Source organism: Camponotus floridanus, unplaced genomic scaffold (assembly GCF_003227725.1).
Source record: "Camponotus floridanus strain SB8 unplaced genomic scaffold, Cflo_v7.5 scaffold143, whole genome shotgun sequence".
Classification (NCBI taxonomy): Eukaryota; Metazoa; Arthropoda; class Insecta; order Hymenoptera; family Formicidae; genus Camponotus; species Camponotus floridanus.
Window position 1 is genome coordinate 210175 of NW_020229263.1, and position 72089 is coordinate 282263.

The 72089-nt window shown below is 37.9% G+C and overlaps 3 protein-coding genes across 3 annotated transcripts; all 3 read left to right on the forward strand.

Annotated features, from left to right (window-relative positions):
- The first annotated feature begins 24135 nt into the window (after positions 1-24135).
- LOC112637226 lies at positions 24136-24651 on the forward strand. The gene has a single exon (XM_025406445.1). It carries the CDS (start codon positions 24136-24138, stop codon positions 24649-24651), a length of 516 nt encoding a protein of 171 aa, XP_025262230.1.
- A 1788-nt stretch (positions 24652-26439) lies between these two features.
- LOC105250566 lies at positions 26440-27980 on the forward strand. The gene is made up of 4 exons (XM_025406446.1): positions 26440-26541; positions 26591-26797; positions 26948-27569; positions 27853-27980. The coding sequence occupies exons 1-4, from the start codon at positions 26440-26442 to the stop codon at positions 27978-27980; spliced, it is 1059 nt and encodes a 352-aa protein (XP_025262231.1).
- Positions 27981-64960: 36980 nt separating this feature from the next.
- LOC112637227 (protein GVQW3-like) lies at positions 64961-65498 on the forward strand. Its single transcript, XM_025406447.1, has one exon. It carries the CDS (start codon positions 64965-64967, stop codon positions 65496-65498), a length of 534 nt encoding a protein of 177 aa, XP_025262232.1. The 5' UTR covers positions 64961-64964.
- Positions 65499-72089: the final 6591 nt, after the last annotated feature.

The window sequence follows — 72089 nt, forward strand, 5'->3', positions numbered from 1 at the left end:
GTCTGGCTCATCGCCTTGCTGCTTTGGTTTCTTAGTCTTCGCAGGAACCTCCACTGAAGGCGAAGGCGGCATACGGTGCTGCGCCTTCCTCTTGCCTTTGGCAATTCGCCTCTTCGGAGTTTCTCCGGAATCAACCGCTTCCATGACTACGTCAACGACTTCAATAGGAGCCTGTACTCCGCTGCGTTTCCGATATAGTCGGTGACGTCTGTGTTTCTTCAGTTGTCACCTCGTGCTTAACGCTCCACGCTGCCAGCTGCTGGATCTGTTGCCAGGTACTGGCTGCGGCCGCTACCCACCGTTTCACCTCTGTGTGGATATTATGCTGGTCTGGCACGAAGTCTCTCAGGGCTTCCACCATGTCGCTATGCGTCTTCAGTAGCTTCTGCAACCGCTGCCGTGGATCCTTGGTCGCGGCTATGCCCAACAGATCCAGCACGTTAACCTTAACCGCGCTGGCTTTTCTCCTTGATTTAGGCGTCACCGGCTTCTGTCCACTGCCAGCGTGCGCCAAGACCTTGCCCCAATTCTGGGCAATTCGCTGTCCCACGGGATTTGTTAGCACCTCCTCCTGTCTTTGTTGTTTCCTCCCGTCTTCACTTGTCGCATTTGGGGTCAAGTGGTCTACCCGTTTAAGTGATGTTTGGCTCCCCCCACAATCCGTGGAGCCAGCGCCAGCCACCGGGGCTTTCACCCGATCGGAACCGACGGCGGGATTTCCCTTCTGAGAGTTGCCCGCATGGGGTAGTTCTGTTTTACCATCACTCTCCATCTCGCTTTTGGCTGTTATAGAGAGCCTAGCCTACACACCTCTTTTGGTCCACGGGAGTTATTTTATTTCACTCCTGTCCGCTGGATCAGCAAGCTGACCCAGTGAGGAACTTCCTCTATCCGCCACCTGGGGACGCGCCGCGCCGGAGTTGGGCTTCTCCCAGGGACCAATCCGGTCCCGTCGCGGTATGTGTGTATATGTGTGTGAGTGTGTGTGTGTGTGTGTGTATGTATATGTGTATGTGTAAACTTGTGTGTGTATGATGGTGATGAACACGATTGTGATGATGATAATGGTCCCATCCCCCCACCCTTAACTCCGATACCCCCCCCTCACTCCCTACCCACTCCTACACCAGCCCACCATCTTCCATTCCCCAATGACTAATGAAAATACCCAATGGATATGAATGAATGAAAAGTGAGAATGACAAATTAATAAATAATGTATAAAAGAGAGAGGATGAATAAATGAGAGAGTGAATGAGTGAATGGATGAATAAATGAATGAATGAATGAGTGGCTGATTGACTTGTGCAACGTGGTTATGTGTGGATGCCGTATAGTATAGTGTAGTGTATCAAACTCTTAGTTATTTATATAACTATCAATCGGGATAAATGGAGATACTTTGTCATTGTTTAGTCATAACAGGGTAATTGCCTAAAATATAAATGTAAATGTACTATACTAAGCATACTATCAGGTATCTTCACTAGAGCTAACTGTGCGTTCACGCATCTTCTCCTCTTCCTCTTTGAGTAACATTACCTCCTCCGCAAAGGTGGAGAAGGTTCCAGTTCTCCCTGGACTCGAGGATCTTTTGTATCACCATGTTTAGATTGAGATCATCTGAGATTACGTTAATAAGAGCGTTTCGCTGATCCTTCCATTCTACACAAAACTGGAATGTATGTTCCGGGGAGTCCTCTCCACCTTCGTAGAAAGGGCATGCAGCTGAATCCGTTTTACCTATTCGGTGCAGATAGATAGCAAAGCATTCATGTCCAGACATTAACTGGGTCATATGAAACGATGTCTGACCATATGGTCTATCAAGCCATGCTTCAAACATGGGTAAAAAATTGCGTTAACCATGCGAACACCGGCAACATCATTACGCTGAAGGTATAATTTCCATTGACGCCTCATTATTATTTGCTCCTCTTTTTTATTTCCCTTTCCTCAAGTGGGTTCCAAGCATCTCTTCTCTTTAACTCAGAGACTCGTAAGTATACTCGGTGAAAATATGCCGCTTGAATATGCGCAGGAACAATCCTCGCCAGTAGCAAAGCAGCATCAGCTGAAATGGTTCTGTAACCAACAATCACACGGATGGCCAACACCCGTTGAATCCTACGTAGTGTAGCACAATTCTTACTACTAAAAGCTGCTTCACTCCATATAGGAGCGCCATATGAGATAATAGAATTAATAGCATGAGCATATAGTTTCCTAACTTTTTCTTTGGGACCTCGTAAATTAGGGAGGATCCCATAAAGAGCTCTAATTATCTTCGAAGGCTTGTGCTCAACATATGTAAAATGATCGTGAAACTTCCACTCACTATCAAGTATTAGACCAAGGTATTTTACAGTTCCTTGCAATTTAACTCTGTCACGTCTAACACGAATTGTATATAGCTCATTGTAAATAGTATTGTACATATCGTCATTCTTAGATTTACGTTTAAAATTACGGATTTTATCATTGAATAAAATAGCTCCGGTCTTCGCTGGAGCAATTTGAAGTCCTAGACGTTTAATTCGATCTAGGACTTTGCTCATTTGCATATTTAACCGAGCTCGAGCCGCTGCCAATGTAGTGTCTTTAGCAAGGATGAAAGTGTCATCCGCGTATCCGATAATAATACAGCCAGGCTCCAGCGAAGTACGGAGAACATAATCATATGCAATGTTCCACAGGGTCGGTCCAAGGACCGATTCCTGTGGAACGCTGGCCGTAACCTCTCGAGATATCGTTTGGCCTTTGGAGGCTGGATACTCTATGAGTCTTTCTGCAAGATAGTTGTCGACTATTAGTCTAATATAAATCGGGAATTCCTCTTCTCGTAAAGCTTCCCTTATGCAGGGCCAGCTGATCGAATTCAACGCGTTTGTCACGTCCAGGCTAGCCCCCAGTACAATTTCATGTGCTTCCCGAGCCATTAGTACGTATTCTTTCACTATGTATTGGGTATGGGAATAAGTTTTAATCGTTTTTTATGTAGAAAAAAAGCATAGTTTGAATATGAAAATATTAAATGATTTTATTCAAAATATGTTCCATCTGAAGCGACAATCTTCGCCCATCTTTCAGGCAATAAACGGATTCCTCGAGTGAAGAATTCTATTTCTTTCGAGGCGATCCAATATCGACCCATTTTTGTATGCTGTCATATGAGGTGAAGCGCTCTCCAGTAAGTGCCGACTGCATCGATCGGAACAAATGATAGTCTGAAGGGGCAATGTCTGGAGAATACGGCGGGTGGGGTAGGACCTCCCATTTAACCCCTTCTAGGTATGTTCGGACGGGTTGACCAACATGTGGCCTAGCGTTGTCGTGCTGCAAAATCAGCTTCTCGTGTCTATCGCGCCATTCCGACCGTTTTTCTTGAATAGCTTGTTTCAAACGCATTAGTTGAAGTCGGTAACGTTGGGAATTGATAGTTTCGGACGGTTTCAGCAGCTCATAGTAGACTACACCCCGCATGTCCCACCAGATACAGAGCATGACTTTTGACCCGTGAATATTGCGCTTTGGCGTTGATGGACCTGGTTCACCTGGCTTCACCCATGCTAGTTTGCGTTTAGGATTGTCGTAGTGAATCCATTTTTCATCGCCAGTGATGATCCGATGCAAGAAACCCTTTCTTTCTTGTCGTTGAAGCAACATTTCGCACGTGACCAAACGCCTTTCAATGTCCCTTTCCTTCAACTCGTGTGGTACCCAATTTCCTGCCTTCTGAACCATTCCCAGCGCATGTAGACGTTTTCCAACGGTGGACCGATCAACACCCAATGCTGCAGACAATTCTTCAAGTGTCTGACATGGATCAATATCAAGCAATTCCTCAAGTTCCTCATTTTGGAACTTTTTTGGGGCACCATCGCGTTCTTTGTCGTTGATATCGAAATTACCACTTTTGAAGCGTTGGAACCAATATCTGCAAGTTGGCTCTGATGGAGAATGGTCGCCGTAAACATCCACAAGCAAACGGCACGTTTCCGCAGCACTTTTCTTCAAAAGATAGTAGTGGAGAAGAACTTCCCGCAAATGCTGCTTTTTTGGAACAAATTCCGACATTTTCGATGCGATATGAATACTTATTGTTTGCACTCCAAACAAAAGTCTTATACTGCGTTTAACAACTCACATACACACCTTTTACATCCATGTATCGAAAGGTTAGAAAAGATGCAAGCAATACTATTAATGCCATCTATGGAAAAACGATTAAAACTTATTCCCATATGTAATATAACGCATCACAAGTCGATTTTCCATGGCGAAAGCCAAACTAGTTGGGGACTAACTCAGCCTCTTTGTGCGCCTCCATCCATTGAATTATCCGTTCATTAATTATATGCTCAAAGATCTTGCCCAATTCGCTTAATAAACAAATTGGGCGAACTTTGGGATTTCTCAGATCTAATTTCTCTTTCGGAATCAATATAAGGATGGCATGTTTCCATAATTTGGGAAATTCCCCACGTTTCAAACATAAATTGTAAATACGATTTAGTTTTTTAAGAAATAGTTCCGGAATATATTTTATATAAATAGATTTAATTCCATCTTTCCCTGGAGCCGTATTGGCTCGAGCACGTTTACGAATTACGTTACAAAGTTCCGTCTCATCTATACAATACTCTTCCCTCCACATCAAAGAGGACGGAGTCCTATTTACGTACCAGTTTGGATCCCTGGGAAAAAGCCTATCAACAGTCCTCTCACACACCATGGGTGTGAGATTTTGGATCCATGGTCTCCGTGATGCTCCGGGATGACTTTCGTAGTTTCTGAAGGACAATTTTATAAGGAAGGCCCCAGGGATCGTTATCGATGGCCGATATTAATTCGTCCCAAGCATGAGCCTTAACTTTCTTAATCATGTTACGCAGAGTCTTCTTGCTAGTTCGGTATTTATCTTCTAAGTCAATGACTTCCTGCACTGGTCGAGTACGTTTGGCGCGTTGCCAACGTTTTTTATTTAATTGACACTCGTGCCGAAGTTTTCCAATATCTGAAGACCACCAATATACAGCAGATTGTTTAATTGATCTTACCCGCGGCATTGAATGGTCACAAGCATTCTGAATCGTATGCTGTATCCAAAGAGTAGTCTGTTCTCCATTTTCGGATGGTTCATATCCTACAGAACTCCATGATAACGTTTGACTAAATTTATCGATGTCAATCTTTTTCGCTGCCCATCTGGGATATTTTTTCCTCTTAATATTACCAGTATATAAATTTCTAGGTAGTAAGTACATTATGTACATTATGTATATATGATCGGACATGGTTTCGCTTGATAAGACTTTCCAGTCTGCAACTCTAGACCTTAAAGTCGATGAACTCCATGTAAGGTCAATTATGGACGACCGTTGATGTCGTATGCACGTAGGTTGTGTGCCTTCATTTAGTAAAAGTAGGTCGTGTGTTGCACACCATCTAGATAACTTATTACCTCGTGTATTAGTATACGAGCATCCCCAGGAGATAGATTTTGAATTAAAATCGCCCCCTATCAATATATCATTTCCAGCCTCTCGTACACACTCGTCAAGTTCGTCCAAGAATTCCTCATAGATCGTGTCGTCAACATTCGGTGAAACGTAACAGGAGACAATATATACATCCCGCCATCGTACCATGACTGAAAATCTTCCAGTCTTCACAGTAAAGCCAATCTCATGAAGATTCTGCATAGTCTGCATCTTATAATGGATGGCTGCTGTGTTGGATGTATTTGCCACCCAAGAAGTCTCCAAAGGAATTCGGTAAGGTTCAGATAAGAGATTCCAATGTTCAACTGTTTTTCAGTTTGAAGCAATAAGTCTTGTGTTCTACAATGATTCAAATTTATTTGAAGGCATCTCATATCCATGGCAGAAAATAGTATGTCAATCCGTGTACATATACGAGTATATGTCGTAGATGTAAGGTTAGTACTAAGATTAGTAATAAGATTAGTCTAAGTCAGTGCTGGGATTTAGTTGCAACTTTCGGCCAGATTTCTCGACTCACGCCTACTGACCCCCCCTTACCGCTCGCGCCTTAGCAACCGCGCCACCGAACGTCCGTAACTAAGAAGCGCTCAAGAGCGTACGCGCCACAAATGTAATATGACATAGGCCATGTGGCAATCTATCTGTCTAAATTCTTTTTGTTTATTAATAATAAAAATAATTATTTCATTATTAATTACGTACATGTTGTACAACAATTTAAAACAATTCAAAATATAAATAATTAAAATATTAACAAAATTCAAAATATTAACAAATAGTAACAATTTAAAATATTTATGTTTTATTCAAAACTTTTAACGCGCTGTTAAGAACATATCAATTTACGGGAGCGTCCCGTTTGGCCACGTTAATATTGACCACCGTCCCGATTGACCACGTTGAAATTGACCACGTTGCGATTGACCACGTCCCGATTGACCACCGTCCCGATTGACCACGGTCCCGATTGACCACGGTCCCGATTGACCACCGTCCCGATTGACCACCGTCCCGATTGACCACCGTCCCGATTGACCACGGTCCCGATTGCCCACGGTCCCGATTGATCACCGTCCCGAATTTCACCCTTGCAACAGGGGGGGGGGTGCAGTTGTGCGTGTACTTTGCAACGCAAACTGGGATTTCACATAGGTTTATAAAACTGTGGGCAACTAAATCATACCTTATGTGAATATTTAAATTATTTTTTAAATTATTTTTTTATTATATTTATAACTAGTTATATTAATTTAATTTTTTAATTTTTTTTGTGGTCAATCGGGACCGTGATCAATCGGGACTATGGTCAATTGGGACGGTGATCAATCGGGACGGTGATCAATCGGGACCGTGGTCAATCGGGACGGTGGTTAATCGGGACGGTGATCAATCAGGACGGTGGTCAATCGGGACGGTGGTCAATCGGGACGGTGGTCAATCGGGACCGTGGTCAATCGGGACGGTGGTCAATCGGGACCGTGGTCAATCGGGACCGTGGTCAATCGGGACGGTGGTCAATCGGCGACAAGTGAATATCGCACTGATAAGCAATATTCACTTGTTTTAACGGTCGAAAAATCAGTGGTACTTGCAGTGCGCGCCGCGCAGTCAATTTCTTGTGAAACTTGCGTTCGAGGTAGCTTGCTTTATTCAGAGAGTGTTTTTTGTGCATATTTTTCACAGTTAATCTTTTTAAACGTGAAGGATAGCCGGTGAACAGAGGTACGTACAACATTATGATAAATTGTGGGAAGATAATTTTTTTGCATGTATTTCTAATAAAACGATTTGTCTTTTGTGCGGATATGAACCTTCTATTGTTAAAAAATTTGTAATTGGAAAACATTATAAACGAAAACATTTCAAGGAATATGCAAAATATGTGGATCAAGAAAAATTTAATTTGACAGAAGGATTAAAATTAGTATACGGAGAAAACTGTACTTCAGTTCTTGACATCGATAATGACGCTACATCTTCTGCAAAAGCAGTTATTGCTTCATATTCCATATCGCATATTATCGCGAAAAATTCAAAACCATTCACTGAAGGCGAATTTGTAAAAGAATGTCTTATCGAAGCTGTAAAATAATTCGGAAATTCACTAACTTTTTCAGAAGTTTCGAGTATTCCACTGAGTAAAAAGACAGTAGCATCGAGAATTACTCATATCGCGTCTTCCCTAGAAGAAAAATTGAAATATTTATTGGCAACGTGCTCATATTTCTCGTTATGTCTCGATGAAAGCACCGATAATCGACACGTGAGTCAATTGAGTATTTTTGCTCGAATCGTACAAAACGATTTCTCATGTGTCGAGGAGCTCTTAGATTTCGTACCATTGCACGATACAACAACGGGTATAAATATTATCAAAGCTATAGAACAAACATTAAAAAATTTTACATCGATTTTTCCAAATGTTCCGCTATCGTAACTGACGGTGCAAAGGCGATGACAGGTTCAAAAATTGGATTTTTCGGCCAAATAAAGCAGCGAGATTTAAAGTTTCCTATTATTCATTGTATCATACATCAAGAAGCATTATGTGGAAAAGCAATTAAATTGTGTACCGCAATGCAAATTATTTCTAAAATTATTAATGTAATTAAAGGCGGTAATAAATCCTTCTCTCATCGAAAATTTCAATCTTTTCTAGAGGAACATAATGCTATTTATAAAGATATACCTCTATATTGTGAGGTTCGGTGGCTTAGTGCCGGAAGATGTTTAGAGAAATTTTTTGCCCTAAGAAAAGAAATCTTCATTTTCTTGCAAGAAATGTTTCTAGCAAAATGTGACGATTTTATACCTCTTTTTGAAGATTTAGATTTTCTTTCTGAACTTGCCTTTATCACCGATTTAACTTCCCATTTAAATAATTTAAATCTAAAGCTGCAAAAGGCAAATCAAACAATTTCGCAATTAGTAAGTCATATTGACTCATTCCGTAGGAAATTATTATTATTCAAAAATCATATAGAAAGCGATACCTTTCATTTTTATCCCTCTTGCCAAATTCTTTTTACAGAACATGGCAAAGATTGTAACTTTAAGAAACATCTCCATTTAATAGAATCATTAATAGCTCAGTTTGATACGCGTTTCCGTGATTTCGAAACACTTAGAAAAGATCTAATTCTTTTTGAAAATCCTTTTACGGTAAAAATTGAGGAACAAAATTTAGAATTTCAAGAAGAACTTTGTGATTTGCAAAATGATGTAAGTCTCAAAACGCGGTCAGAAAAAGGGATAGACTTTTTTAAAATTTTAAATAGATCAAATTATCCAAGATTTATTAATTTTAGCTTCCGAATTTTTTCAATGTTTGGATCCACATATTTATGCGAATGCTCCTTTTCAAAATTAAAATATATAAAAACTGATAAACGTTCGTGTTTGAGTGTTAAATCTTTATCTTCGCTAATGCGAGCCAGTTCATCTAATATTCCTATCGATATTTCGTCTCTAATAAATTGTACGGCCTAGAAAATCAAATTAATATTTCTGAAAATATTCTATATTTTTATATTATTAACTTTTGCATTACTTATTAACTTTGTATTAATATATATTAACTTTGTATTAATATATATGTATCAATATATAAAATTTTCCTTCCCACATGTATTATTATTTGTTATTGTCCTCTCTAGTGGAATAGGCCTACTGGGGAAACCACTTTAAAAAAAACGCATCAACAATAGTACTTCATGGGTGATGTGGAAATCTATTGTCCTCTTTTTATATTATTATATATGATTTTTAATGCTAAAATTAAAATTAAAATTTTTTGATATATAATTACACATGTATAATAGACGTGCCTTCTTTTAATCGAAATATCTTTCAATATATTTATTTATACTTAATTTATATTTTTTAATATATGTTGTAAAAATAAATAATATTTACACGTAAATTGATATGTTCTTAACAGCGCGTTAAAAGTTTTGAATAAAACATAAATATTTTAAATTGTTACTATTTGTTAATATTTTGAATTTTGTTAATATTTTAATTATTTATATTTTGAATTGTTTTAAATTGTTGTACAACATGTACGTAATTAATAATGAAATAATTATTTTTATTATTAATAAACAATAAAAAGAATTTAGACAGATAGATTGCCACATGGCCTATGTCATATTACATTTGTGGCGCGTACGCTCTTGAGCGCTTCTTAGTTACGGACGTTCGGCGGCGCGGTTGCTAAGGCGCGAGCGGTAAGGAGGGGCCTGTAGGCATGAGTCGAGAAATCTGGCCGAAAGTTGCAACTAAATCCCAGCACTGGTCTAAGTCTAAATTGAATATCCTTAGTGTCTTTAAAATTAGCATTAAGTCTATAAATTATAATAGTATATATGTTAATAGTAGTAAGTCTACAAGTATAGTAATGTATATATTAGTCCTCTGTCATCTCTATATCATCCACCCTCCGAGCTGGTGATTCTCCTTTATTTTTATTTATGCCCGTATCTGGATCTTTATTGCGTTGTTGATGACTACTTTTCTCTATCTTTTGTAGTCGGGATGGTAGAGAATGAGTAAGGCAACGTTCGGAACCCATGCGATGGTTACTTGACCGTCCAGCATCCCGATAAAGGATGCATAGAATTCTATTAGTACAGCCATGGGCAAGGTGTCCTCGTTCCCCACATCTGAAGCAATGTCCTACGTAGTCTTTGGCTGACTTACAATATTGTCTGACGTGACCACTTTGCCAACAGCGATGACATTGTAAAGATCTCGTCTTTAATAATTCTATGCGGATTAATGACCATCCTATTGCAATCTTTTGTTGCTCAGCCAAGTTGACTGCTGCTTCTCTCGGGCACTGCATCCAGGCAATTCCAGCTCCACTACGTGTTCGGCCGATCTTGCCGGATCTTACTTCGTTCGGCGAACAATTAGCCTCTCTGGCAATAGCCTGACAGATCTCCTTTGACGAGATAGATTCATGTATTCCGTGTAGTTTTAACTCCCCCTTTTTCTGTGGACGGGAGATGTATGCATCGTTTTGTAATATACGCTGCATCTTAGCAGCCAGGCGATCAGCCTTTTTCTTATTATCCGTACTGGTAATTTCAATAATAGTATTACCGTTTAACCCTTTTCGAATCTTGGGAGTTTGAATTTCCAAGTTCTGTAATGATATTTCTGCTCTAACTTTCTTCAACGCATCAGCATAAGAAAAGTTTTCACCGATACCTTTCAGACTGATCGCAGCCGTTTTGGGTATATTCCTCTTTTCTTTTTGCATAGTCATCTTGTTTTTCTCCTTATTTTTGAGAATTTTTCCTCCTTTACCAACCACTTTCCACTCCTGATTGGAGAAGTCAGTTGGGGGGGGGGGAGTTTTCCTCTCGCATTATCCCGAGGAGGTTTAACCTGAATATTGCTGATAACCTTAATACGAGATGATTTATTCTTATTCTCCGGAGTCTTATGTAACAGATCATCCGATCTGTCATTGTATTCCGGTATCACCTGAGATTTACTTCGTAAGGGAGGTCTGTATATCCTGTCCCTATACGGGCCAACACGTTTACTTAATGGAGGCCAATCCTCCACCGTCAACTCATGTGAGTTTGCAGGGTAGTCCCCTATGTTTGATTCATTCTGTATATTTTGTATATATCTATCATTGTTGTTATCCTGTACATACCTCTCGTTATCATTAATCATATCCTGTACATATCCATCCATAGTCTTAAAATTAAATTTAGTATTAGAAATATCATTAAGGCTAGGATTATCATTAAGTTTTGTATTATAGTAGATATCACTGTGTACAATAGTCTCTTTCTGTGACTTCCGCTTTTTATCATCTTTGTGTTTACTAGGGACATAATCCTTGTCCATGCTTGTCCGGATCTCGAATTTCCATCGAGGCCCGGTTGAGGCATTTCTTCACGGATATTGTTATTCTCTCTCTTGAGATCTGTAATAATCTTTTTCAACTCACTAATTTCTCTCTCTCTATTTTCTTCTTTTCTCCTGGCTGCCTTAGCTTCTCGAAGAAGCTCTTCGATCTTAGCTTGTAATGCCAGTGGATCTCCACTGGCATCAGTCTTCGATTGCAGGGCGCGTACATATTCTTCAACAATACGTGTTCTTCTACGTAGTTCTCCACTTAAACCGCCCTGCATCCGTCCACCTCAGTACATATGACTTCAATAGCAGTCAGTTCTAACGCCTGCGCGCCCATATCTGCAGCAGTCATGACCTGCATCATTTCTTCCTCAATGGACTCGGCTCTATCAGTCTTCCTAAGAACCTCTTGCTCAACAATAAGCGGGTCAATCGTACGAGTTTTACGACGTGATCGTCCAACTTTCCCGCTGCGATTTTCATGATCGGTTCCTGACAAAGCAGGGTCCACATCTGAGCAACCAATGGCGTTCTTGCCATCTGCCTGAATAGTTGACTTACGGATGCGTGTTTTGACCTGTCGAATCTTCGAAGCGCCTTCTTCTGAGGAATCAAAATCAATGTCTCGATGTCATCTTCCGCTTTAGTAGCTACACGTCCCGTACTAATACAGATTTCATCAAATTCAGCGTCCATAGGAGTACTCATACTAGCAGATTTTAACTGCTCCTCCTCCTCAACTAATGCAACCCAACTAGGGGTTTCTACAGTGTGCGCCAGTGACGCAGATTCCCTTGGTATAACGGGGAGATCTACAATAACAGTGTCAGCACTGTCCGACCTGCAAAGGGAATGTAGATTAACACCCGCTTGCAGAGTATCATCTGAGCAAGGAGCAGCATCCTTGTCGCTGCTTGCTATCAAAAAGATTTTATCGGCGGTAGTCCTTGCAGTCGCGACGCCCGCCTCGCACGCCGCGATTTGCCCATCTCCGGATGAAGACGTCGCCGGGGCTGAAATATTTAATATTAATAATAATAGTAAAATATTTAATATTAATATTTTATATTAATAGTAAAATATTCAATATTTTAAAAACATTCATTTATTCTAATTAATTTTAAATATCAAATGATGTATGTACATCGTATGATAATAATAATATTATACGCGCGTTAAATGTTTAATATTGTACGTTGGCCGCGTTTCTCAGTCAAACACATGATTACGTTCGGCAGCGCTGTTAGTACCTTAACCTACCGTATCCTAACATAACTACAGCTGTTTGCTACCGCCGAATAAATATCGTCACGTTGTCGCGTTGTTGCGTCGTCACGTCGTGTAATAACGTGTGTTTCCGCGTGTATTTCTTTCATCGAGGGATTTTTAATTGCTAACGGTGATTATTTGACAGTGATTGATAGTGATACAGATAGTAATAGTTTAGTAAATTCTCGTTTTATCGAGTGAGTGAATAAATGTGGTTACGTTGAAGTTTACAAAAGAGTTTATAAAAAGAAAAACTTTCGATTCATTATTTAGTGTGGATGTCTCTGTCTTTTGTAACATGTGATATCTACTTTAAATTTGAGTAAAAGTGCGATCTATCGGAATATTTATTTCTCAAGAAACTACAGCAATAATTAGCAGAAGTCATCGAACAAGGTAACAATAATTATTCTTTGGCGTTGTGTCAAAACAGATCTTGGGAAGTCAGATAGTGTCCCAGAGGAAATTCATAAAAAGAAAGGGGTTTTTAGTGGGTAGGGAGTACCGAGTTGGTAATTAGACGTGGTACGTGAGTCCCACATAACTCACCGGACCGAGCGGTGAGTATGCATAAAATGCATTTTCCCCTCTCGTAAAAAAAAAGCAACGGATAAGTGAGCGAATGAGAGAGAGAAAGAGAGAGAGAGAGAAAGAGAGAGAGAGAGAATGTATGTATTCGCATGTATGTGAGTAATACAAGGAGTTCTAACTCAGGTCCTCTTAGGGGGGGGGGTGAGGCGCGAGGGGAACCGCGGTGCGGGGTGAGTGACGTCACGCGCGGGGAAGGAGGAACCGCTGCGCGCGGCGGGTGACATCACCTGCGGGGAAGGGGGATCCGCGGCTTGAGCGATGGACGAAGGGATCTGCGCAGTGAAGGAGGATCCGCGGCGCGAGCGATGGACGAGGGGGTCCGCGCAGTGAAGGGGGATCCGCGGCGCGAGTGATGGACGAGGGAGTCCGCGCAGTGAAGTGTGATCCGCGGAAAGAAGACGGTGGTATGAGAAGGACAGCGCTACGTGTCGGAAAAGGATAGTGCTACGAGTGGGACAAGGATGTCATCAGCGTGCGACAAGGATGGCGTCATCGTGGGACAAGGACGACGCATAGGTGTGAGAAGGACAACGCAAAGGTAAGTGAGCAACGAGTATATCAAAAGAGAGAGAACAATAATATTCTAAGACAACGCATGTGAGAGAGAACAATAGCGCGAAGAAGACGCGTGCGAGAGAGAACGATACCGCGAAACTTACAATTAGCGCACGCGCGAGAGAGATAGAGAGATTACTTATTCTAATCGCGAGAGAAAGAGATAGACTAACAACTAGCGCGAGACTTACATTTAGCGCAACGAAGACATCGCGATACTTATAACTAGCGCGAGAGAGACGCAGGGATGGGAACGCAAGGAACGCATAAATAATTAGATTTTTTTAAATTAAAATATATATAAAATTTATTAAAAATATGTGTGTGTGTGTGCGTACTTAAAATTAAGATTATAATAATAAAATTTAAAATATAAAATATTATAATAATAATATTAAATAAAATATAAAATAAAATATAATTTTAAAAATATATATAATTGGGGAGGGGGTGGTGCGCCGGGTCAGGGGAATGGCCGCTCCTCTAACAGAAAAAGGATATTGGATTAATACAAGCGTAGTTATAATAAGATTTATAAAAAAAAAAAACACTTACATCTATCCACTCCATTATGCATGCCATTGGATGCCCAATCTCTCCGGGCACCCAAATCTCCTCTTCCACGTAGGGCTCCTCCCTAAAGAGCCGCCGCAGGTCGAAAATATCTTTATCCTGCGGACTCTCCGGGGCGTCGACCCACATGCAGGAGAGGTCTTGTCTCCTCCCCCGCCGCTCCGCCCGCACCCACTGCATCCTCCGGATGTTTATAAAGTCTGGGATTTCAATATCATACTGGGACTATATAAAAAATATAATTAATATAGATACACATTTTTTTAATAAAATATTAGCAAAATCGATACTTACCTCCCAATGGAAGGCTAGCTTAACCAGCAGGACACAAAGTAAGTTGGAGAAGCTTTTCTTCCACCCGGTGCAATTTTCGAAAATGTATTCCATTTTTATCTGTTTTTTTATGTACTCTCTTGTTCACACTCGTATGCGCTCTGAAACTTTTTGATGCGGCAACGAGGTCTCGGCACGGGATTTTATAGTAGAGATGCCGCATTATCACCATGTCAAAAACCCGTAGTAAGACAAAAGCGCGGTTCCACGCAACTCGACGCGGTATAATATAATATAATATTATCATATTGCGACTTTGTGAGGAGACAAACAGTACGAAACTTTAGAATAGGGACGTATCATTATCGCTTTACCAAAAACGCGTTGTAAGACAAAAGTATGCATGTTCCCATGCAAATTAGCACGATATAATATAATGTGTCAACCCTGATCAAATGGTAATTGAACGGAAACGAACGCTCCTCGAACGCTTATCGAACGGTCATCGAATGGATACGAATTGAACGGAAACGAACGATCATCGAACGGTCATCGAACGGAAACGAACGGTCATCGAACGGAAATGAACGATCATCGAACGGAAATGAACGACCGTCGAACGGTCATCGAACGATCATCGAACGGAAAGGAACGACCGTCGAACGGCTATCGAACGGAAATGAACAACCGTCGAACGGAAACGAACGCTCCTCGAACGCTTATCGAACGGTCATCGAATGGATACGAATTGAACGGAAACGAACGATCATCGAACGGTCATCGAACGGAAACGAACGGTCATCGAACGGAAATGAACGATCATCGAACGGAAATGAACACCCGTTAAACGGCTATCGAACGGTCATCGAACGGAAATGAACGACCATCGAACGGAAACGAACGGAAACGAATGCAAATAAACGACTGCTGAACAGAAACGAACGATCATCGAACGTAAATCAACACCCCTTAAACGAAAATCAAACGCAAAACTATATTCAATTATCGAACAAATATTTAAATGTATCACAATGTAGTATCGAAATACAGTATCTGTGGCAGCTGTGTCACGTACGGAAACACGATACTGCGCACGTATATAGATAGGGATGAAGAAAGAAAGGAGAGAATAAGAAAGACGATAAAAATATATCGCATCTTCAATTTATTATAAGTATGGATTCGAAGAATCATCATCATAATGTTTCATCCACCAATTATAAATCTTAAATACATTTTGTAGATCGCAATTTTTTACATGATTTTCACAACGCATAGTATTCTTAACATCTAACATATTTAAAGAAGCTACATCCTCATAGTCTGCATTCAAAGTTTCGATAATGACATCGTTTCTCGCATCATTGTTCAGTATATCGGCCAGCCATTGTCGTTTTTCGTGGCCTTTAACGTACACGAGAGATGACGCATCATCCTCCTCCGTTGCACCCGTCGTGATTAAACGTTTCGACTTCCAATATGAAACGTGTCCATCATTCCACGATAATCCATGGTGGTTTTTAATCAGCCATAAAACCTGGCATCTCTCAGATTTTGTGAGCATATGCCATGGTACTGGACATGTAAAAATGTAATGAGAAAGTACGGATCCTTTTCTCAAAACCGCAGCTTCCTTCACGACAAAATTTTTCCCAACGATAAATCCTTGCAGATCCACAAACGTTGGCGCAGCAATGATGACAAGATCCGATCGCAGACTGATGCTAATCGTCAAACATCTCAATCTTTTATATTTTTCTTCATGTGCAATGAAGGGGATATTTGCTGACCTATGTAATTTTGCGGACTACATTAGTCAATGGATATGGTCGACAATCCGATCGTGCAAGATGAGACAATATGCGGTAGTATTCGCCGGTATATTTTCTCTGCACTCAAACTCTATTCTCACGTCCACGGTAGCAGTTTTGACAGACTCGTTTTGTCGCGAGCAATCAATGACCGCTAGAGGACCGCAATGTATAAACTTTGGAAATGATTAATAGCGCGGTGCTATTATCGCATCCGTAATAAGATTTGCGGAAACGAGAGTACATGTCGAATAGGATGGCGAATCTATTTTTTTCAAAATCTAAATTTAAATCATCGTAGGGATAAAATTCCGAGTAAATAGAGTTTAACGTTGGTCAATTTGCAACCATCGAACAATGTAACATCTTGTGACACTGAATTCTTTTTACCAGTTTGCAGTGCAAAGATCACGTATCGCGGTTTCTCTAGCTGGGAGGCGGCTTTCACGGTCCACGAATGTTTGGTCGTGCTATGTAGCAAAGGAAATTCGTACAGATCCCAAGATCGGAAACTCATGTTCAAGTATCGTCCGCTTTCCAACATTCGCAACATTGATAATATATTAATCTCATTCAATATTACATGAGACATACGCCACTGTATTTTGAGTAATTCAATCTCAGCTTCCGACGACGGATGTCCGAATAATAATAATTATTATCGTTGCACGAACGTATCAAAATCAATTTGTGACGAGTGTTAATCACGTTTATAATCTTCGCAAAATCCCAACAACATGCTGAGCGGCACGCAAAATTTGAAATAATTTTTGTCACCGTTGTACGTCAAATCCCACGCAGCGTTCTTCAAGTTTATATTTTTCTGGTGCGTTAGAGAGACATAATTTTTGAGCGTCGAAGTTATTCCAACATTTCTGTTGCGATCAATCTCTACTCCATCGAGTTTGTATCGAAGCTCATCAAACATGAATGCGACGCAATTGTTTCCCAATACAACCTTCATTCGCTTTACGCACATTAAACCTTCTCTCGATATAAAGAAAGCTTTCGCACCGTAACGTGTACAAATCCTGATGTTGTATTCGTATCTCGTCACTGTATCCAAGCATCGTATGGATTGTACGTATGAGTCTCAATCTTGAAGATGCGATCGTCAAAGACTGGCTCACCTCCAATATTCAAAATATCAATCATTCTTTTCGTACGATGAATCCCAATGATTTCAAAAATTCCCGATTCAACGCGCTCAGCTTCTTTTTAACGGCTATCTTATTATTGTCACCCGATTCCGCTCGCCTTACCGCAATAGTATTGTCTCTCGCGTGCTCCGTTTCATTCAGCACGAGCATACTATGTTTGTCGCCGTCCTATATGCAATCTTACGGTAATTTCCTCTCCTCGAAAATCGAGCAATCGACTGCTGTGATCCACAATATGTATCGTTAAATCCGTACGACGATCGGCAGATAAATGATCTGTGTCGGCGTTTCCGATATTTTATATCCTGGCGGTACGCTCGGTGAAAATTCATGTATCGTGTGTACACGCATGCCGTTGCTGTACGCACCAATAGTCACATTGCATTCTATACGAATAATATTTACGTTTATAATATTAACAGATTCGTCCGATTCATACTACTTGTGAGCTTGCAATATACGATTCGACGAGAATCCAAGCAAGGATCCTAAATTGTCGGGTTTGGTAAAATTTATTCTGTAGGCGCATTTAATTTCGCTCTTTAGCGTACTGTGATTGGCGCGGAGCGCTATTGATATTCCTCATCATAATCGTTTTCAACATCTCTGGCTGGTGTTCTCTCGCAAAATTGTGCGTTTGAGATAGTCATTTATGGCGTGCAATTCGTACGATCCTTCGGGAATCGTAATTTCCTTGTCGTCGTTGCCAAAATAAAATTTATTATTCGAAAAAGTTACGTTCGGAATCGTATGATAAGTTTCAAAATCCGTTAATCCGAGCTCGTAATCGGCATCGGTCAAATCTATAGCGGGGAAATAGCTTACAGCGAGAACGCTGCTTCCGCCAGTCAACGTAAGTGTCAGTGACATGTCGAACGAATACTGAGTCGTGACGATGGATTGTCAGGCTTTAAATTGATTATTTGAAGAAATTTTAAACACAACTGTCCATAGATTACTCTGATTATAACTTTGATAAGATGTATAATTGTATTCAGTTTTCATTCGTCCGAAATATCACAAGTCACAAGTTCCTTGGGTGGTCGAAGATTTCTAAAACTGTCGAAATATATGACACGATCACCCCTCTTTGCGTACGCTACCCAATGAGTACCGAGACCATCAACGTCATCTAAATTGACGATACCGCTCTCGTTTCGTCGGACAACCGCTTATCGGTAAATTATTGCACATGAAAACACCTCTAAAGAAAGGTATGCGCATACGTTTCGCAAATTGTTCGAATTGCACGTTAGTTGTCGCACCCGTAGGCATTTTCAATGTTTTTTCGTCGTCTGTTTTTTCTCTTAGACTTTGTTGAGAATCCCTGTCCGCTTGTACGGAGCGAGATAAAGTCCACGACCTTCCATAGCGCGATTGTGACGTTGCATCTCTTTCAGCTGACATTGCGCCGCCTTGCTATCGTTTACCGCCTTTGCGATTCCCGCCGCACCGTCGGCCAAAGAACCGACAACTCCCAATAATGGTAATAGTGATAAAATACCACCGCGTTTCGCTACTGGAATTATTCGTTTTTTCCTCTTCTTTGTCGTCGATAGCTTTTTCATTCCCATGCCGAGTTTTGCCTTTGCCTTCATTGCTGTCCAAACAGTCGTAGCGGCTGCTCTTTCACCGAGAGTCGAATTCCTCGCGGTAATGCATTCTCGCGATCTTGCAGCTAGTATGCGATCCGCGATGTGACGGTGGTCGAGGTCGTTGCTTCGAGCGTAAGCAATGTCGTGTTCGCGACACGCTGCGTCCAATGGATTGATACCTCGATCGCCTCTAGCCAATGGTTTCTCTAATCGAGTTCCCGGCCCGCAAAACTGATAACCGGGAATATGTAATTCAATGGGAAGCGCGTTTATCGCACGATTTAAGAGATCGCTGCCTCTTACGATTCTCGCTGACATTCGTAGCAATCTTTTATCAACGGTGGTGGACCGTCGATGTGTGTTCGTTGCCACGGCTGGTTGTAATGTCGCATGCACGAACGATATTGTTGAACCTTCGAATCAGCCTTTACATATTCTGGAAGCTTGTTCCACAATCATTCCACGTAATCACCGAAATTTTGCAGTAAAAGAATTCGGGATATATTGCAGTTGTTCGGCGGTAAGCCGGAGAATGTCTCTCTCATCCAACAAAAAGAGAAACATTTTTGATATTGAGCGGTTTCGAGTCAAGACACTTCTATAAATAGGTTTCCCCCTCGTGATCATTCGCAAAATTGATGGGAGAAGAGAAAACGTGCGGTTCGTGCGACAAACGCGGATAATCAAAGTATCAAATTTCGACGATAGATTAATATTGGAGAAAAAAGTACGCAAGCATGGAAACATGCTACCGACTACTATACGCGGTATCGTTTGCGGCCCTTCAAACTGTGGTAAGACAAACATGTTGATTAGTTTGATAGAAAGTCCGCACGGTGTACGTTTCAAGAACATGTACGTATACTCGAAATCGCTTCAACAGCCGAAATACAAATACTTGGAAAATTTACTAGCACCTATAGATGAAATGGGTTATTTTACATTCTCTAATAACAGCGACGTCATTCCACCGAGCGAGGCGCTTCCGAATTCCATCTTTATCTTTGATGACGTGGCGTCTGACAAGCAAGATACGATAAGAGAGTACTTTGCAATGGGTCGACACTCGAGCGTTGACTGTTTCTATCTTTCTTTCAGACGCCAAGATACCTAAGCATCTTATACGCGACAACGGGAACCTGCTGATCTTATTTAAACAAGACGGCACATATTTGAAACACGTGTACAACGATCACGTGAATACCGACATGTCTTACGATGTCCACCGATGATTGCAATGTGTCAGAAATGTTGGCAAAAATTGGACGATATAGAAGAGGATTTAACGATTTCGCGATACCGTAAAGCGATCAGTCGTCATCGACACATCGATCGAGCATCATTAACGGCGATCGTGAAAAGATTGCGTGAAGAGATTGCAAAAACGATCGAATCGATTCGCAAAAAGTATCGCGCTTTGAAAACTGGTAAAATGGAGGAAGATATCATATTGGAAAGATAATTTAAGCCGATTATCGAGCCTTTAAAACAGCTTGTCGAAAATACTGTGGAATCTGATGTGTCGAAAATCGAACCGTTGAGTTTGACGTTTGGAGAGAAGCATGAGGAAAAAATAAAAGAGTCAAAGCAAGGAATAAAGCGAGCACTGATAAATATGCCGATAAACGATTCACCGATATATTCGACACCAAATCGATTAAAGCGAAGGAAGCAATTCTCTAATATGGCTACTATTTCTACTCCGATAAAAGCCCGCGTCAAACAATACCATCCACGTCCGTCGAAGAAATTTACAAGACCACGCCCGATTCGTTTGTCATCAACATTGGTCCGACACGAATTAGAAACGTCCGAAGGTCAAAAAACGTTCCGAGAGCATTTTGGTCCCCTGGCGCAAAAATATATGGAGATATTATGAGTGTTGATAAAAATAAGAGCATAGATTACGTCTACGGTGTTAAATTTACCAACGAAGGAATAATGCTTGGTGATAAATGTTTCGATGTGGACAAGGAAGATAATATAATTATCGATGGAATAAAATATAAGGGAACCGAAGGTACCTACGATTTGATTTTTAAAAAATTTCCCAATCATAAAAAATATACTCGAGATGATTTGTATAAATATCAAAGTACATTAAATATAATAAATGCGCATAAGCGCGACAACAAAGTTAATCCTATTAAAACTAATAATCCTATTGAAACTAATAAAGGATACAAGTACAAATATATAATTGCGTCATTATTCCCCGATAGAAAGGTGGGAAGAGATATAGACGCACCGCGCACCATGACGCTAAGCGGCAACATGATCGATTACGTGCATTGGAACGATCCCAACGAATTGGTGGATCGTTTACGATTGCTGGACGCCTCGCGTCGAGCTGGCAACAATGCTCACGACAATGAAATATCAATTATCGAAGAATTTCGCGAGGCTGGCATTATTATAAATTAAACTATGTGTTGACGATACGTGGCATTCGGTCAATGTTTTCGGTACTGAAATGTCGATTAATAAATTTGGATTATCGCTGAGAATATCGAACAATTTGTACTATGAATGGATTATTGAGAAATTACGTTCGCGATAACGCTCTCTGCCAGACTACTATCGGCTTTGACGCAAGGTCGCGCAAGATTCAACGCGTAGCACAACCGGAAACTGATACCGACGCCGTCAACAAACGATACGTGGATAAACTTTTGAGAGATTGACAGAGAGAAATTGAGCGAAAAATTATCACGCTCGAAACAAACGTGCAGGCGCTTCGAATAATGATAGATGAGATAAAGAATGTGCTGAAATATGCAACATCTGACTCGACATAGTAAGCGAGATATACGGATATACTAATATCGCATATTCATTATGCCTCGATCAAATGTGCGAGAGAACAAAAACATCTCCGAAAAGCGACAACTAGTCGAGGAATTACATACTCCGGCGAGAAGAAATTTTCCACGAAGACGCGGATACGACGATCTGTGGCAGGCGGACGTGGTGGACATGCGTTCGTACTCTCGACTCAACAAGGGTCATACTCACAGTTATCGATGTGTTGAACAAGTATGCGTGGGCCGTACCGCTTAAAAATAAGAGCGGGAACGAAATGTCCGAAACGATCGCAAAAATTATTGGAAACGATAAAAGGTGTCCGAAAAATTTTCAAACCGACAGAGGAAAAGAATTTTACAACTCGAGTGTGCAGAAACTCATGAAGAAACATAACATTAATCATTACTCGACATATTCCGTTATGAAAGCCTCGGTCGTGGAACGATTCAATCGTACTTTAAAAAACAATATGTGGAAAATGTTTACGCTGAACGGAAATTACAAATAGATCGACGAGCTATTTCGACTCGTTGCAGAGTACAATACGCGAAAACATCGCACCATCGGTATGAGATCTGTCGACGTCACTCCGACGATCGCCGAAAAACTTTTAAATACGGTGTACAGCAACGTAAAAATTGCGGCTCCGGCAAAATTTAAAGTAGGCGATTCGGTACGCGTGAGCAAATACAAGAACATCTTTGAAAAAGGTTTCACACCAAATTGGACGACCGAAATTTTTAAGATTATCGAGGTACAGAAAACTAATCCCGCGACATTCATACTCGAAGATTCACGGGGAAATCCCGTCGCTGGAGGATTCTACGAATACGAGTTACAACGCGTCGCCAATCCTGACGTATATCTCGTGGAAAAAATTTTACAAAAAAAGGGTGACGAGGTTTACGTGAAATGGTTGGGAATGAATAAATCATATAACTCTTGGATTCATAAAAATAATGTATTGTAAACATTTATTGAAACATAAAATATGCGTATAAAATATATAAAATTTATTAAAATGTAAATATATAAATATAAAAATATAATATAAAATGTACAAATATACATATATACATGGTTATGTACAAAATATACAAATATATACAATATAAATATATACAATTAATAAACGAAATGTACATTTTGTTCAAAACTCATAATCGGCATTTCGATAATCAAATTCGCGTGACTAAAATCAATTAATAAAATCATTTTATTAAATTCGAAGTTTCAAAATTAACGGGCGTCAAAGAAACTTCTCGAAACGTCTGTTTTCTATAAAAACTCAATCGGTCAATTTAGTTTCTATTTTTTTTAACGACTAAGAAACACTCATCATGCTCGTTGACAATAACATTGTCAACCGTCGACAAAATCAGAGCAACATATGGGCATGCGCGCCCATACGTCACGATCAGCTGATCGCCAATCAGCTGATCAAAAAAGATCGTGCGCATGGCAAATGTAAAAATTTCAATTCATGACCTCATCGGCGGCCAATAATGCGCGGCGCCCTGAGGTCACCGCTAAAATACGAAAATTATTGGCCCACGTTGCAACGGGCCCAAAAATTCTGCCTGCTATATAAAGAGCACGTGGGCACGAGGAAGTCTTGCGCTTTTCTAAGACGTGCTCTTTTCATTTTCGCTTTGTTACACCGCTATCTTACACCGCTTATAACGACCGCTATTCTCTTGGACTTCGATTATCCGCGCGTTTCCAAAGATCAACTCACTGCACCGCTCGCGATATCTCGTATAATAACTGTGTCGCTTTTTGCACCGCGCGCTTACTGTGAATCGTAATCACCGAACACTTGTCACCTTTATTTTTTGACATTAATAAAGTTTCGTCCTTTTGTTAACCGAAGGCAAATATCTTTTTACTGACGATCTTCCACTTTCCTCAATTCATTGCCGGACTTGCTTGCGAACACTTCTGGTCCTTCGAGCCGGATTTTTCTTAATCCGCATCCGCAAGTTCGTGAGTGACGTGCTCGGAGTGAAGTGCAGTGCATTCCTGAAAAGGAAAACAATCCATGTCAGTGAAAATGAGTATGGACGTGAATTCTCTGGTCGAGGCTTAGCGCGACATTCATGGGCGATTGTCAAAGTCCATGGAGAACCTGAAAAAGATGGGTGCGAGTCACATCAACGTAGGTGCCGTCGAGGCACGGATCAGCATACTTGACAGTCTGTGGAAAAAGGTTGAAGCTCAGCACGACAGCATTCGAGCCTGCCTCAAGGACAAGTATTACGAAAGTGAGTACGCTCGATCTGATTTCATTGAAACTTTAGAAGCTACTTACGTGTTGCAACGAAGCATGTTGATCCAATGTGCGGAGGATTTAAGAGCCTCGTCAACCGCGTCACAAGATCAAGGTCGAGAGCACGCAGTTAAAACCTCGCTTCCTCGCATAAAATTACAAACGTTCTCAGGCTCATACGAAGATTGGCCGTCCTTCCGCGATCTCTTTTCCTCAGTCATCGGAGAGAATTCGTCGATTTCTGACGTTGAGCGCTTCCATTATCTCCGATCGTGCGTCAAAGGAGCCGCTGAAAAGTTAATTCAGTCATTAATCGTCACCAGTGAGATATCATCACGCATGGGCGATTCTTTGCAAACACTTTGAAAATAAACGGGAGTTGATTCGTTCAAACTTCGCGACCTTCATCGCCGTGCCCAAAATGGGTCATGCAAGGCCAAGCACCACACCATGTTGCACGACGCTTACGTCTCGTCTAACATAAACGAAGCCACCGCACTCTCCGCGGTGCGCCAGCCTTCAGACCGCCAGGCAATTCTCCCCGCGATCGCTCGCGTGAACATTGCCGACCGCACCGGAGAGCCTCATGCAGTCAGAGCACTGATTGATCAGGGTTCCGAGGTGTCAATAATTTCCGACGCGCTAGTTCAACGTTTGCGCCTACCGCGCTCCCGCTCTTCAGTTTCAATCGTCGGCATCGGTGGAACCCAATCCTCCGCAACACGTGGCAAGCTTCTAACTTTGCAGCTCTCATCTCCAGTCACTGGATTTAAGCTCACCGCCGTTGCTCAAGTGTTACCTCGTCTCTCCGCTTACCAAAGACCAACCGCGAAAGGCCTCTCCTCGTGGCCTCACATTAACGGCCTCAAGCTCGCCGATCCAAAGTTCCTCGAGCATGACCCGGTCGAACTGCTGCTAAGCGCTGAAGTCTGCTCGACCATATTTGTGGAGGGACTCCGCAAGGGCAGCCCTCGAGATCCCATGGCTCAGGAAACCGCTCTAGGTTGGATCCTATCAGGTGGATCCAACACCGCTTCAGTCCGGGATCAGCGAGCGTCCTTTCAATGCATCATCGACGCGGAGTTGCAAAAGCTGGTGCACAACTTTTGGAAACAGGAGAAGGATCCGTCCACTTTAATCGCACTCCCGCCAGAGGATGAGAAGTGTGAAACACTCTTTTCACAAACTCACTCGCGAACCGCAAGCGGAAGGTATGTGGTTCGCCTACCTTTCGCGTCTTCGCCGCCATCCCTCTTCGGAACTCGAGCGTCTGCTGAACGCCTTCTTACGGCCATGGAGAAGCAGTGTCATTAAGATCCAAAATTCGGTTCACTCTACAAGGACTTCATGGTCGAGTACGAGAATCTGAAACACATGAGTCCAGTAAAGAAGAGCACCTCAGCAATGTGCTACTTACCTCATCACGGGGTCCTTCGTGAATTCAGCTCCAGCACGAAGCTCCGCGTCGTGTTCAATGGATCTCAACGCACACACTCAGGAGACTCACTCAACTCACATCTCCTAGTCGGCGAAAATTTACTACCTACTCTGGCTGACATCATTCTCCGGTGGCGTCGGCACCGCTACGTGTTCATTACCGACATTGAGAAAATGTACAGACAAATTCTCGTTCACCCGGAAGATCGTCGTTTTCAGCGCATATTGTGGCGTCCGAGCACCAGTAACGTAGTCACCGAGTACGAGCTGAACACGGTGACTCGCTCTCTGGACTCGCTTGCGCTCCTTTCCTAGCGGTCAGAACCTGAGGCAATTAGCATCTGACGAGGAGTCTCGCGGTCCACTAGGAGCTTCTGCCTTGCAGCATGACTGCTATGTGGACGACATCATCACTGGAGCCAACACCCTACCCGATGCGCTCTCCTTACAAGCACAATTGAGAGAGATCTGCATGGCGGGCGGGTTTCCGCTGCGTAAGTGGGCAGCAAACAACTCGGCCCTGCTATCCAGCATCCCTCAGGATCATCAGCTCCATCAGGCTCATCACGCCTAGGAGGGCGAGGTACACTCCACTTTGGGTCTGCGCTGGCATCCGGCAAGCGACGACTTTTCCTTCGCCATCCAACCTCGCATCGCAACGGAGTTGACCAAGAGACGAGTTCTAGCCGAAACCGCACGGCTGTTTGATTCGCTGGGATGGCTCTCTCCAGTTATAGTCAGAGCCAAGATCCTTCAGTCTACTTGGCTAAAGAGATTGGATTGGGACACCCCTCTTCCAGCGGAGGATACAAAACAATGGCAAATCCTCTTGAATGAGCTTCCCTCACTAGAGCATCTTCGCATCAAGCGTTGGATACAATCAGGAAGCAGCGATGAGCAGCTGGAACTTCACGGCTTCGCCGACGCCTCAGAACGAGGTTTTGCCGCCGTCATCTATCTCCGCTCGGCATCAGCCAATCACATTTCGTCTCACCTCCTGGCGGCCAAGACCAAGGTCGCTCCAATTAAACCAGTGACGCTCCCCCGACTTGAGCTCTGCGCCGCCGCCCTGCTGGTAAATCTCGTGTGCCAAGTCCGGTCAACACTGGACTTCTCTTCATTGGCCGTGCATCTATGGACCGACTCCAAGGTCACCCTCCACTGGATCAAGGGCCATGCCTCCCGATGAAAGACGTATGTGGCCAACCGAGTATCTTCAATCCAGCAGAAGCTTCCCGAAGCTCACTGGAAACACGTTTCGGATCGAGAAAATCCCGCGGACTGCGCCTCAAGGGGAATTTCGCCGAAGAAGCTCCTGAATCATCCTCTCTGGTGGACCGGGCCCAACTGCCAGGAACACGCTCAATGGCCAATCAACACCAGCGACGACTCCCTCGAGAGCATTCCTGAAAAGCGAATACATCTTTCAGTGAACACGTATCGCAACGACTCCGAGCCGGAAATTCTCCTCCGATTCTCAAACTTACACAGGCTCTTGCGAGTCTCTGCCTGGTGTCACCGATGGCGTAAAATTACCGTTCACGCCCATGACGTCACGCTACATCCAGATGAGATCGATGCGGCTCTCCTCCGGTGGCTTAAGGTAGTCCAAGGGGTCCACTTCGCCTCCGAACTTACCGCTGCACGCGATTCTCGTCCAATGCCGCATCGCAGCCGCCTGGCTAAGCTGGCCCCATTCATAGACGACCTTGGAATACTGCGGGTCGGTGGTCGGCTAAAATACGTCATGCTCTCTTATGACGAACGTCACCCGATAGTAGTTCCGCCAACGTCATGGCTGACGAAGCTCTTGGTGAAATCATGCCATCGTCGGACATTGCATGGAGGTGTGCAACTCACCTTGGGACTTCTGCGCCTCCGCTATTGGATTCCGCAAGGCCGAGCCGTCATGAAGCGAGTTCTTCACCGGTGCGTAACGTGCACCCGCTGGCGAGCTCTCTCACCACAGCCTCTGATGGGTGACCTACCTCGAGGACGAGTGGCACCCGCACGCCCCTTCCTCAGAACTGGAGTCGACTACGCCGGTCCTATCTTCATCCGCACGAGCAAGGGTCGAGGTCATCGAGTCCACAAGGCATTCGTAGTGGTCTTCATTTGTTTGTTTTCCAGGGCAGTCCATCTGGATGTTGCGTCAGATTACTCTTCTGAAGCCTTCCTCGCTGCATTCCGCCGGTTCATCTCACGCTCTGTGTAAAGAGATGTACCCGGATTGTGGCACAAAGGGCCTAGCGGAATAAGCATGTAAAATCTGCCCTTGATCATACAGAGCTGACATTAATGTCACAAGTTAGTACCAATATGATAAAACTTTCCACCAAATATTATTTTAAAAAATTCATTTTTTTAGGAGTTATGGAGAGAGAAAGTAAAATCAAAAAATGTATTTTTCTCGAAAACCACTTGACCGATTTTGATGAAAAAAATATATGTTATGTAGACTAATAAAACTAATTAACAGAAAAAATTTCCAAAATGTTTGCCAAAAAAAAACACCAAAAAAAAATTTTTGAAATTTTGAATATTTTTTTTGAGGGTGATATTTTAGAGGTACCATTTTGAAATTCTTACGAAAATTTAAGTGTAAAATTTCTTAAGTGTCCACTATAACATACATTTTTTTTCAAATTTTTTAAAATGGTGGAACATAGTTAAAAATACGAAAATCGTAAGTGTCGCGTCACTCCGGCTTAAGCACAGTGCAGTGCCATTCTGTGTTGCGGGTGTTCAATGTGACTTTAATAGTACATATGTACGTCTGCAATTAGCCTATAATATGTATACTTTTTAACTTTTATAGTTTCCAGAGTTTACCACGTGGAGGTTGCAGTACGGTTTTAAACTCCTTATCGGGGTGGCTTTTTTAACGTGAGTCCCCTCGCCTCTCACTGTTTCCGTAAAATCGGGGTGCTTTTTGAATGTGAGTCCCCTTGCCTCTCACTACACCTACGATTTATTTAATCTTCTTTACTATCACTGTCTATTACTGGAATGTTATTTGTTTTCTTAAACAGATCACTTAGTATTTCTGCTGGTTTCAAAATTTTTGCTAAATATCTTGCGTGAGATAAATAATATATAATTGCGGCAATATGACAGCAGCATCCAATTGTTCGTAGCCCATTAGCGCATTCACATGCGTAATGTGTTACTCCAGAAATGCCTGTGCTGTTAGGTATATATCTTAAAAAACACCGGTATTTTGTGCGAGAAACGTGTCGAGACTGAACTTCAACTTTAAGCACATTTTTCTCATTTTTTACGAATTTGATATTGAGTTCTCCGTTTTTATCGATCATTTCCGCCAAATATGATACCGATTGTGACAGTTGATAAGATCCTGTGAAAAATATTTTTAAATCTCTTTCTGTCATTTCCGGAAAATCTAATAAATCCTTAGATGTAATACTTTGGAAAGGAAGTTTTCGTCGAAACCAACCTTTCTCTTCAGCTTCAGTAGCTAAAGTATTTTCGACACTTTTTCGAGTATGCATCCTTTGAACAACTTCGTCAAAAGTGTCTACATCGGAGTCAAGTCTTTTTCCAAAAGTATTATTTAAAAAAGACGCTATCCTGAAATAAAGTCCAACGTTAGGCAACAACTTATTATCAAGTTTGTGATCTAGAAGATGATACTTTTGTTTTAATACGCCATGAACAGATTCTACTACCCAACGAATTTTAGTTACAAACCGAGATTGATTTGATTCTTCTGTCGTCAACTGCTTTCGCTTTCCTTTTAAAGCTGGCATCAATACTTTAAATTTTTTTTCTTCCAAATCAGACTTTATATCTCGGAAACCGCGATCAAGAACGAAAGTATCACCTTCTTTTAAGAATTTGGACAAACCATTTGGATCTTCCATGATAATTTTCAAAATGTCCACATCATTTTGATTTGCGAGAAACGGTCCGACCATATCAACGACATATCCGTCGGTCGCACAGATGGTAAAAGGTTTGCAAAGATGTACTTTCTTCTGACCAGAGAAAGACTTTCTTTGGTACTCAGAGTTAGTACTTTTTTGATGTCGCGCATACGTACCATCGCAAATCAAAAACATGTTTTCTTGGACATCAAACAATTTTTTCGCTATTGTGGTAGTATGATTGTTGATAATATCATCTCTATTTAGAGCTTGTAAACCAAAGCGAGTTGGTAAGATGTCCCTTTCAAAAGATTTCATAATACTTCCACAATAATCAGATACTGACTGTTCAAATTCTAGTTGAAAGATGGAACTTATCACTTTATTGGAATTACCCGTGCGTAGTTTAAAAAGAAAAACAACTAAAGCTTGAATGACATAACGCGATTTACTATTTCTTAACGAAGTCATCATATCCTTTAATTCATTAAGATTATCCCATGTCAATCCTGTAAAGATCAGAAGTTGTTTTTCTGACAAACTACTTTCGCCTACTTGATCGAATAATGTGGAATCACACTTGACAGTAAGAGTTTCTATCAATTTGGACAACTCTGCTACACTAAGACTTGATGTGTTGGAGTGCACTTTCAAAAGACTGAGATCTTCTTCAAAAAGTCTATTTTTAATTATATGACTTTTACAACACCTATTACCAACTGGAATGTATATTTTTCTTTTTGAATATGATTGTATACGAGCTTCTTCAGGAATAACAATCAGATCTTTTCTCGAAGAGCAAATGCAGCAATAGTTATGAGTCGAGACAGTTCTTTGGAGAGGAATTTGAATATATTCGATATCCGAAACATCTTTTTTAGATTTTACTGCAATTTGAAATGTTGGATCCGTAGTAGACTCAACCTGAAGATCTGTTTCACATTCTGATAATATATCGGGGTTTTTTTTAATTTTATAAGTAGATAGTCGACATTTATTACATAAAATATCATTGATAGATATAGTTTTATTTAATAAGTTAGAAAGAGAATGTGCTTGTACTCCTTACTAGTTTTTTTCTACTTCCACTTTTTTTTAAAAAGATGTCGCAACTAGCACATTTTAAGTGCACGATGGCATTTAAAGACATCTTATTTATGCAGTCAAAATACACACTAGAAATGATTACGTACAAGTACTATGCACAATATAAAAATAAGACTTAAATACGTAAACACAAGTACATATACATAAAGCAATACTAGCTTTAAAAGACAAAACCCAAGTTCTGTACAAAATAAAAAATATCCGCGAAAAAAACTCCGCTCTAAAGAGATTTAATAAAAGATATCAACAGATCTCAGTTATGGCCAAACCTGCTGCTATATAATATTCCGTACTACAACCTGCTATAGCTGATCTTGCCGGCTAGATATTTAGTGTACCAAACTAAAACCCATATTTGTAATTGCAGCGCCTAAGTGTAAGTGGTAGCGCCTAGCGGCGGCGATACATATTACAGTCAATCGCGGTGCACACGACGCAGTTAGCTTTGCAGCCGTTAGGTGCGGATATATGTATCTACATGTTGTTGATACATATGCAGCATATACTAGTTTTGCAGATTGCAGTTTTTAAATATAAAAGTTAAAAAGTATACATATTATAGGCTAATTGCAGACGTACATATGTGCTATTAAAGTCACATTGAACACCCGCAACACGGAATGGCACTGCACTGTGCTTAAGCCGGAGTGACGCGACACTTACGATTTTCGTATTTTTAACTATGTTCCACCATTTTAAAAAATTTGAAAAAAAATGTATGTTATAGTGGACACTTAAGAGAAATTTTCGTAAGAATTTCAAAATGGTACCTCTAAAATATCACCCTCAAAAAAAATATTCAAAATTTCAAAAATTTTTTTTTGGTGTTTTTTTTGGCAAACATTTTGGAAATTTTTTCTGTTAATTAGTTTTATTAGTCTACATAACATATATTTTTTTCATCAAAATCGGTCAAGTGGTTTTCGAGAAAAATACATTTTTTGATTTTACTTTCTCTCTCCATAACTCTTAAAAAAATGAATTTTTTAAAATAATATTTGGTGGAAAGTTTTATCATATTGGTACTAACTTGTGACATTAATGTCAGCTCTGTATGATCAAGGGCAGATTTTTTACATGCTTATTCCGCTAGGCCCTTTCATTGGCGCAGATAAGGAACTTCGCCGCATGTTCCACGCTTCATCTGCCGACGGCCGTCGGATCTCACAATCCTGCTCCCAGGAGGGAGTATCTTGGCGCTTCAATCCTCCCACCGCCCCTCACATCGGCGGACTCTGGGAAGCTGCAGTCAAATCCACCAAGTATCACCTGCGACGGGTGATAGGGGAGACCACTCTCACCTTCGAAGAGATGAGTACCCTGCTGGCTCAGATTGAGGCGTGCTTGAATTCCCGTCCTTTACAGGCTCTGACCGATGACCCAGATGATTTGTTCGCACTAACTCCTGGACATTTTCTTATAGGAGCTCCATTGCTCGCACTTCCTGAGTCCTCCTTGGCCGACGAGGCACCAAGCAAGCTCTCACGATGGCAGCTTCTACAGCAGATGCGCGACCACTTCTGGCAGCGGTGGTCCCAAGAATACATCCACTCGATGACATCTCGTCCAAAATGGTTCAAGGACAACCACCCTCCAGAAGTCGGCGCATTGTGCCTCATCCACTCGGACATCACTCGACCAACTCGATGGCCACTCGCCCGGATACTCAAGACGCATCCCGGGGAGGACGGCGTCACACGTGTCGTCATCGTGCGCACAGCTGCTTCCGAACTCGTCCGGCCGCTCACTAAAATCGTTTTATTGCCGGTCACCGACACACTACCGCGTTTAAACGCTTAAAATGTAATATGTCTTTTGATTTGACATGTAATCATTAATGAAAATCACGCGTCGCTACTCCTCGATGTTCACTCGGCATATTATCACGTTCTCACTCTCGAAACTTCACACACAAGCCGCAGTCTCTCCGTTTTATTTTATCCTTTTTTTTTCACGCGCACTTTGTCACCGTGGAATTTCAAGCTCACCTTCATTCATCGCGTGCAATTCTTGATGCTCACCTCATCACCGCACTCCATTCGCGATTCTCACTGTTCACCATCACTATTTTTCACTGCACTCACAAATCACACTATTCTCCGCTGTACACAACACGTGTCATTACGCTACATCACCATCGCATTTCATTCATCGATCTCGATCCACTACTCATCAACGGAACCATTTGCGATACCTGTCCGTACTCGCACACACTCACACATTTCGTCATGAACTGACGAGGCGAGCGGGATGTTCAAAACTCATAATCAGCATTTCGATAATCAAATTCGCGTGACTAAAATCAATTAATAAAATCATTTTATTAAATTCGAAGTTTCAAAATTAACGGGCGTCAAAGAAACTTCTCGAAACGTCTGTTTTCTACAAAAACTCAATCGGTCAATTTAGTTTCTATTTTTTTTAACGACTAAAAAACACTCATCATGCTCGTTGACAATAACATTGTCAACCGTCGACAAAATCAGAGCAACATATGGGCATGCGCGCCCATACGTCATGATCAGCTGATCGCCAATCAGCTGATCAAAAAAGATCGTGCGCATGGCAAATGTAAAAATTTCAATTCATGACCTCATCGGCGGCCAATAATGCGCGGCGCCCTGAGGTCACCGCTAAAATACGAAAATTATTGGCCCACGTTGCAACGGGCCCAAAAATTCTGCCTGCTATATAAAGAGCACCGCACGTGGGCACGAGGAAGTCTTGCTCTTTTCATTTTTGCTTTGTTACACCGCTATCTCACACCGCTTATAACGACCGCTATTCTCTTGGACTTCGATTATCCGCGCGTTTCCAAAGATCAACTCACTGCACCGCTCGCGATATCTCGTATAATATCGACGATAATTGTGTCGCTTTTTGCACCGCGCGCTTACTGTGAATCGTAATCACCGAACACTTGTCATCTTTATTTTTTGACATTAATAAAGTTTCGTCCTTTTGTTAACCGAAGGCAAATATCTTTTTATTGACGATCTTCCACTTTCCTCAATTCACTGCCGAACACATTTATTTACATCAGTATCCGATAATGTCCCCACGGTAGCGTATCGGTGGTATCGGGTACGATATACCGCTTGTCGTCGTACGGACTCAGAGCAATTTTCGTCTCGCGAATCGTGTATACTTGGTGTAATTTAGATCGTATACACGACTGCTGACGCGTCATTTCAATCTCTTCGTTCAAGCACCGCGTGTAATCGTCGAACATTATCGTTCTCGCGACAACGTTGCTCTTGACGCCTTTAGCTTTCTTCGTATCCTTTTTTTCATTCACTCGTAACGCGTACATCTTTGCTCTGAGATGCACATACCCACGTAAATCGGTTTGTAGAATTTCACCTCGAGTTTACGCAATTCCACAGCGATTAAGTTTTCCGAAAAAATGCTTCTGCTGTGGAAATTTGGTTTCGCGATCATCGCTTTTGCGCCGTACCGACCGTCCCACTTTGTTAATAATTTTACATCGACACGATTGCGCACATTTTCCATCGTTTTACCAAACATTGTTCATTAATTTGTATAAATTTTTTTCGAAATCATTTTTAGCCAATGTTCTGAAATGTGTATTTAATTCTATGTAATTTTGAAGCCAGAGAGATTGTGAAAACTGTAAAATTCGATGTATTTTTGTTACACGAAGACCGTGCCGCGTACACTGCTGCAGGTTGCGGTAGTGTATCATGTAACGCTTCTTATCGTATAACGTTGCAAGCAGCTTGAATTCCCGCTTGCCAGGTGGTTTGTCGCGTGTCGGGCAAAACGGTAGGTCAGTGTGCGCATCATGAAGATGTTGCGGGTACTCGAGGTCCACTTCGAGGATATAGCCCGTAGGCGAATCTAGCGCGATGGATGATACGTCAAAATTGGACACGTCGTCGACCCATCGAAAATCGGCATAGGACAACGGTTGATACATTGCCCATCCATACAAATTATTTACATCAAAGTACATCAAGTACGATGATGGTTTCGATGGCTCGTACGACTCCATGTGCTTGTTATTAGCGTGAGCGTATCTACCCGAACATTGGCTTAGGCCACCGCGTATACCACGTTCAATAAACAACCATGTCGATGTCTGTAAGCAACTCGAACGTGATCTTTGTGTGCTTCAACATGGCGTCCCACGTGTATCCGGGGAGAGTATAGTAATACGCGGGGTCGAGTCCGTAACTTTCGATACATTTATCTCGAAAGTTTTCGAAAATGTCGGCTAATAACAAAACATGAATCAATTTTGAGGTACAAATCGCTATATTCGCCTAGCGTCCGAATGGAGAATCATGTCCAGACGTTCTCGGCGTGCGCGTAATCGCTCTCGGATACAGTTTCACCGGTCAAGGAACTGTAAAACGATTCGCGCGATGGTAAACACGTATCTTGCAACCTGTCAACGCAATCGTATTCAATCAATGTATTCGTACGGAAATACACCTTTTCGCGTTAACAAATTGAAATTTTCCGTAGATAAATTTTGAAATTCCGATTTTAAAATTTTGAGTTTATCTTTGTCCAAATATGATGCCAAAAATGATGATGAATTTATCGAGACTCGGTGCGAGAAATTTAAAGGAATCGATGAAACGTAATTTTATCTGATTTTTTGATTCTTCTTTAAAATCAACAGTTTTAGTAAACGAAATATATTTTTCCTTGGTTATCGGCAATAACTCGATTTTCCCTTCGAACGCTGTGGCTATTTTCTCGATAATAAAATGAGAATCGTAACTGGATAAATTGTGAAAAACTATCGGAATGCAAAAAGAATCTTTATAATTTAGATTACAATTTGAGTGTGCTGGACCTCTGTACCGCCCGGTCAGATGGCAATGATCGCGAACGCATGTATCGTCTTGCGCAAACGGTTTTTCGCATATATGACAACGAGTGGCGCTATGGAATTTCTCCCACTCATCGGATGTTAAATTTACCATGGGGACATTTGTTTTTAAAATATTTTTTACACGTAATGCCAAATTTTTAAGGTCTTCGGCGAACCATGCTAAACAATCGGCGCTACGACGCGAATGATACGCCGATAATGAGTCGTCGAATGAGCAATGTACATAGTAAGCTAAACCAAATACTTGATGGTGTTGATACGCGTTTTTCTCTTCTTCCTTCTTGGCCAGCACGTATTCCAAGTCGGCGTAGATCACAAATGGAAGCCGTTCCTTCCGATTAGGGTTGCTGAACTCGAGCCACTTGTCCTTGTCGCTCGGCAATCGGACAGCGCAATCATTTAGCTTTCCGCAGTCGACCGCATGCGACTGCAACTTGTCGTCCGAACCAAAATAATGAAGGCATCTGTAAAGGAAAAAAAATTTAATTAAGATTTATATAACAAAGTGTATAACCTATAATTATTCAAATAATATAAAATAAACTTACCGATCGCAGATATATCTTTGGCCATTGTGTTTGCTCAATTGCGAGCTCACGAGCCTGGGAAATTCTTGATCCATGCAAAATGTCCCACGCTGTTGTCGTCTTCAATGTACAGCAGATTCACATGCTTGTCCCGCTTCTACTGCGAAAGATGTATCGGGACAATGTTTTTGTCTTCGATGCCGTACACATTGATAGAAATGTCATTTGCAAGTTCAAATTTCTTAATTTGATTCACAGTCACTGGAAACTCAATGTCCCGGCGATTCAGCACTGTCGCGTAATGCGGGTACGTTGATTCCCGTTCCGCATGACTTTCAGCGGGACAGAGCGACGACCACTGCCCACGCGAAACACGCATTGTCCTTTGATTGCACGTTAACCACCGCTTTCTTTATCATAATATCCCGCGGTAACTTGATGTGACATCCCGCGCGTATGGGATTGTACTTGTTAATATTTACAGTCAAGTTCAGTATTCGCGACAATGCCCACCCGCTACCGCGTTCCTGAAACTCTTCCAGAGACGTTAGGGTAGACTCGATAACGCGCTGTTCGTACTACTCGCGTAAATCAGATGTGCGAAAGAGTTCATAGTTTCTCGTATTCACACTTTTATTCGCGTGTTTATCACTCGACACAAATTCACCATTGAATATTGTGTTCATTTTTACACTGTTGTGTTTTTTTAAAGCGTCCTGCACATGTTCCAACACAATGTCTTTGGCGTCATCGAGAAATTGGCGCGGTTCGATGTGATTATAATTTATCACCGCACCAGTCGATACGCGACTCTCGAACGCCGTATCAATTTCGCGTCACACAAGTGCATTTTGGCGCGCACTACATCCGGCACCCGCGTGTACGGAACGTCCGCGTACCGAATTTTTCAGCCCTTCGAGGCGCGCGATCTGAGCAATTAGCGATTGTCGATATCCGATCGATAATCGCGGTCGTTTGATTCGACTTTGCTCTTCCAGCGACTCGATGTATTCGTCACATCGTTGCTCACAATGTAGTTTTCCAACGAATCAAGCAAAGCGGACTGCTCTCGCAAAATTTGCTCCTCCATATTGTAACACTTGCAAAATTTAGCGTTTTTAATGACTGTCCTGATGCACTTTAGCTACTGGTGGGGTGCGCCTCTCTATCATGATTTATATACCGTCTCATGCATTGTTTTATCATCGAACATTCTAGAACGATTTCATCTTACAAAAAATTCCCCGTAGTACCGTGTGCAATTTGACCTTGATAATTTCACATTTTGTCACGTACATTTGAAAAATCTAACGTGATTGCATCAGGGACAACCGTACATTGGCGCTCGATTTTAGCGCTTTCAGCTAAATCTTTGTCTGGGGATGATGCATGTTTTAACCTTGGCGGTTATTTTTTTACTATTTATCACAGACATTTGAATAATTTTAATATGATTGCATCAGGCGCAGCCGTACATCGGCGCTCGATTTTAGTAAATTCAGCTAAATCTTTGTCTAGGGATGATACACATTTTAACCTTGGCAGTTATTTTTTCACTATTTATCACGTACATTTGAATAATTTTAACGTGATTGCATCAGGCGCAGCCGTACATCGGCACTCGATTTTTGCAAATTCAGCTAAATCTTAGTTTCGATGCAGATCTTAACCTTGAAAATTTCCTGTTTTGTCACGTACATTTGAATAATTTTGATGTGATTGTATCAGGAGTAGCCGTACATGAGCGCTCGATTTTAGCAAATTCAGCTAAATCTTTGTTCCGAAGATGATGATGTTATCGCAGCCGTACATCGGCGCGACAAAATTTTGGAGGAAATTAAAATGTTGCGTCAGCAATAATCCCCTGTACATCACAATTTACGATACTATTTGAATTGATATTAATTCTAATACGATTGTAGTACTGCATCAATCGCGCGTGTGAAAGGTTCATCGCTGAAGAAATATGAATTTCTACGTTCCGATTCAAAACGGTCAAACTCCACCGTGTCAGAAGCAAAAATGCGACATGTAAGTTTAAATTGTTTAAAAAATTTGTTACTTATTGATTTTTAATATTGTTGTATAATTATTTATATTTTTTATAGTATTCAGCCTCGTCGTGCAGCTCGCATACTTGGAAGAAGGTACGCTCTAACCCCGACGTCGTACAAGTATTTGGACATTGGAATAAGCGTTGGAGCTGTATCGTACGTGGAGCTGATTCTCGGCGATAATCGAGGCAATCAAATAGTGTTGCCCTTTTCAACGTGAAATTTGTTGATGCGGAAGCAAGCAGACGTTGAACAATTTCTACAATCAACTGCTCCCCCATTAAGGATTGGAGATTTAACGATTGAAATGTATCAATCGAAAATTGTAAAACTTGCATTATGCGAAAATTCTTTGTACATGAAATCAGAAACGTTATTACATTTATTTAATTTTGAAAATTGTATCGATCATATGCATAATTGGTTATGCGAGAATACGTATCTCGTAAATGAAAAATTTAAACAATTTAAAACTGTATTACAACGTAATAATATTATTACTGTATGCGATGCTGTAAAAACGATACGCGAGAGTGATGTCTTTGACAGCGAATCATTGATCGATTGTGAATTATTCACATGTGCTGTAAATGATATTGTTTACGATGCGTGCAATAAATAATTATTTTTATTCCATCTATGATTTTATTTCTTTCCTTCCATATGAATAAGAATAGTCGACAATTTTTCTCAACACGCTCCGCCAAAGATGTAGAGAAATGCTGAGGTAGATGAGACGTGATGCTCTAGTTGGAATGAGACGCGAGATATTAAAAAGATATATAATGAAGAGGAGTCTGCGGCATTAGAATATTATTTCGTTGTTCTTTGCGTTTCGTTAGTCTTGTGTGTTACGTTAGTGCAATGGCTGAAGAAGACGTAATCATCGACAATGAAGATATGAATGATGATGACTGGATGGATCCTGGTGAGATGGAAAGAATTGTGATTGCGAGAGAGAGGAGAGCGAAATGGAGGAAATTGTATGCGAAAGAAGAATCATCCGGTAAGGAACGTTATTTCGATTTTTGGGCTAGTGATGTTGAAGAATTACTTCAATACGAATGGTAACAACTTTCGAAGAAGAATTTGGAAACTTCAGTCGTTCAGTTTATAAGAAATCGAGAGCTCGGCTTGAAAAAAACCCGCACAATTTCGTCGAAAAGATTTCTCAAATCTCGAGAACTTTGTGAGAACTCAGTTGTAAAATGTGATACAAGTTGGTGCGTGTACGAGAGAGATCCTGGTCATACTAAAGTAAAATGTTTCGGAAATAGACTATGAGAAATTCTTGAATCAATGAAAGGTATAGAAAAACTCGATGAAGATTGGCATGAGAATATGCTACGACATGACTTGGAAACGTTGAAGGTAAAAATATTTTTGTTGATGTGTAATAAATTTAAAACATTTACAATTATTTTGTTTAATTTCAGAGTTTACGAGAATATATAAACAGTCGACGAGAGGATAAACAGATATGTGAATCCAAACCTACGCCAAAATATAAATTGAGCTTATTGCGTATAGATGAGAATGGAAAATATTACTGGTAACATACCATTTATATTATATCATAAAGTGTCCTAAAATAAATTATTAAAATCTAACGAAATATGTGTCTTTTCTGTTACAGAAGCGGTCTCCCTTTAGCCCGGCGCATCGCCCCTTAGCCTTCCAGGAGCGACTTCCCCTTAGTCCGGCGTCCCCCTCCCCAATATTATATCATTATATTATTATTATTATTTTATTTTATTATTATTACATTTTTAATTTTATTATTATAATCATAATTAAAGCACACACACACACACACACACACACATACACACACGCACAAATATGTATAAAACACATACACATTTTAAAATAAATTTATATTTTATATTTAATTAAAAAAACTAATTATTTACGAGCCTCTCCATGCGTTCTCATCCCTGCGTCTCTCTTGCGCTAGTTTTAAGTATCGTTATTTCTCATGCGTTAATCTCGATATTATCGTTCTCTCTTTCGCGCGCGCTAATTGTAAGTCTTGCGGTATTATCGTTCTCTCTTGCACGCGTCGTTTTCGCGGTATTATCGTTCTCTCTCACACGTGTTGTCTTTGCGCTATCGTTCTCTCTCGCACGCGTTGTCTTAAAATATTATCGTTCTCTCTCTTTCGTTTACAATATATTCGTTGTTCACTTATCTTTGCGTCGTTCTTGTCCCACGTTAACGCCATCCTTGTCGCACTCGTAGCACTGTCCTCTTCACACACTTTGCACTGTCCTTTTCCCACACGTAGTGCTGTCCTTCTCACACCACCGTCTTCTTTCCGTGAATCCCCCTTCACTGCGCGGACCCCCTCGTCCATCGCTCGCGCCGCGGATCCCCCTTCACTGCGCGGACCCCCTCGCACATCGCTCGCGCCGCGGATCCCCCTTCACTGCGCGGACCCCCTCGTCAATCGCTCGCGCCGCGGATCCCCCTTCCCCGCGGGTGACGTCACTCCCCCACACCGCGGTTCCCCTCGCGCCTCACCCCCCCTGAGAGGACCAGGGTTAGAACTCTCCTAGTCTCACTACTATAACTATTAAATAATCTACATACTATTACTATATTAATAATTTATTTATATTATTATTATTTATATATTATTATTTAAATATTATTATTATTTATAAATTATTATTATTATTAGATTAAATTCAATTAAGATAAAAATTAATATTCTCTTTAGGAATGGAATCTGACGAATTATTGTTGCAGTTATAATTGTCATTTACAATTAGTTATAAAGGGCTTGTAGAGCGAGAAAATAAGTATATTACAAAAGTTTAATTATGTCATGATGTACATCAAAATAAGTTTATGTCGACGATGACATTACAATAATACAGAAAAGATCAAAATATAGGTACATTAAAGGCGAACGTTTCGATCGATTTTTCGATCCTCTTCAGCGCAAAAATATAATAATACATGAACAGCGAGTGAAATAAACGGAAAAAGAGTTAAAAATATGACCAAATAAAACGCATTAAATATGGTTGTCTGATAACGGCGCAATAAAATAATCGTCAATAAATAAAAATGAAAGCTAAACAAAATTACAAGTTAAAAAATTATGGTTAAAAGCACGCATTAATAAAAACAAAACGAAAACGGAAAAACTTTCTTAAAATTAATTGCAGAGACACACTGAAACCATGTGGGCCCCCTGCTAGTTTATTGGCCAGTGGTGTGCTTCCATGATAGTATGTGATCTCGTGCTAATAAATATAAAGATGGCAAAATCAAGAACTCGTTCTACACAATCTCAAACTCAAAACAGAAAGTAACTTACTCAATTACAGCAATTTTTCCCGTTGGAAATAAGTGTGGAAATATCTTGGATGATACAATACACATATAAAATACAAATGCGGCAGTGAGAGCTAAAGTACAACGTTTATATATAAGAGTAACAATGTCGTCAGAGCTTATGTAGATTGTTTATCAAACTGTTGTACGAGTCAGGCAAACATTCGGTGTCAGTTTGAAAGTTTAGACCGTTAGTCTGTCTTTTAATAAAAATTGCTTCAGACAAAATTCTCTTATAAAGATTAGGCTCATTATCCAGCACTGTTATATCGTCCCATTTAAAATCATGATTATATGACAATCTGTGGTCTGTAATAACAGACCTTGAACTAGTATTGCGTCCGATATGTAGGCGATGTTCAGATATTTTGGTGCTAAGCTTTCTGCTAGTTTGGCCGACATAAGAAGCATCGCAGTCTGCACAATCAATCTTATAAACAACATTAGTCTTATGAAGTCTGGGAACCATATCTTTATATACTTTAATAATAGAATTAAGCTTATTCATACTGTGGTAGGCTAGTTTTAGGTCAGAGTTTCGAGTTATTTTGTTAAAATTCTCAGACAGCCCTGGCAAGTACGGTATGGTAAGATAGGAGCTAGTATCTTGTGGCGAATTCTGTGGAGTTTTTTTACCAGAAACATTAATTAAAAAATCCAATCTATGTGTAATCGTTCGAAAGATCAGTGACAGAGGGTAATTATTATTTAATAATATGTTAATAATTATTTTGAAGTTAGCTGCATGGAAACGAGGATGAGATAATCGAAAGGCTCTGTCAGTCAGGCCGATGATAGTGCCTTTTTTCTGACAAAGGGGATGTTGTGAATAATAATTAAGGTATCTACCAGAAAACGTAGGTTTATGGTACCAATTATAGATTAAGGTGTTGTTATTAATAATAATACTAATATCTAAGAAATTCAGACATCTATTGTTTTCAATTTCAAGAGTGAATTGCAATCGAGTGTGGAAAGAATTAAAGATATTGAATGTTTCGGTGATTGAGTCAGTAGGAACGGCCATTAATATGTCATCCACATATCTTACATAAATAGAAGGGACATAAGATAGTGATGCTAACGCCTTGTTCTCCAAATCTTGCATTACTAGATCTGAGATTATGGGGGATAAGGGAGATCCCATGGGGGTTCCAAACGTTTGGCGATAAACTTTGCCATTAAACGTGAAAAAAGAGGAACTCAATATCAATTTAACACCATTGAGAAAATCAGATTTTGGTATGTCGCATTTTTCACTTAAAAATTGCCATCTGTTCGAAATACTTTCCTTGGCGAGGTCTGTGGGAACATTAGTAAATAAAGACACAACATCCAAAGAAATTAGACTGCAACTATCTTTTACATTGATATGTGATAATTTATCCACTAGCTCGAAACTATTGTTTATATGGCTGTGAGCTGTCGGGAAATTATTATACATAAGTTTATGCAGATATAAAGATAATTTGTAAAGCGGACTATTAATAGACGATACAATGATTCTATACGGACAATTAACTTTGTGGATTTTAGGCAGGCCGTAAGCTCTAGGAAGTGAGCTGTCCGTGAATAATAGTGAACGATAAGTGCCTTGAGAGATAAAGCCTTTGTTTTTCCACTCAATTAGGAGTTCTCGTAGACTGGAAATCAATTTGTTGATTGGATTTTTTAAAACTATCAAATACGTGTCTTTGTCCTCCAATAATTTTTCAACATTCTTTATATAATCATCTCTATTTAAAGCTACTATGGTATTGCCTTTGTCAGCCCGAGTAACAATAATGTTTGGATTCTCAGTTAAGAAATTTTTTGTTTTATGGTGTAACTCAATAATAATTACTCAGTAATAATTACCCTCAATAATAATTACTCAGTAATAATTACCCTCTATCACTGATCTTTCGAACGATTACACATAGATTGGATTTTTTAATTAATGTTTCTGATAAAAAAACTCCACAGAATTCGCCACAAGATACTAGCTCCTATCTTACCATACCATACTTGCCAGGGCTGTCTGAGAATTTTAACAAAATAATTCGAAACTCTGACCTAAAACTAGCCTACCACAGTATGAATAAGCTTAATTCTATTATTAAAGTACATAAAGATATGGTTCCCAGACTTCATAAGACTAACGTTGTTTATAAGATTGATTGTGCAGACTGCGATGCTTCTTATGTCGGCCAAACTAGCAGAAAGCTTAGCACCAGAATATCTGAACATCGCCTACATATCGGACGCAATACTAGTTCAAGGTCTGTTATTACAGACCACAGATTGTCATATAATCATGATTTTAAATGGGACGATATAACAGTGCTGGATAATGAGCCTAATCTTTATAAGAGAATTTTGTCTAAAGCAATTTTTATTAAAAGACAGACTAACGGTCTAAACTTTCAAACTGACACCGAATGTTTGCCTGACTCGTATAACAGTTTGATAAATAATCTACATAAGCTCTGACGACATTGTTACTCTTATACAGGGTGTCCCTAAATTCGCGCCCACGGAGTACAAGGCGTGATACTTTAGGCTAAAAGAAATAACTTTTTCCTTTAGCAAAATTGCGTGCGATAAGTAGTTTTTGAAGGAGAGCAGGTTGAAGTAAACCAATAGGCGTTCTGGTGTAAGTGGCGTTCAGGGCCGGCGCGCGCGCTTCGCTCACTTGTATCAAATTCTTGACTAATATTTACAAGTAATGTTAAAACATTAATGCTTTGTTATAATTAGTTTACTATGAATTTATTTTTATCTTAGTTATGATTTTATTTTAATTATACATATAATTAGTTAGATTATACTTAAGACTCAAATAATAAGAATCAACTTGAATACTGAATCGTGATCTTTTTCCATATTGTATTCTTTAAAAAGTGAATAATTAACAAAATAAATATTGCTTTTATTTCTTACGTAATAAAAGATAAAAGAATGTCTGATTTCGTAGATCTATCTGAAAATAGAGACAAATGTAAATAGTAATGTGCTTTGCGAGCTAATGCCGGCTGCACAATTGATATTTTTGTAGAAAATTTTCCAAAATGTAAGAAAATGATGAAAAAAGAAAAAAATTTAGAAGAATAGAAACGCGTTTAGCTCGCAAAGCACATTACTATTTACATTTGTCTCTATTTTCAGATAGATCTACGAAATCAGACATTCTTGTATCTTTTATTACGTAAGAAATAAAAGCAATATTTATTTTGTTAATTATTCACTTTTTAAAGAACACAATATGGAAAAAGATCACGGTTCAGTATTCAAGTTGATTCTTATTATTTGAGTCTTAAGTATAATCTAACTAATTATATGTATAATTAAAATAAAATCATAACTAAGATAAAAATAAATTCATAGTAAACTAATTATAACAAAGCATTAATGTTTTAACATTACTTGTAAATACTAGTCAAGAATTTGATACAAGTGAGCGAAGCGCGCGTGCCGGCCCTGAGCGCCACTTACACTAGAACGCCTATTGGTTTACTTCAACCTGCTCTCCTTCAAAAACTACTTATCGCACGCAATTTTGCTAAAGGAAAAAGTTATTTCTTTTAGCCTAAAGTATCACTCCTTGTACTCCGTGGGCGCGAATTTAGGGACCCCCTATATAAACGTTGTACTTTAGCTCTCACTGCCGCATTTGTATTTTATATGTGTATTGTATCATCCAAGATATTTCCACACTTATTTCCAACGGGAAAAATTGCTGTAATTGAGTAAGTTACTTTCTGTTTTGAGTTTGAGATTGTGTAGAACGGGTTCTTGATTTTGCCATCTTTATATTTATTAGCACGAGATCACATACCATCATGGAAGCACACCTACTGGCCAATAAACTAGCAAGGGGCCCACATGGTTTCAGTGTGTCTCTGCAATTAATTTTAAGAAAGTGTTTCCGTTTTCGTTTTGTTTTTATTAATGCGTGCTTTTGACCATAATTTTTTAACTTGTAATTTTGTTTAGCTTTCATTTTTATTTATTGACGATTATTTTATTGCGCCGTTATCAAACAACCATATTTAATGCGTTTTATTTGGTCATATTTTTAACTCTTTTTCCGTTTATTTCACTCGCTGTTCATGTATTATTATATTTTTGCGCTGAAGAGGATCGAAAAATCGATCGAAACGTTCGCTTTTAATGTACCTATATTTTGATCTTTTCTGTATTATTGTAATGTCACCGTCGACATAAACTTATTTTGATGTACATCATGACATAATTAAACTTTTGTAATATACTTATTTTCTCGCTCTACAAGCCCTTTATAACTAATTGTAATTTTGTATAAGAAGAGTCTCGATTACTTTTATTTTAATTGTCATTTACTTTAAGACCAAATATGGATCGACGTCGATACAACGCTCAAGGAATTAATAAAATTGTTGCTGTTTTTCTCACTTTAAATAAATTAACTTACATAAATACGTTAATTATTATGGTTATTAAACTATAGTTATTGTTAAAATTATTATTTTATTATCATCATTATCATCATCTTCATTGTCACTATTATTATTATCATTGTTGTTATCGTCAATATTATATAATAGTTTATATCATTAGTGTCATCATTTATATATCATTCATATAATCGATTATCATCAATATCATAATTATTATTAATAATAATATCAATACTTCTAAATAATATAATTTATTTATTAATTACACATACATAAAAAATAAAATAAATTACAATATATAATAATTAATAATACTACTAAATAAAATTAAATATTAATTAAATAATAAAATTAAATATTAATTAAATTTTTGTAAATATAATATAATAAAATATATTATAATACAATAAAATTAAAATATAATTAAATATAAAATACTAATTGTAAATAAATTAAAATAACTTATAATATAAAAAGTTTTCTCAAATAATTTTCTTTCTTCACTCTTCTTTTCCTCTTTTTCTACTATTTATTTTGTCAATTTTATAACTTCCTCGCCTTTCCTGAAACAAAAGAAATAAATATTAATAATTTACATTCATTTAAAAAAATAATATATAAGAAATTATGCAAATAATGCATACATATGTATAATTTATGCATACATATCTATATGTATACAGAGTGAGTTTTTTATCTTAAGATATTGAAATATCTCGTAAAGTCTAAAAGATACGAAAAAATGTTTCAGACAAAAATTGTATGGTTTCAAGGGAGACATAAAATGATGTCATTCGTTTGACCTTGAAGAGTCACCTGAAAGTTATGTGAAGGTCACCTCTAAACCTTTTAAATACGACATTCTGTATGTTTTTGCATATTCTTGTAGCTCATCTAGAGAGCTTTCCAAAACATATATAATTAAGTTAGTTTTCATTAAGTACTTTTCGAATTATGAATCTTGAAGTTATTTCTTAATTTTACATAAACCGAAAAATATTTTGTAAAATATTCATTTTTTGATTATCTTATCTTAATACTCTTATCTACAAAATAATGAGAGGAATCAATTGATGTACAGAAAACACATAATTGTTTCGAAAACAAAATGTAATTTGCAATTAACAATTACATTTTTTTTTCGAAACAATTATATGTTTTTCTTACACCAATTAATTCCTCACATTATTTTGTACATAAAAGTATTAAAATAAGATAATCGAAAAATAAATATTTTACAAGATATTTTACAATTTATATAAAATTAAGAAAATGATTTTATGCATCAGAAAGTACTTAATAAAAACTAATTTAATTATAGTGTTTTGGAAAGCTCTCGTGAGGAGCTACAAGAATATACAAAACATATAGAATGTCTTATTTAAAAGGTTGGAGGTGACCTTCACGTACTTTCACCAACTTTCAGGTGACTCCTCAAGGTCAAATTAATAACACTACCTTATGTTCCCATTAAAATCATATAACTTTTGTTTGAAACATTTTTTCATATCTTTTAGACTTAACGAGATATTTCGATGTCTCAAGATAAAAAACTCACCCTATATATAAATTATATATATTGTTGTGCCCGGCGCGGCACAGGGTGTGGGGTAGCCAGGAGTTTCAAGTTAATTCCTGGATTTTGGTGCAACTTTTATTATAAAATTCTTTTATACAAATATATTCATTTATTCGACATTAATCAGTTTCTTTCGAGCCCTCTCTTCGTCGTCCTTTTCTAAATCGCTTCAGATTTAGAATGTTTATCAATTTCGTCGGGTGTTTCGTCGTACTATAATGGTTAGCCCTCGGTCTCGCACTAGTTGTTTGATTTATAATTAACGACTATCCGCCGCGGATTCGCGGTGGACGGCTTTTATTCCCTCGGTTTTGGGGGTGTTTTGGAGGGGGTCGCCTAGCGACATGACCATGTATGGTCATGGAGGTTCTTTGTGGCGTCCAAAGTCCAAGTGCAAGCGAAGGAGGTTCAAAGTCGAATCCCTTCGTTAGCGTTTTCGCGTTTCCGGCGAGCGTTCTCACGCGTGGTTCGCTGAGATGGCGATTTTTGCGCGGTTCGCGAATATTCCATTATATTCTATTATAATATTATCAATGAAATAATAAGTTATAGTCTTTCGGACTATAACATCCCTCCCCCGTTGGAAAAGAAAAACGGAGGTTGTAAACGGAGTTTTTCTATCTTCTAAATGTACATATGCCTATCCTTATTTTAAATACAATATATTTCCAGTGTACAATATTCATTATAATCGTTTCTTAAATTTATTTATTCTAAAATCGTGTGCTCTTAGTTCTTTTTAATATTGGTCTAGGCATTCCGTATGGTTTGTCAGTTTCGTCTATTATTGTAACAGTCGGTTTTTTAGATTTTTTCTTTTTATATTGGACAGTTATCCATATTATTAGTATTATAATAATTATAATAATTATAGTAGCTATTCCACTGGAAGCCATTGGATAAATAAATGTTTTTTGTTTAAAGAAGTTATTTTCGTTACTATTTAAATCTTTATTTATCTTTTCTAATTTATTATTTAGTTCCTTTAATTCTGTTGGATTATTTACTATGTTTCTAAGTTTTTGTCTGTCGTTTGTATAGTTGTTATTTTTAGAGATTGTTATATTATATTCGGGTTGAAATTCTTCGATTTCTGAAGTATATGTAATTGTTTTAGTCTGTAATATTATGTCTGTTGATGTCATTTTACAATTGTCATGTAGGGTAATTCGACCTGTATTTCTGATTATTTTTTTATAATCAGGGTGCTTATCGCATTTTATTGTGACTTGCTGTTCGGATGCAGTCGAGTACAGCCAGGAGTGTGGTTGACGTAAGTCAATCCATATCGTATGGTTTACTGTTACGTGTTTTACGTTACAATATTCGCGATAATCTGTTTCGTATACATATATTTTTATTTCGCACGGCGTATTTATATTTAAATGATATATCGGATGATTGCTTTCGCATATGTATTGTTTATTTTTATCTATACAATTAGTTAGATCTTGTTTTGTTAAACTTAAGTACGCATTTCTTTATTTACAATCATTAGCTTATTCCCTATTTCTATATACGCAAATTTGTTATTATAATCGGTTGTTAGTAACGGAATGACATTAAAAATTTTGTACATAGGTTGTGTAATGATGGGGAATTTTAATATTGTATATATTTTCGATTTTTCGCAATACGCACTTATTGTTATAAAATTTTCTATCGTTACCCATTCGTTTTGATTAATTTCAAAGGGGAAATATGAATGTGTGTGAAGTTAGCCCCGCACTTTTCGAATTTTGAATTTTTGTTGATTGTGCTGCATTGTGCTCCGTTTGTGCTGTATTGTGCCGCAAACGGCAACTCTCTAACTCAAAGCATATTCAAGAAAAAAGAAAAAGAAATTTTTTTTGCTAGCCCCGCACTTTTCGAATTTTGAATTTTTCTTGATTGTGCTGCATTGTGCTCCGTTTGTGCTGTATTGTGCCGCAAACGGCAACTCTCTAACTCAAAGCATATTCAAGAAAAAAGAAAAAGAAATTTTTTTTGCTAGCCCCGCACTTTTCGAATTTTGAATTTTTCTTGATTGTGCTGCATTGTGCTCCGTTTGTGCTGTATTGTGCCGCAAACGGCAACTCTCTAACTCAAAGCATATTCAAGAAAAAAGAAAAAGAAATTTTTTTTGCTAGCCCCGCACTTTTCGAATTTTGAATTTTTCTTGATTGTGTTGCATTGTGCTACGTTTGTGCTGTATTGTGCCGCAAACGCAAGATCGATAACACCAAGAATAAAAAAATATAAAACTAAATTATGGTAGCCCCGCACTTTTTTACGATTAAGCTCACGATTTTTTCCTAAATTGGCCCTAACTTGTGCCATATTGTGTCGTTGGAAAAATTTCAATATCTCATTTTATTTCGATAAAGAAAATTCACAAAGATAGATTAAAAAAATATTACAAAGATTAAAAGAACATAAATCACACTGCAATGCAAATATAAAATTTCTGCAAGTTGTGCTGAGTTGTGCTACTCAAAATCTACAAAACACATGCATAAAAAGCAGGGATTATCTTGAAGGGATGAAAAAATTAATAAAAAAGGAATGAGAATGAATTAAAAGACATTTTATACATCTAATTTTAATATGTAATAAATATATTTGATAAATATATTTAATATGGAATACTCACATACAAACACACACACACACACACACACACACCGCTTTTTGCGTTACCCGGAACCAACGACGTGGACGTAGCGGTATTCTGGTTCCATTTTGTTTTTTTTTATTTTTGTTTTTAATTTTTTTGTATTTTTAATTTTATTAATTTTTTATATATTTTTTTGTGTTTTATATTTTTAATGTTATAGATGTACATATATATTATATTTGAAAATAAAACTAAATAAAATTGTGAATATTGTGAAAATTTTTGTCGTAAATAACGATAACATAAAATTTTCATATGTTCTTATATACCGTTACGTGGGAGACGAACGGCGAACAGTACTGGCGCGCGAGGGGAATGGTCGAAAACAAATGCATGCGCTGGAGCCTTAGTAGTGGAGGAAGAAGCTTATCTATAGAGCGACAACTGACCGACGACGGCTGATTTAATAAGTCACGCGTAAGACGTCTGGTTACGTCTACTTTCGTACTTTCGTTTTTATTCGTACAGATTTTCTTTTATAAGACTGAGCATGGCGCCAGTAGATGTATTAGAAAAAATATTACTATGTTCTAAATATAGATGCGTTTTGGATGAAGATGGAATAGTAGTTGTTCCAAAATCTGCTATATATAAAGAATTAAGTTCTTTATTAGAGGGAAAGATTTCCCCGAAATACATTTATACTATTTTGTTGCAAAATAGATATGAGTTATATGACAAAGTTTTAAAATATCACAATTTAGATAAATCTATTAACACTAAACTTGATATATCTACTGATGATGACGACGAATCATTTAATTTATCAATTACGGAAAAAGATATAGAATTTAATGTCAATATACCTTTAAAAACATGGCACGATATAGATTGCGAATCAGTAATTTATAAATCTAATAGCAAGGTACAGAGAAATTATAACACATTACGCCGCCGTAGGTGGACAAATATAATTTTCGAACTTATATATGAAACTGCAAAGTTACCATGTGCATTTATATTTAAACGATGTAAAATATCTGAAACGGGCATTTATGCTACTATTTATGCAAAATGTCCGGATTGCTCGTCAAATTTTATTGGTAAAGTTATTATAAAACCTAATGGTAACACAGATGTTCAAATGGAATGTCGTGTGACAAATTTTAATGCGGACATCAAACACACAAAGAAACGTCCTCTGAGTGGACAAAAAAGAGTAGAGATATCACAATCTCTTTCAACGGGTGCGTTGTCGGCAACAACATGGCGGAGGCGAGAAGCTACAAAAATAATGAATTTGTATGATTCGGAACCTCCACATCTATATAAAGCTACTACATTGAGAAAGGCAAAACAAGAAAGGCAAGATCTCGACTTGCAAGTTACAGGATCATGTGCATATACCAATCTGCAAAATATGAAATATATAAATCATGCAGGTTCCATCCATGGTATAGGCTATGATCCATTTTTTGTCCATTATTGGACAGCTGAACAGATGCTTGTTTATTTAGAATATCACAATACGCTTTACATAGATGCAACTGGTTCGTTAATTAAAAAATTTCATTTACCAAATGGAGAACTATCATCTCATATTTATTTATACCAAGCCGTCACAAATACTCCTAACTATAAAATGCCAGTTTTTCAAATGTTGAGTGCTGTGCAAAATGTCAATGCTATTCAGTATTGGTTGAGTGAATTCTTGCGTATCGGATCGATTAAAAAAGCAAATTTTCCAATTCCTAAATCGCCATATGCGATTTTGATATGGCATTACTTAATGCTATTGTGAAAGCTTTCGTGCAATACTCAAATTTAAAACATTATTTAACAACCTGTTTTTCTCTAATTTTAAGAGAACATTCTGTTGAAATGCCAAAGTGCTTCATACGACTTGATATTTGCCATTATATGAATATGGTGTCTAAATGGAAATTCTTTTCACAACTAAATCCAAAAGTAAAGAAATTTTATATACGAGCTATGGCTTTATTAACGAAGCAGACGAACTTTTCTCATTTAGTCGAATTAATAAAGAGTATTATTTTATTATCTCTCAGTGAAGAAATTGGGAAAGATAATGATGGAAATGAGTCTCCATCGGAAGTTGCTCGGATCCTTATAACGAATCATATAAAAGGTATTGAAGAAATTGTTACCTATGAAGATAATGACAATAATACACAAGATGAAGATTTTGATTTAGAAATAACAAATTGTAATATTGCATCATGGTCTAATAATCTTGTTGAAGAGTGTCGCAAAACGCTAGTAGAAACAAAAATAAAATGTGATATGGCAAGTCCATATTACGTTCCGCAATTAAGCCAAAAATTAAAAACATTTCTTTGCTACTTTCCACTATATTCGGGAGTAATGATCCCTATTTTTAAATATGGAGAGATAAATGCTAGCTCATCATCCGTAGAGTCTGAGATGAAAGATGTTAAGCATATCTTATTAAATAATAAAGAACGGCCGATGAGAGCAGATAAATTTGTAGTCACTCATTTAAGATCGTTTGCAGGTAGAGCACGATTGGCTATCGGCACATGACTCTCCGTCTTCTGCTAAAAATAATGAGTCAGTCACAAAGAATGATGTCATCAGTAGTTCGATAAGTGAAACTGAACACATTATTCCGACTATTATTAAAGAAAGCAACCAGTCTGGAGACATATCAAATTTTCCAATTATGTTCAATCAATCAAAAAAGTTTAAAACCAACTCTAATTCTCTGACAAATATTGGAGTAAAATTTGATTCTCAGGATAATATATTGGACGATATAAACGAATTAAATTTAGAGCATAATTGGAGAAATAAAAACACAACACAAACAAACAAAAGAAAAACATATTTGGATAATTGTCCAGATTGGGATATAAGTCATACAGGAAAGACGCGCATGGGAGTCGCAAATCTGCAAAATGGTAGTCTATGTCCCTTTCTAACTATCGATAAAAAAAAAGTTGTTATTACCAACACGTGCGGATTTGACAGTATCGCATCTATAATTGCATGTGCATGCATTCATGAATATTATAAAAATAGTATTGAAACAAATGATACTAACATCATGCAATTCATTAAATGTCTTTTAAAAAATGGTTGCAATCAAAATACGTATAAATTAAGAGCTGAAATATTAATGGCTGTCAATAATTTCAAAACTCAAATCGATAAAAATTATATAACTATAGACTGTCTTTCAAGCATAGGAAATGTTGCACAATATGTTTTTAAAGACAATCCCAGTTATACAGAAATAAAAAATTGTGTCATATGTTCACACATTATCATGCGTCAATCTGTATTGGTTCCTATTAATATAGATATTATTATAAAGCACGGATATTGTGAACTATCCGCGGCTATATTAGAAGGTATGCCAAATAATAGATCCATCTGCTGTGAAAAACCTATGAATAGAAACATAAAATACAAAAAACAAATATTGATAGAATGCGACGCAATAAAAAATGATATAGAGGAAGAACATTTTCTTGCAGAATTTCAGCCAAAAATACAGGTTGGCGATAATTCGTTTCTTTTAGCAGGCATTGTAGCACGATACGGTGATATTGAGAACGGACATTATGTAGGATATTCTTATCAAGGATCTCAATGGATAGAGTTCAATAATTTAGTGCGACGTACAAGAACCAAAACTAAAGAATACAAAATAAAACCGCATTTAATAATCTATATTGCATGCGAAGCAAATTCTTTTTAATTATGTTACACATTGAAAAGATAAAATAGATTTCGTGCATTTTTTTTTATCTTATATGTTTTTCTAAAAAAAGATGGTAAAAATTTTATGTTATCGTTATTTACAACAAAAATTTTCACAATATTCACAATTTTATTTAGTTTTATTTTCAAATATAATATATATGTACATCTATAATATTAAAAATATAAAACACAAAAAAATATATAAAAAATTAATAAAATTAAAAATACAAAAAAAATTAAAAACAAAAATAAAAAAAAACAAAATAGAACCAGAATACCGCTACGTCCACGTCGTTGGTTCCGGGTAACGCAAAAAGCGGTGTGTGTGTGTGTGTGTGTGTGTGTGTGTGTGTTTGTATGTGAGTATTCCATATTAAATATATTTATCACATATATTTATTACATATTAAAATTAGATGTATAAAATGTTTTTTAATTCATTCTCATTCCTTTTTTATTAATTTTTTCATCCCTTCAAGATAATCCCTGCTTTTTATGCATGTATTTTGTAGATTTTGAGTAGCACAACTCAGCACAACTTGCAGAAATTTTATATTTGCATTGCAGTGTGATTTATGTTCTTTTAATCTTTGTAATATTTTTTTAATCTATCTTTGTGAATTTTCTTTATCGAAATAAAATGAGATATTGAAATTTTTCCAACGACACAATATGGCACAAGTTAGGGCCAATTTAGGAAAAAATCGTGAGCTTAATCGTGAGCTAAAAATAAAAAAAGTGCGGGGCTACCATAACTTAGTTTTATATTTTTTTATTCCAATTGATTGAATTGCGAAATGAAGTTCCGCAAACTGTGGCAAAGCCAAAATTGACGCCAAGAAAAGTGATGCTGAGTGTGTGGTGGAATTACAAAGGAATCGTTCACTACGAGCTGCTGCCGTCCGGCCAATTTAGGAAAAAATCGTGAGCTAAAAATAAAAAAAGTGCGGGGCTACCATAACTTAGTTTTATATTTTTTTATTCTTGGTGTTATCGATCTTGCGTTTGCGGCACAATACAGCACAAATGTAGCACAATGCAACACAATCAAGAAAAATTCAAAATTCGAAAAGTGCGGGGCTAGCAAAAAAAATTTCTTTTTCTTTTTTCTTGAATATGCTTTGAGTTAGAGAGTTGCCGTTTGCGGCACAATACAGCACAAACGGAGCACAATGCAGCACAATCAAGAAAAATTCAAAATTCGAAAAGTGCGGGGCTAACTTCACACACATGAAATATGACCCTCGTGGTAATTGAAGTACGGCTTCCTTTAGTTGGTTTATAATGTCAGTTATGGGTGTTAGCAATGGATGCATTGTACCTTGACGTATAAGTATATGTGAGGTATTCTAAAATATCTTTCGCATTTCTTATTAAATTATTTATCATTGCTATTATTACAGTAAAATGTTCGTCTATCTCTTCTCGCATAATATAATCTCTAATATAGTGATTAATTAGTTTTCCATTACAATCTAATATATTTTCCAATTTGTTTAGATGTATTATGGTGGAGTTCAAAATTTTAATCTGGTTTTTTGCGACGTGTTCTAAGGTTTGTTGTTTATTTTCTAATAATCCTATTTGTTCATTTTTTAGTTTTTTATCATTTTCATCCATTATTCCAAATAGGGTTTTTGTGAGGGAGCCTACGCCATTGATTAAGCCTCTACGTTTATCTGACTTAACTTTATATAATATATTTATTAATGTTATTATTTTATCTAGATTATTTGAATCGTTATTAATAATATTTTTTAAATTATCGCACGTTTGTTTTATGCTATTTTCTGGTTTTATTTCTTTGCACATTTCGTTAGTTTGTTTAATATATTGGTTGATTTGCCAGGTTCGATCATTTAATTCCGTTATGTTGAATTTGATGACTAATTTCCAGGTTTGCTCTGTTTGATATAGATGTCCGATTTTTTCGTAGTAGATTCCTGGGTTGTGTTTGAATTCTTCAATTTCAAACGGAAGACGGGTTTCGTCTTGTTCGGTGGGAACGGGGTTGATCCCGAGTATTAGTGTTCTGTAATTATATATTGGGTTGGGGAAAAAGTTTCTTCGTATTTTCCGGCAGATGGAATTAGAATCGCATAACCTTGATAATATTAATCGGATCTGTCAATACTTTGTGTGCGTTTGAAAGGTGACATATCATAAAGAAAAAGTAGCAAAAAAGTAGTGATATTTATCTATTCAGTTAAAAGTTATTGCATCTTGAAAATGAGTGAAGAGAAAGAAGAAATTCGATACATTTTAAAATTTTATTTTAAAAAAGGGAAGAATGCAACTCAGGCAGCTAAAAAAATTTGTGATGTTTATGGACATGATGCTGTATCAATACGTGTTGCACAAATCTGGTTCAAGCGTTTTCAATCTGGAAATTTTAACGTCAAAGATACACCTCGCTCTGGTCGACCGATCACTGAAAAAATCGATGAAATTATGGAAATAATTGAACAAGACCGGCATATTAGCAGTCACGAAATCGGTAAGCAACTGAACATCGACCACAAAACAGTTTTAAACCATTTGCAGAAAGCTGGATACAAAAAAAAGCTCGATGTTTGGGTGCCACATGATTTAACAGTCAAAAATTTAATGGATCGATTTTCTATCTGCGAATCATTGTTAAAACGAAACGACATCGAACCATTTTTGAAACGGCTCATAATAGGCGATGAAAAATGGATCACGTATGACAATAATGTACAAAAAAGATCGTGGACAAAGCGAAATGAAGTTCCGCAAACTGTGGCAAAGCCAAAATTGACGCCAAGAAAAGTGATGCTGAGTGTGTGGTGGAATTACAAAGGAATCGTTCACTACGAGCTGCTGCCGTCCGGTCAAACAATTGATTCTAACCTTTACTGTCAACAACTGGAAAGATTACGCCAGGCAATTGAGAAAACGCGACCAGAATTGATCAATAGGAAAGGCGTCGTCTTTCATCACGACAACGCGAGACCTCATGTATCTATAGCGACTCGTCAAAAATTAAGAGAACTTGGCTGGGAAGTTTTGATGCACCCACCTTATAGTCCTGACCTTGCACCATCAGACTACCATTTATTTCGATCTCTACAGAACTCTCTTAATGGTACGAAGTTGGCTTCAAGAGAGGCCTGTGAAAATCACTTGTCACAGTTTTTCGCCCAGAAATCACACAAGTTCTACAGTGACGGGATTATGGTTTTACCTCAAAGATGGCAAAAGGTGGTCGAACAAAACGGCACATATTTAATTTCATAAGCTTCATTTCAAATATGAATAAAATTTGTTTCATTTTTGCAATAAAATACGAAGAAACTTTTTCCCCAACCCAATATATTAAGTATTATATATAATATTAAGTATTATTTTATTATTAAGTATTATATACATGTACTCTGCGGGTGTCATATTTATTCGTTGCTTGCTAATTTTATCAGTGTGGGATTAGTTTTAATCTTTCTCAACTTAGCTCTGCTATGTATTATGTCCTTTCGCGAGCTTCAGTCTCTCGCTTGTCGTTAGACAGTTCGTACATAAAAAAAAAATACATAATCATGTCAAATTATCCATCGTCATCAGAGGAATTTCCTGCGATGTTGAATGTTGCGAGGCCGATTTGCCTCGGGTGCGGGACGTTTCTGGTGGCCCGCTTCTACCACGCGACAGATTCGAGCAAGCGTGTGCGCGTGTGTATTTACGTGGCCCGTTGTCCTTGCGGGTCACGATAAATTTTGATTCGGGTGCGCGGGTGGTCGAAGAGTTGGTCCCACTTGCCCGGGAGTCCCTTGATTGGGAGTGGGACTTTCTCGACATTTCTCGAGCAGAGGAGGCTCGACAATTCGAGGATTTGCGCTCTATGCGGGCGCATCGTCGCATAGAGCGCCTCCTACGCTTGGGCCGGGGTGGCCGAAATGTGATGCCCAGGGGGAGGGCCGTCTTGCGTCTTCCTTTGCCGGAACCATTGCCCCCCACAGGCCGTGGACACGGTCACCCACATGGGTAAGTGAATTTTATTTATTCTTAATGTTCGATAAATAGTTTTAACTTGTTGATGTGCATGCGTATCGTTTTCCTTCTTTTTTTTATAGTATAATTTACGTCAGAGTTTTTTTCTAAAATTGTATATGGTCTTGTCTATAACGATTCTAGCTTTTTTGATCTTCCGCGTCGTAGTGTTTCGTCATACACTAATACTTTGTCTCCTATTTTAAATTGTGTTATGCTTTTATCATATTGTTTCTTGGCTTTAAATTTTTCTTCTTTTATGTGTTCTTTTGCGAGTTGATTTGTTGCGCGTAGTCTTTCTTTTAGCTCTTGCGCATAATCATCATAATTATACATCGGTTTAGGCGGTTTTGTTAACGCTGTCGGAATTTCGGCTTGATGTCCGTACACCAATTCGAAGGGTGTATATCCTGTAGCGGTGTGCGGCGTCGTATTATATGTGAACATCGCGAACGGTATCCATTCGTCCCAGTCTGTTTGGTCCTCATTTATATAATGTCTTAAATATTCCGCTAATGTTCGATGCGATCGTTCTAACGCGCCGTTGCTTTCTGGGTGATACGCAGTTGTTTGTATTTTATTTATTTTCAATAGTTTACACGTATTTTTAAAGATCTCGCTCATAAAATTAGTTCCTTGGTCTGTCAAAATTTTTTCCGGTATTCCGTGTTCAAGAATTATCTTTATAACGAATTCCTTACTGATAGTGTTCGCTTCTTGATTCGGGATCGGAATAGCTTTACTAAATTTAGTTAAATTGTCTTGGAAGGTTAATAAATATTTATTTCCGTTATTAGTAATAGTTAGCGGTCTGACTATATCTAGCGCGCATTTTTCAAATGGTTTATTAGGTGTGTCGGTAATTATTAAAGGAACTTTATTTTTTCTTGATAATTTATTTTTTTGACACGATTCATATTTTGCGATGTATTGTTCTACGTCTTTAGTTAGTCTTCTCCAATTGTGTTGTAATCGGATTCTTTTAATTGTTCGTTCAATTCCCTGATGCCCTCCTATAGGTGCGTCATGGTATTCTGATAATATTTGTTTTTTCTCTTCTTCTGTGTATGTTTTTATATTATTAGTGTCTGCTTCTTCTTCTTCTTTTTCTATCTTCAGAATTTTTTCATCCTTTTCTATTGACGTACCGGGTATCGCGTTGCGACTTAGCGCGTCGGCGTTCGCGTTCGCTTGTCCGGCCTTATGAATTATTTCATATTCGTATTCCTCTAATTTTAATCTCCATCGGATCAATCTCGATCCGGGATCGTTAACATTAAATAACCATATTAGCGGTTTGTGGTCCGTTATTATTTTAAATTTGGTTCCATATACGTATGATCTAAAGTGTTTTACGGCCCATACGATTGCTAATAATTCTTTTTCAGTTGTATTATAATTTTGCTCCGCCTTTGTCAATATTCTGCTGGCGTAAGCAATCGGTCGGTCGTTGCCTACCTCTCCTTGTGATAGCACCGCTCCGATCGCATAGTCGGATGCATCGGTGGTCACAATAAATTCTTTCGCAAAATCGGGATATTTTAGCACTGGTGCAGTCATTAGTTTTTCTTTTAATGTTTCGAATGCTGCTTGCTGTTCCATTGTCCATATAAATTTTTCCGATTTTTTGGTTAATTTTGTTAGCGGTCTTTTGCGATCTTTGAAAAGTTCTCGATGAATTTTCTGTAATATCCAGCTAATCCTATGAAGGACTGTATATCCTTCACCTTTTTCGGCATCGGAAATTCCTTTATTGCCGTTAATTTCGATGAGTCTGGAGATATTCCGTTTTCGGAAATAATATGACCCAGATATATTACCTCCTTGCGTAAAAATTCGCATTTATCTGGCTGCAATTTTAAGTGAGTTTTTCGCAATCTTTGCATTACTTCTTTTAATCGCTTGTTGTGTTCTTCTAAACTTGATCCGTATATGACGATGTCATCAAGGTAGACCAGGCATCTAAGTCCTTGTATTCCCATTAACACTGAATTCATCAGCCTTTGAAAAGTCGCTGGTGCATTCTTTAATCCAAACGGCATTCAATTAAATTCGTAATGTGCGTAGGGAGTTGAGAAAGCTGTTTTATTTTTATCCCTTTCAGCTATTGGATCTGGTGATATCCTGACGCTAGATCTAATGTACTGAAATATTTTGCATTTCCCAGTTGGTCTAGAATATCAGTAATATTAGGCAACGGGAATGAGTCGCCTATAGTTAATTCATTTAATTTCCGGAAGTCTATGACTACTCGGAGTTTCGGTTTTCCTGATACATCTGCTTTCTTTGGCACTACTAATAATGGTGCATTCCACTGACTCGTGCTTGTCCTGATAATTTCATCTTGCAGCATTTCTTGTACTTGCCGATTTACTTCCGCCTTATTCTTCTCGGGTAATCGGTATGGTTTCACATTCACCGGCGCGGTATCGGCACGCGTGCTTATCTAATGCTCGACCGTCGCAGTGCATGTCAGTGGTTCTCCTTCCAAATGGAATATATCATTGTATTCTTCACAGATTTCTAAGAGTATTTATTCTTCTTTATTTAAGTGTTAAGTTCGCAGTAGTTGTCAAATTTGTTGTTTACGAGGAATAGTATTTTTAATCTTCCTTCTTGTTTCTATTTTGTTTATTTCCTTTGTATTTTCCTCCATGTCTTCTAGTGTGACTATTGGAGTGGGCATTTCAACCTCTTTATCTGTTGTGTTTATCATGCTCACAGGACATGAAAAATTTTTCGTGTCCACCAGACAGTTTCCGATATAAACTCCTGGTGTTGCTTCTTTGGCTCGGACTATCCCTATCCGATTGTGACTCACTGCGACTCATACTATTGTTTCACTACGTGGTTTCAAAATGATTTTGCTACATGAATGTAATTTTAATGTGCTATCTTTTATTGTTATTTGTTTTTTCTAATAGTTGCATGTTGCCGTTTGCTTTGTGAGGAAATCTAATCCTAAGATTCCTTTGTGTTCTATCACTACATCGTCTCTTATTATGTAAAAAGCATGTTTAATTTTATGGTTGTTAATCTTAATTGTAGCGTTCATTTTTCCTAATGTATATATTTTATGTCCACTTATTCCGGTAAGTGCAATTTTTTCTTCGCAAATCAATGCGTTATCTTTTAGATTTTTTAATTTGATTAGAGAAATAGTCGATCCGGAATCGTACAGCATGTTGATTTTTTCGCCTTTCACTTCGCGGATTGGTGTTATTTGCAGTAATTCGTCCTTCTGTGGTGCATGCATATTTTTAACATGTGTTACGCGATACTCTAAGGCAGGTCGCAGTTGTTTCTTTCCTGCTTTCCTGTTTCCTCCTGCTCTTCTTCTTCGCTACCGCTTGGGGAGTCGGTGCTCTTTTTCCTCTGTCTATGCGGAGTCCTTTGCTCACGCACGCTTTCTTTATGTTTTATTTGATTAACCGGCTTAGAATTACGGTTATTAGTGTTATTTATTTTAGAATGTCCGTTCAAACTCCAGCATTCCTCACGGGTGTGTCCTGTCTTTTTACAATATTTGCAAAATTTATTCAGGGTATTTATTCGCGTGAATTTTTCCGGTTTTGGTAATGTATATTTATTACTACTTCGACAATCGCGTCCGTAGTGTCAAGATTTTCCGCATTTATAACATTGTATGTTGGTATCTCGAATTGGTCGCGTTTTAGCGTCGAATTTATTTTTATAAGAGAAGCCGGATGCTTGTGTTACAGACGGGCCGATAAGCTTCTCCTCCGCGCTCGCGGCATTTATCGTTTCTTGGAGCGAAGTATATCTTTGTGATCGCACAAGTATTTTTAGTTCATCGCGTAATCCGATTTGAAAATTTATTAGCGCTTGTTTTTTAATGGTTTCTTGTATTGCTTGTTTAAATGAAGGAGGCCGTTCTTCGCCTTCTATCATGGACTCATATAGTTTCATGGCTAGAGTATCGACACGTTAGCCGAATGCATGGACGGTTTCGCACGACTTTTGTTTTAAAGAATTGAATTCTATTTGTAAGTGTGTTGTGCTTTGTTTTGCTTGATAGCAAGTTTCGAGTTGTGTTTTTAATTCTTCAAATGTTTGAATGTCTCGCGTTTCGAAATCTTGCATGGCTTTACCTCTTAATTTAGTATATAAGATTGCTTGAATTAACGATTCTTCGTCTGCGGGATTAATATTTTGTACCGCGTACGTACAGGCGTTTAAGAATTCCTGTAATTTATGTCGCGCCGTTCCATCAAACTCGGGAATCATTGTTCGCGCTTCTTTTAATGATACATAGTGCGGGGCTGCGCTACGTCGGTTTCGGATATCGCGTTGAGTGCGTCCGTACGTTACGTCGAGTGGGACAGTGTTTGCATTTACTCGCGTTCCGTTTAAATTTGTTTGTGCGGTTTGTATATTTCGCATTTGTTCGCGCATGTGCTGCATTTCGGTTTGCATTTCGCGGAAACTGTGTACGAGTTCGGCGAGTAATACGTTACTCGTTCCTTCGGCCGGCTGACCTGCGTCCTCATAGACCGCGGCTACGTTTAGTTCGGCCTGTTGCGCTCGCATGCGCTCGATTTCTCTATCGACGGCTTCGTTGTCCATATTTACTTGCGCACGTGGCTCGAATAAACTAATATCAACTGATATCGGTGAATAATTTGTTCGTACTGTAACGCGACTTGGTCCGTCTTGTACTGAATTATCGTTATTATCCAGTTCGCGTCCCTCGGATGAATCAGAACTCGAATAATGTTCTTCTAAATTTTTTCGCACGCTTCTACGAATATCGAGCAGTCTCTTCTGCTACTCGTATCGGAGTTACAGTTCCGAATCTATTTGCCAATCGCGCTGGCACGCTGAGAAATCGCGGACTTTTAAATTTTACTTGTTTCGATGGTACTGACATTTAAATAAAGTTCGACTTACAGTAGTAGTACGGTGATTCACATGGTCGTAACTTATTGGGTCGCTTATCGGATCGCTCGACTGTTGATGCTGCTGGTGAGTCGTTGTCCCGCGTTGATGCGTCATCCGTCGGCGATGCGTCGTCCGTCTGCGTTGCGTTGCCTTGGCTGTGGATCGACGTTGGTCCTTGAGCGCTGGTGTTTCCTTTTGGCTTTCAGCTGCTTGGCCGTGATTTCTTTATCACTGTCGTCCGTGTGTGTTGCGTGCCGGTTGAGTCTATCTGCTTTAAGCAGTTGCTCTCAGTTGAGTCTAGCTGCTTTGTAGCAGTTGCTCTCTCCAGTTTATTAATTTTGTATTTTTTTTTTGTTGCAGGCGTTCAGGATCCAGAATGATCCTCGATCTCGGCTATCCCACCGCTGCTACCAAGATGTTGTGCCCGGCGCGGTACAGGGTGTGGGGTAGCCAGGAGTTTCAAGTTAATTCCTGGATTTTGGTGCAACTTTTATTATAAAATTCTTTTATACAAATATATTCATTTATTCGACATTAATCAGTTTCTTTCGAGCCCTCTCTTCGTCGTCCTTTTCTAAATCGCTTCAGATTTAGAATGTTTATCAATTTCGTCGGGTGTTTCGTCGTACTATAATGGTTAGCCCTCGGTCTCGCACTAGTTGTTTGATTTATAATTAACGACTGTCCGCCGCGGATTCGCGGTGGACGGCTTTTATTCCCTCGGTTTTGGGGATGTTTTGGAGGGGGTCGCCTAGCGACATGACCATGTATGGTCATGGAGGTTCTTCGTGGCGTCCAAAGTCCAAGTGCAAGCGAAGGAGGTTCAAAGTCGAATCCCTTCGTTAGCGTTTTCGCGTTTCCGGCGAGCGTTCTCACGCGTGGTTCGCTGAGATGGCGATTTTTGCGCGGTTCGCGAATATTCCATTATATTCTATTATAATATTATCAATGAAATAATAAGTTATAGTCTTTCGGACTATAATAATATATGTATATATATATATGTGTGTGTGTGTGTGTGTGTGTGTGTGTGTGTGTGTGTGTTTAAATTGTATTATATTAATATATACTTTAATATAAATAATTTTATACATCTTATTATTAATATTATATTAATAAAATCTTAATCATAAATCTTTTCTTGTAACGTAAACTTAGGAAAAGTTAACATATATTCAATATTTGTGTCAATAAAATTTTTTACTATTCACGAGTTCATGCTAGAGAAAAAAATTTATAATTGAACTCCAAGTAGGGAGATCATACCACTTGTATTATGTTTATATTTACAATTATATTTACAATGTATATAGAATATAAGCTATATTGTAGTGTATTTAATTATGCATATATGTATAATTAAATATATATATTATAATATAGATTATATTATTTTTATTTATAGTTAAATTACATTAATAATTTCAAACTTTCTCTTCTTGCATTATTATATATATACTTCTTAAGCAGTTAATTTGTATGCAAGATAATACATCGTATAATACATTGATTTATTAAAAAATAACAAGAATTATACGTATCTTTATACAATTACATATATATAACTATGTTCATTAAATTTTTATTAACATAATAAATAATAAATACTTGATAAATATTTTCTACTATAATTCTTCTCTGCTATTTTTAGCTAAGTTATTTATAAATATATATGTATTATCTTTAATTATACTTTATCTTATATATATATATATATATATATACAATAATAATTATTTAAGAACATATTTACTATAATGCAAATAGAGTTCAACATTCTTAATCTAAATATTGCAAGAAAAATTGCTAATAAAAAAGTTTGTATAAAGAAGTGATTATACATTTTCTGGATTATTATTGTTTGTGCAAGATAATTAGTATAATATGTAAAACTTTAAAAATAACTTGATCCTTTGAAAACTAAAGAAATATATACGAGGTGTGTTCAAAAAAAAGGTGACTTTTCAAATTTCGCGGGCTACGTACATTCGATTTTCGAATTTTTTTTTGTTATGTTGGTACACATGTCCCCAACATGTGTTGACATTATCAGCTGTTTTGCATGTTTGGTTTGTTTTTCACAGATATAAGGGTTAGACGTGTTTTGGTGTGCTTGGCGATTTTTTGCTATCGAAAAAAATGGATCAAAGAATCTGTATTAAATTTTGCGTGAAAAATAAAATTAAGTGCTTTGACGTACTTGAAATGTTGACTGCGGCATTTGGCGAGTCTACTCTGAGCAAAAAAAATGTTTACAAGTGGTACAAGCTCTTCACAGAAGGTCGAGAAGATGTTAATGACGATGCCCGCCCTGGACGCCCCAGCACGTCAACAACCGATGACAACGTCGAAGCAGTGAAGAAAATTGTTATGGAGAATCGTCGAATCATTATTAGAGAAGTTGCTGAGGATGTCGGCATATCGGTTGGCTCATGCCATGCAATTTTTTCGGGTGTTTTGGGCATGCAACGTGTGGCGGCGAAGTTTGTTCCGAAATTGCTGAATTTCGACCAAAAACAACGTCGCGTAGACATTGCTCAGGAGCTGTTGAATGCCGTCAACGACGATCCAGATTTGTTCAAAAGGGTCATAACTGGTGACGAATCATGGGTATATGGTTATGACGTCGAAATTAAAGCCCAATCATCCCAATGGAAGCGGTCAGAAGAGCCAAGACCGAAAAAAGCTCGTCAAGTTAGGTCAAATGTGAAGGTTTTGCTCACTGTTTTCTTCGATTAAAATGGCGTGGTGCATCGTGAGTTCTTGCCATGCGGTCGTACGGTCAATAAGGAATATTACCTTGAAGTTATGCGCTGTTTACGTGAAGCAATACGAAAAAAACGCCCGGAATTGTGGAAGAACCAGTCATGTATATTGCACCACGATAATGCGCCAGCTCACACGTCGTTGCTTGTTCGTGATTTTTTGGCCAAAGTCAACACCGTAACCATGCCTCAGCCACCATATTCACCGGACTTGGCCCCCTGCGACTTTTTCTTGTTCTCAAAACTGAAAAGACCCATGAAAGGACGGAGATTTGCCACGATTGAGGAGATAAAGACCGCATCACTGGAAGAGCTCGAGACCATACCAAAAAGCGCATATCAAAAGTGCTTCGAGGATTGGAAAAAGCGCTGGCACAAGTGTATAATATCTGAGGGGGATTACTTTGAAGGGGACAAAATAGATATTGATGAATAAATAAATATTTTTCGAGAAAAATAAAAAATCACCTTTTTTTTGAACACACCTCGTATAGGAAATATTTATAAAACATACATTGTTTGTTTTATTGATAAAAATTTACTGAATATATTTATAAAATTTATAAAATTTACTGAATATATTTTTAACATATTTTGAATATTTTTTTAAAAATATTTTTTGAATATAACCTATATACAATTCTTATTAGTGTTTTTCAATAAACTATACTATTTAAAAAAATATATGTATTACATATATAAGTTATCTTGTATTAATATTCTAAAATTCTTGTATTAATATTCTTAATATTCTAAAAAATGTATAGGCACTTCTTTATACAAGCTTCTTTATAAACAAACTTTTCTTACAATATTTAAATTAAATTAATAAATTTAAATCTATCCACATTAGTACATTATTATGGTATATATAAGATAAAGTTTAATACATGCATTTTTATAAATAACATATTGTAATGAGTTAAGAATATACGTACTAACTTAATTAGAATTCAACATTACGTATTAATCACATTTAAATATTACAGGAAGAGTTTACTTATACAAAAGCTTATATAAAGGAGTAGCTATAGATTTCCTAGATAACAAGCTTGTTGTACAAGCTTCTTTATAAGCAAACTCTTCCAGCAATATTGAAATTAGATTAGTAATAATGAATGCTATTCGCATTACATATACTCTTAAATCATTACTGCGCATAGTATATAAGATAACGTAGAACATATAATGCATATCTACAAATAACTTCCATATATTATCTTGCATATGTATTAATGTTTTATTAAGAGCACATACAATAATGCAGAGAGGATTTAAAATTATTAGTGTAATTTCACTACAAACAAAAATAATTATAATTATAATTATAATTAAACAGTAATCGGGCTTAAGGAGCTAATATTATGCAATAATGTTAAAGTCAATAAATAAGAATAGATTTAATAATAGTTGTAATACATTTAAATTAAGTAACTATTAATGACTGTGCGCATTATGTGATGAAATGTATAAGTAACTATTAATGAATATGCGCATTATATGATGAGATGTAAACGTACGTTTCTGTCCTCAACTGGACTCTCTTCAGTACAATTAAATAAGTTTTAGGAAAATTAACACTTAAAAATTACAAGGATTACGCTTATCGCATGAATGGAATCCAGGTGGACCGTATATTCGGCTGTGTAAATTAACTGTGCAATTTCTTAGCAGTAATTAGCTGTCGACCACGTGGTGGATGTTTCCAGAACGTCTCTCCTCCTCTCATATTCTCCGTACAGTGTCTTGGCAAAGACAAGCAGAAAGAAACAAGCAAAGAGGCCGTGATTGTTCTAAATTCAGATTAGATCCGTAAATCTATTAGTTGTCTAACTATAACTCGAAAATTAAAAATTCTTTGTTAAACACTCACCACATGAAATCGATCGAATAAAACGACGCAATAAAGCCACAGTACAGAATAATACATCCGTCTCGATGAAAGACATTAAATAGACTATTAGTGTCAAAGTTCAGAGATAAACAAAGCGTCCAAAATCAAAACAAAATCATGACGTTAAGTATAATAAAAATCTTTGAACCGGAAACAAAGAAAGTACGTTGATTTATGATTAAAATTTTTTGAAAGTTTCAATGATCGGTAAATAGGAATCATGTAATAATTCGGTATCTTCTTGTAAATTAAGACCCGCAGTCTGTCTCTTTATGAATAACATTTCAGATGTTAATCTCCTAAAATAGCATGGCTCATTGTCAAGAATCTGAACGCCCTCCCAATCAAAATCATGTTTATGTTGGAGTCTATGTTCGGTGATAACAGAATTTTTTTGAGTGCAACTATTTATCTGGTTGTGATGCTCTGCAATTCTAGTTTTTATTAATCTTTTAGTTTGGCCGACGTACGAGGCCTCACAATCCTTGCAATTAATGCGGTAGACAACATTATTCTTAGAAAATTTGGGGAAAGAATCCTTTAAAGCTCTGATATATGGTTTTAAATTATCCCAGCCAGTATAAGCGGGTCGAAAACCGGCTTTCTTCGTGAGCGAATTAAATTTTTCGGATACTGATTTTATATAAGGTGCAAGAAAAAAGGTCGAGGATCTGCAGTCTTGTTTATTTTAGAATCTAATAAATTATTCCGGTTGAGTAAATATTTTAGACGGGAATTAATTGTGTCAAATATAAAATTAAGCGGATAACCATTGTTAATGAGAATTTCTATGATAAGGGTAAAATTTTTTTGATGAAAAGTAGGATCCGACAAAAGAAAAAACTTTGTCTGTCCAATTATCGTGCCCTTTTTTTGACATATCGGATGGTGTGAGAAGTAATTTAAGTAACGTCCAGAAAATGTAGGTTTATGATACCAGTCAAAAATAAAATGGCCATCCTGCACGATGATAGTTACGTCTAGAAAATTCAATCTGTTATTGTCTACCTATTTCCATCGTAAACTGTAATCTGGGATGGAAAGAGTTGAAAACATCTAACACTGATTCAAGGCCATTGCATGGAACCATTAATGCTATATCGTCTACATATCTGATATACATCGGGATCGTGAACGGCAAACTAGACAATGCCTTATATTCTAAGTCCTGCAGTACAATGTCCGCTATGATAGGCGACAAAGGAGAACCCATCGGTGTGCCAAATGTCTGTTTGTAAATTATATTATTGAAAGTGAAATAAGTGGAGTTTAAGATTAAATTCACAGCCACAATGAACTCATCTAACGGAATGCTTGTATTCCCTGAAATGAACTCCCATCTGTTTTTTATTCCTTCTATAACTAAATTATGTGGAATGTTCGTGAAAAGAGAGACAACGTCAAATGAAACTAAACGAGAATTATTCTCAACTGTAATTTTTTGTAGTTTTTGGATTAAATGGAAGCTATTTATGACTTGGCTTATTGGAAGTGGAATATTTTTATGAATGATATCATGTATGAAGGCCGCTAGTGAATAAAGAGGAGTGTTGATGGAAGACACGATTATCCTAAGAGGGTGATTCTTCTTGTGTACTTTTGGTAGTCCATATGCCCTAGGAAGGACAGCAACAAAAGAATTCAACTGCCTATACTTCACTGTCGTGATGTAATCAAGTCTCTTCCATTTCATAAGTAGTGTGTGTAGATCCGAAGTTAATCTATTAATAGGATTTCGTGGTACTGTCATATATGTATTGGTGTCATTAAGTAAATTCTCCATGTTGTTGATGTACGTAATTCTGTTCATAGAAACTGTAATGTTACCCTTATCAGCACGAGTAAATAAGATGTCCGGGTTCTTTTTCATAAAATCTTTTGTTACTAAGACTGCGCTCTTAATGTTCTTATTTATCTCAGTAGGCGAAAAACTATTATTATCTAAATTTTTTATGATGGGTATGGAACGGTTTCTGATGTCCATTACTAATTCCGGTTCTCTTTTTTTAATCTTGCAAAAATTGTTCTCAATATGTTTGATAATTTCGGATGTCAACCTATCATTATATGAAAAGGGCGGTAAACAAAACCCATCACCCAATTATAATAGTCCTTAAACTTCAATCGGGATATCTTTGGTTGAAAGATTGACAAACCATTTTTTTCGAAGAGTTAGAGGCGATGATGGAGGGTCTGCAAAAGAAGAAGGACAGACTTTTACCTCCCTATCATAACCTCCATTGCTAGTCGATACTTTATCTGACAATTGTTGTTCTGACTGATTTTTTCGATGTGAGACCACAAAAATCGACTGTATATTGTCTTCACTGTTGTTAAAACCATTCTCACGTTTTTTATGCGAATAAGAATAATTGATGGGCATCATTCTCTCACACCGTTCATGTTTGTCAATGAGCCATTGCCATTTACTATTAACCCTTCTAAATTCTCTCAAAAAATAAAAATTAAGAGAGCGAGTAACACCTATATAAAAAAACATTCCATAAATGTGTTACGTCCGGTGGACTTCACGATTCTGTTCTTTCATCGAAACGTTTCTTAGAAGTAATCAACGATTGGGTTGAATTTAAAATAAGGAAAACCCAACTCGGATAAGCAAGCACAGTGGCCAGTCGAGATAGCGCTAAGAAAATTTAAATAAAATTTTAATTTACGAGCCTCGGAAAAATAAGAAATTCAATCCACGCATATCAATGGTTCGTCTCAGAGACTTTGAACTAAGAGCCTTGGTCATCGGGAAATTGACCAAAAGGTAAATACGAGCAGAGCCATAAAATTAATATCGCACGTGCGTTGGATCAATAGGCCATTCTCAATCAAATCGTAGGAGATAAGGAAATCAGGTCGCTCCCACTCTCTACTGGATAGTGAAGCCAAACCTTAAGAAAAAGGGCTTAACCAATTAGAGGTCTAAGATACCCTCTCTTCCTAAAAATCTAACTCCTTGGCCCTAAGAAGGAAGTAATAGAAATCATTTGATTCGATTTTCAAAGATTCTCACCATCCAGTAAGGAGGAGGAGCAACTACTTTAAAAAATGCAAGCGCAAGGCGCGAGAGCTCTCTAGTTTATTAGTTCATTAAGTTCTCTAGTTCACTTGCGTTCACTAATAAGTATTAACTAGCACTATAAGCAGTACAGTTGACAGCTCCAGTCAAGATTCAGTTATTCAATTTTAAAATTATATAGCCTCGGGGATCCTTTTTTTGCATTATGCAGTTAAGTTATTAATTTGCTTTATATCACAGTGAAAATGATTTTGTTAACATTTAATCGTGCATCATGTGAAATTTCTGATGAACATCTTTATTACTCGACTCTTCATGTTATCAACCTCCGACTTCAGCCATTGTAATTTTATCAACGCACTTATTTTTGTGATTCCAACGAGTTGTGAGTAAATTTGAGCAACTATTATTTTCTCCCTTTTCCATATCTTACTATCTCATAATTTAAACATCTATGTCTAACAAATAATTTTAAACAGTTTAATAATCATTAAATCTTTACTAATTACTATCAATCAATCAATCCTTGTTTCACCTCTCCTCCAGCCTCATTCCTTGTTCTTCCTAATTCGCCTAGAATCTCCGAAAGGCGATTCGCGAATAAATCTCCTACGATCTTCATTCATTCGTTCAGGATTTCAGCATTGGAATTCACGAATATTTCCTTTATTTATTCGCTCTGGATTTCAGCATTGGAATTCGCGAATAAATCTCTTACGATCTTTATCCATTCGTTCAGGATTTCAGCATTGGGATTCACGAATATTTCCTTTATTTATTCGCTCTGGATTTCAGCATTGGAATTCGCGAATAAATCTCCTACGATCTTTATCCATTCGTTCAGGATTTCAGCATTGAGATTCACGAATATTTCCTTTATTTATTTGCTCTGGATTTCAGCATTGGAATTCGCGAATAAATCTCCTATGATCCTTATCCATTCGTTCAGGATTTCAGCATTGGAATTCACGAATATTTCCTTTATTTATTCGCTCTGGATTTCAGCATTGGAATTCGCGAATAAATCTCCTAAGATCTTTATCCATTCGTTCAGGATTTTAGCATTGGAATTCACGAATAATTTCCCTGTTCGTCGAGAATCTCCGCAAGGCGATTCACGAACATTTCCTTGTTCGTTGAGAATCTCCGCAAGGCGATTCACGAACATTTCCTTGTTCGTTGAGAATCTCCGCAAGGCGATTCACGAACATTTCCTTGTTCGTTGAGAATCTCCGCAAGCCGATTCACGAACATTTCCTTGTTCGTCGAGAATCTCCGCAAGGCGGTTCGCGAACGATTCCTTAATTTTCATTTCCTTTTAATTGCCTTTTCTGATTTATTTATCAACAATTCTTATTGTTTTCTATCTTTATATTTCGTTTAAGCCCTTCTTTATATATATTTAACTCTTCATTTCTATTTTTCTTTACTCCCTTTCATTTTCTTTTAATTTCCCATTCCTTTCATTATTATTATTTTTCCTTTTTTTTTCTTTCTTCTCTCTTTATATTATTTTCCTTTATATTATCACTACTTTGGGAGAAATTATTGAAATAGATGAATAATTTTCGAACTTAGACTTCGGCGAATCTTTTATCTCAATTTTGTTATTGTATTTTAATTTGGACTTGTATTTCGCCGAT

What these genes read in the sequence shown, in the direction of transcription:
- LOC112637226 (XM_025406445.1), top strand. Translation starts at nt 24,136, where the DNA reads ATGGAGAACCTGAAAAAGATGGGTGCGAGTCACATCAACGTAGGTGCC.
- LOC105250566 (XM_025406446.1), top strand. Translation starts at nt 26,440, where the DNA reads ATGGCTCTCTCCAGTTATAGTCAGAGCCAAGATCCTTCAGTCTACTTG. An exon ending in TCTGCGCCGCCGCCCTGCTG is followed by an intron (nt 26,798 to 26,947) that starts GTAAATCTCGTG and finishes TCTTCAATCCAG; the next exon opens with CAGAAGCTTCCCGAAGCTCA. An exon ending in TCGTCGGACATTGCATGGAG is followed by an intron (nt 27,570 to 27,852) that starts GTGTGCAACTCA and finishes TTTGTTTTCCAG; the next exon opens with GGCAGTCCATCTGGATGTTG.
- LOC112637227 (XM_025406447.1), top strand. Translation starts at nt 64,965, where the DNA reads ATGTTGACTGCGGCATTTGGCGAGTCTACTCTGAGCAAAAAAAATGTT.